The sequence below is a fragment of the Ctenocephalides felis genome, unplaced genomic scaffold (genome assembly GCF_003426905.1).
Source record: "Ctenocephalides felis isolate EL2017-DRISC unplaced genomic scaffold, ASM342690v1 CF-g0.4_SCAFFOLD_01886, whole genome shotgun sequence".
In the NCBI taxonomy this organism is placed as follows: Eukaryota; Metazoa; Arthropoda; class Insecta; order Siphonaptera; family Pulicidae; genus Ctenocephalides; species Ctenocephalides felis.
The window spans coordinates 17,734,432-17,806,520 of NW_020538040.1; the positions used below are offsets into that span (position 1 = coordinate 17,734,432).

Genomic DNA, 72,089 nt, shown 5'->3' on the forward strand with positions numbered 1-72,089 from the left:
TATTATTGTCGTTATTACTATGAAATTGATAAGTTTGTTTAATTATATATCGTTTTTTAATTTTCAAATTTTGCTTTTATGCTATCTTTTGCAGCAATCTTTTAATATTTTTGTATTTTTTCCGTGTGTTGTCCAACTGCCAATTTTCGTCCTTATTTTTGTTCATATTGCACAGAATACAATATTTTTGTTTACAATCTGACATGATCCGGTTATTCTTTATATTGCAATCATATTCAGTTTTTTCCTCATTTGTTGGATTATTGGTATACTTCATAAAGAAGACCTTAAGCTAGTTTTGTTGGCATGTCTTAGAGTTCATGTTTTATATCATATAGCACCATGCTCTCTGTTGCATACATATTTTCAGTTATCTTATTGGTATACTTCATCCGAAAGACCTTAAGTTAGATTTGTTGGCATGTCTTACAATCCATGTCTTTGACCTATACAGAGAAATACTAAATACCTTAAACTTCGAAAAAAAATTAGCAAATAGTAAGTAGCAGTCAGCGTAATAGACCATTTTATTTTTTTTTCTATAATTCTAACAATATCAAGCACACATTTTACAAAATATAATCGTATATAATGATATAAAGTTTAAAATTGAATCTAGGACACTATTGTTTAGAACAGTGGCATATTGCATAGAGAGATGAAATTAACACATCGATGGTGTTCAGAGGAGGAAATGAAGTGCGCGGTTGTTCTACTATACCGGCTTTGTAGTGCGATAGACATATTTGCCAAAATATGTGCGAATTTCTATACAAACACATTGATTTATATAATATATATATATATATATATATATATATATATATATATTCATATTTATATCTTCACGTTTACAAATAATTTATGTTTTATGTTTTACAAATAAAATAATAATGTTTTATGTTTTTTTCATGATTGTAAGTTTATATTTAATTTTTTCCTATATCATTTATATCATAATTAAATTTATATTGATCTACATATTTTCACCTCACCCTACATTAAACAATATCGAAAACCAATATAAAATAAATATTAGCCAGTAGATATTAAATTTTAAACACTATGCCCTGAACTTTTTGTTTAAGTTTTTTGATAATGTGATTATTTAGCATAATTATTATAAATTATTTGTTAATCAACAACAATTTTTATACCTTCACAAATTCAAATTAATTATTACTACTACTGTTTAAAAAGTATGTCTAGAAGTTATTTCAAAATGAACTCTTACAGGGTTTCGAGTTTAAATTCTTCGACGTTCTATCTGCTATCAAGTAATATTGATATCCATTTTTAAGTAGCGTCTAGTAATAATTTTGTTGAAAACAATTACTAACATACTACATATTACATTCTACATATTACATTCAAACGCATTATAAAACCAGTGGTGTATATCATTTTTTTTTATATAGGCACTTTTTGTAGGCGTTTGTTGCAGTGCCACTTCAATAAATAAGGGATACTAGGTACGGTTGTGCTACTTTTTATTTTGATCAGCCATAATTTTATTAATTCAACAGTTATTTGTGAAGAAATCAATTGGTAATTTGTACATTTGGCTACGTGGAAATACTGAAATACTGTCCTTAAATACGATTAGTCATTTAGTTTAGTCATTAGTCAGTATTAGTATATAATTATATTCTACAAAAAAAGAACCAGTGGCTCAACAGTCCACATCCGAGGGACCATTGTGACAGCGATAGGGTCACTAATGACAGGCATAAAAATAAGCTTAAAATAATAGGTATAAACACTAAAATGATTTATAGAGATTTTTAATGTCGTTAATACAATAATATGTAATAATATGTAACACAACTCAACATAAACATTAAAAAAAAACTTATAAATAGAATATAACAACATACAATAATTATTATATAGTACTGCTCTAGAGCAGATCCGTGACCTGAGTTAAACTCCAACTCGATTCAGGAAAGAATAGTGTGAGAAATTTTTCATTGCCATTTCACGACGCAATGCCCGAGATGATCTTATTTTCAAATAGAAACATATTTTTAACTTCCCGTAGGGTAATTAACTTCCCGTAGGGTAAGTTATAGTAATCGCAAAAAAATCGAAAATGAAAATTTTTGCATTTCTCGACGTTTCAAAGGTTTCTGAATATTTTGGCATACCTTAGAAAAAAATGGATGTATGTGTGTGTGTGTGTGTGTGTGTGCGTGTGTGTATGTATGTGCGGATACAAATTTTCGTCGACGATTTCGGGAACACCGATCAACCGATTTGAATAATTCAAAAAACATTCGATTCGTATTGATAAGGAGACGTGCTGATTAGTTTTTGGCGAAGTCAGGTCTAGCCGTTCCGAAGATACGGGGCAAAAAGTGCCGAAAACGGTAACTCAGTTTTTAAGAGAACGGAGCGTCCGATTTTAATAATTCAAAAAACATTTTACTTGTATTGACAAGGTGAAGAACCGATCAAATTTTCATAAAGGCAGGTCTAGCGGTTTCGGAGATCTAATGAAAAAAGTAAAAAAAATGCCATTTGGCGGTCAAAAATGATCATTAGACATATGCACATTAAATTATCAAATATTTTATAGAGATTTTAACAATAAATATAATTTTGGTTTACATTCCTATGGGTTCCGTACCAATGTTTACGCGTTAGACGTCGACGCGGCGCTTACGCGGTTTGATATTTCGTCTTTATGCAGTTAAAGTAGTACGATTGCTTTGAAAAAAAGTTTAGATCTTTCAAAATATGTCAAAATAAAGAAAACATTTTTTTTTCAAAAAAAAAAAAAAATATAAAAAAAAATTAAAAAAAATTTTTTTTTAAAAAAAAAAGTAATTTTTTGTCTAATTGTTTGTCAAAAATCTTATTTTTTCAAAGTAAATTTTTTTCAAAAATGTTAATCGTTTTTAAAAAAATAATAATTTTTGGTACGGGAAGTTCCAGCAATTTGCCTTAAGGCACGATGCCTTAATTGCCTTAAGACAGAATTTCACTTACAGCTAGTTTATCTATATTTCCAACTGAAAATAGATCTCGCTACTGCGCGACTGCATAATTTGATTAACTAAAATACGACTCCATTGATAACTAAAGTACGACTGAGCTCATAATTAACTGAAAACTTAATCACAACTGAGCTGGCAAATGCGTCATTGCATGCCATTTATGTGCTTGCTTCAGGGTGACTTTGAATTCATAGATAACTTAATTTTACGAGTTGTTCAATGTCATTGCAGAGTGCAACACAATAATTGACTTTATTGTTATTTTTTATTTATTTATTAATTTATTCATTCATAAGCAAGCCGTAATCAATAATAATAGAAATTATTTCAGGCTCTTGTCAAGATTATTGCGTATTTGTGGCTTGGAAAAAAATTTTATCAACGCGTGTTGGGCTTGGCTCCGGGATATCTTCAGCTTACAATGTTGTAGCATTGAGTAATTCACTGCAACTGCGTAGTTTGTATTCTGACCGTTATATAGTGGTTTATATATTATTTATAATTATTACGAATGGGTTCATATCTCTTATACTGTATACAATGAACAGTTATGATTAAAAGAATTCGAACACAAAAACTTACTTTTGGCTCATTAAAAGCAATACGGTCAACAGACCATGTTAATGTAAGGCACTGACTGAAAGCAATAATGGAAACTTGGTCGAACAAACATACTTTATCTTTCTCCCTTTAGACACTATCTGAAAGTTAGTATAAGTTAGCTTTCATAGCGACTGTCACTACCGTAAACAACATCAAAACATCAACTTCAGCATATTTTCTCTAACTACTGTAGTGGTATCCACCCCTTTGTAATAATTATAAATAATATTATAAATTACTATATAACAGTCAAATGTGAACATCGCAGTTAGTGTGACTCACAGCCTTGCTTACATTGTATGCAGAGATAAGACGCACGTGCAAGTCAGAGTAACGGTTTCTGTGACGACAAAACCGCAAACTACGTCTCAAATAAATAAACTGATTCATATCTAACGAACATTTCTAGAAAATGATTACGTCATCTTGAGAAGATTATAAAAGCTTGAGTATGATGAAATCATTGTTCATTCTTAGTTTATTTTTCAATCACTCCACATCAGTCTTCACCTCAATATATTAAGTTGTTATCAAGTGTAACCGAATAATGAAGTAAATAAAGTTAATAAACGTCTTCGAATGTTTATTTAAATATTTTCACAGTGGTACAGGCTTAAATGTTACCAGCAGAAGAACCTAATTATAAATGTTGACATCGTTGGTGTGACACAACATAATTGTTGGCAACGGTGAATCCGCAACATTTGGTACCAGTGTTGGGATCTCAACATATTTGTTGTTAGCTCTGGGGTGCACAACAACACTGCATTCAATATACAATTTACCAATTAAATTATCAAATCGAATTAATATCTGTTTCTGTCAATCGCTCTCGATTTGTCATTCGATAATAATTGATATCCTCTCCTCCTGCCCCTGGTCGTGTGCAATAACAGGTAACGGCGTCGTCGGCACGAGTACGTGCGCGCGTTAACTAGTCATGTGTGCGGAGGTGTGCAATATGCAGCATAAATGCAATCTGCCGGCAAATGTGTTGTGATGATTCCGAACCGATAACTAATTGCTATTATACACACTGTGTGGGGCATGTGCTTCATAAATGTTTCAATTTAACGAGAACTATTGGTAGAATACATGATTTTTATTGTTGTAATTGAATAAGGTTGATTGACACTTTTTTGGCAAATTTTGGATACATATTATTATTTTATTAAATGTATGAATTATTATCCAATCACTGGATTGGCATACGATTTAGACATTTTAAGTAGTACCAAAAATTTCTTGACGTTCTATACGGATTAGGAGCAGATTTATTTAAATTAGAAATTACTACAATGAACATACTAAAAATGTCAATATTTGAAAAAACTACAATCAAGAATTAAAAGCTGAGAAATTCTGTATAAGATTTTGTATTCCTGAATTGTGTGATTTCACGAAAGGGATAGTTAGGAATCTATATTTATGGCTATCAAATACTTATTCTCACATAATTACTGCCCAAATAAGAAGAATTGGTATACTACCGTTGCTGTCGAATTGTCAACACAATAATCTCTTCTTTATAAAGTAGTTTTTCTCAATCAAGCATCTAACTTGTCTACTTTTTACACTTACATAACGAATTATTTGAGTTACATACTTTGCCCAACATCTATAAAACTACATTTTTTGATTGTTGTTCAATAATGTGAAAAAAATGTATTAGAAGATAGACTTTAATAATCAATGTCCTCGACTATTTGCCAAAAAGTATTTTTTATGAGTTACTTTGATTATATTTGTAAACTGTTAAAATTCAGTATTTTGCCACTTTTTCTTTATGATAAACTTTAGCACAGTGGTTTCCAACCTTTTGGCTAACACCGCTTCCTCCTCTCGCCGTTTCTTTAAAAAGATTGTTGCACCCCCTATGTTTTTCTAAAAATCTAATTTCATACTCAAAATTCAACTGATTTCAATTTAAAGTGAAAATAGCTTTTCCAGGAATTGCAGCAAAAAAGTATGTTAAAATATATCATAAATGGAAAAGACAACCATCGGATTGACTTTTAATAGACTTTTAATCGGATTGACTTTTAATTGACTTTTAATCTGTTAATAACAAAATAATAACTAAATGTCTTCCTGAAATAGACACATTGTAAAAAAATGTAAATAAATGAAAAATATTTCTGTTTCAGTTCACTGCACTTTAATACCTACTTTTGTGCTACCATGTCCTGAGTCTCAGCTTTCAATTTATTATACTTTTGCATTAAAATTTATAAAAAATACGATGAATTCTAGGGAAAAGATGTTGAATTATATTGCAACAAAACACTGAAATCTCACATGTTCGGAAATATCATCTTAGTGTTTTAGATTAAGGCATTTAATTCAAGCATTTAATGCAAAAACTTATTTAATGTAAAAACTCGAATATTGGGACAATCAAATGAATAGAAATATACTTACTTGGACTTTTGGATCACTCTTTTTGAGAAATCAAATCCTTGAACAACAAAAGGTTCATTGTTATCGACGGATAGATATTTGATAGGAATTTGTATTTGGGACAACATTTCTCTAATTTGTTAATCATTAAATAATTTAATTGATGGGCCTTCTTGTGTTATTCAAACCATACATTATAATAAACTTAACACAAATTTATATAGTTCTAGTTTATATTGAAATATTTAGAGTATTCACTTTATTCATAATATATCTAATCCTATTTAATTTCTTTTCAGATCACTTCACGATTCAAATGGAGGAAAGACCTTACACAATTGGTGAGTTTCATTTATTTAATATTATTTATTTAATTATATATTATCCAGTTAATTTAATTATGTATCCAATAAATTCTGTTAACTAAAGATTGAACTATGACCCTTTCCACTCGGCAACCGTTTGAAATAATTGTCGATCGTTCGGCCTGCTGTCACATGCAAGCATGTCACATTGCGAATCAGTGACCATATGCAATCCGATTTGATATTGATATGTTTCCTCTGTATTCATATCAACGACGGTCACCACCACCACTCTTGGTCGGTTGGTGGTGTTAACACCTTTTACCCCATTTCACCCTTGCGGCTTAACTCTTACCACCCTCTGAAATTAGAGAAACATAGGGATTATTATAAATTTTTGTTAGTACAAAACTACTTTTTTTGTACAATTAGTTGGTTATCTATATTAAACAAATATTGGTTCATGAAGGGTTCAAATTATTAATCTAAAATATATCTATGAAGCAAGAAAAACCATCAATTAGCTTATACACTTGATTTTATATCCTCTAGTTTTATTACTACTTTTTGGCTAATCAGCGTCAGTAAAAAGACTAGGATTTACTCGATACTGTAGAAACAAAGTTTAGCTTCGTAACTTCTGAATTATTGGCTTATTTTCTAATAGATTCTATTCCATATTCGTCATATTATAATAAGAAAGGAAAAAATCTAAATATCCAATTTCTCTGTCATGCATAAGCTTATATTAGCTTAGGCAATATTCGGCGGCATTCGTTTTTATCGCTTTGTTTCCTTTGGGTTATTGCCTATAGCGCAGAAACTTATTATGCTAAAAGCTATTCAATAAAACAAAACTAGAATATCGCGTATGCAAACGAAATATATCAAAGATTTATAACAAGGACAGAATAATGCCTTCTATGTGACATACGAGTGTAGGAGAGGGATTCTGTACAGTGTACAACTAGAAAATGTAGCATTTCAGAATACCAATTTATAAAGAATTTCATAGAAGGGGGAACAAAGATCCAATTTTTCTTACAGTAATTATATTATCTAAACCAAATGAACTACGTCACAACACATCAAACTAGCAACCATGGAACTATGTTCAGTAAAATTTCCAGTCTATTTACAATTAGCTTTATGATAATTGCTACAATTATGCTACAATTAGCTATGGCCAATAAAAAAATTAAATACATTTGTTTAGTTTATAAAACAGATAATTATAAAATAAGAATATAAATGTATGTGAATTATGTGAATGGCTAATTTTGTAAATAGAAGGCCAAATCAATTCGTATAAAAAATAGTGATTGCGATGAAAATGTTTTTTATTATTTTTCTAAAACTAAGAGAGGAAACCCCAATATCTCATTTTGAATTTGAAAGAATTTTTATGAGATCATAGCTATATTATTATTCAACAAGTTCGAAATACACAATTTCTTGCACACATGTTTTACAAAGATTAATGTTGTAACCATGATTCAGAATTTTATTAAATATATTCATCAGCAGAGTTGGAATACCATATTCAAAAGAAACACCAACAGCTGAAAATCACGAGAAGAAAATTATACTGGTAATTAAACCGAAAATCTTAGTTGAGCACATGGAACAAACTTCTTCTGTACAAAGTCATGTTAAAACCAATTTGGACGTACGGAATGCAGCTTTGGGGAACGGCGCGCAAATCCAGCATCGCCATAATTCAAAGATTTCAAAACAAGCTTTTGTAAGAAATTATAAACGCACCCAAGTATGTCCCAAATTGGTTGGTTCATACCGATTTGAACATAAACACAGTTAAGGAAGAAATTGAAAAGTTTAGTCTGACATACAAGAATAGAATACAGAACCCCGCAAACATCATAACCAAAAACTTAATAAAAAACTATGGTCGTTCAATGGCTCAAAAGGAAACGACCAATGGTCAATGGTCGCCAAACTATTTATTCATAATTAGCATCAAAGTGCAACATTTTTTGTCCATGGTTTTACAAAACAAAAATTGAAGTGATTTTGAAAGTTTATAAACTGTTCGAGAGATATTTATTAGAAATACATATATGTAATAAATGACATAGATTTTTTTAACCACCCGTGGAGTAAGTTATTGTTATCGTCCAAAAATCGAAAATGAAATTGTTTTTTTGCATTTCTTCACGTTTTAGAGGTTTCAGAACATTTTGGCATACCTCAGAAAAAATCGAAGTGTGTGTGTATGTTGTTGAATATTGAAAATAATTCTGATTTTAATTTTAGAAACATTTAATATTCCTCGAATATTTAATTACGATACGATAAGTTCCTGCAATTCGCTTTATGGCACGATGTCATTCACCACTAGTTCTTTATTTTGATTTGCCCTTATGATCCAGTACATAAGTCAATGTCCTACTTTATTTGCGTAATGTTATTAAAAGCTTTCGATATGATTACCAGCAGCATATATATATATTTATCTGTAACTGTTTCTAGGCCGGAGAAGTTATTTAATCCTTTTATGCGTTGAATTTGCATGAACCACATCTCTATATTTGGATACCAGAAAATACGTGATCCGATGTAATGCTAGTTTTTTATATGCAATATTTCTGATACTTCCATATATTTTATTTTTTTATATGTTATAATGTATTATATTCTACTTCAAAAAAGTAATATAAAAAATACAAATTTTATATAACTCATTACTTGCAAGAGAAATGAAAATAAAACGAATTTGTCAATAACAATAGTAGCTAATATTTTAAATTATACCATGGTGATGAAAATCTTCTAAGGTCTACATTTTTTTCTTTATATAAAATTATAGGATGGTCAGTATTATATATATATATATATATATATATATATATATATATATCTGTTTATATATATATATATATATATATATATATATATATATCTGTTTATATATATATATATATATATATATATATATATATCTGTTTATATATTCATAAGTATATTTATTATATCCTTCCTGATCAGTTGCTAACCATTATTTCCTCAGATTGAAAGCGACCTTATTACTGCGGTACATATTTTTAAAATTAGCAAACAAATGTATCGTGCATAATCCCACGACTACACCGAATACGGAATTGAGCCGTCGGGTGAAGGTACAAGGATATTTGCTGTAATATAAATAATAAAATTTAATACGCAAAAAAGAACATATTTTAAATTCAAAGATGTATCATTAAATATATCCGAACCATTTACGATCCATTCCGTTAAATATATTTATGATCCGATACAACAAGCGTAGGTGCTCTGCGCCCTCGAGGGAAGGAACTCGAGGGCGGTTTTAAAAATATACAATACAATACGACGATGGTATAAGATATGTTTTGATGATAAAAATATTTTGAATATTGTGGTGGTCGAATTAAATTGTTTGCTTCCTGGTACTTCATTTTAATAAATTTCTTATGCACGGGGAAGAAGATATTGATTGTAAAATGTTTATTGTTAATTTATTTAATTCAAAATTGACATAAAATAAAGAAGTGTCAAATGTCAAATTTGCCATTATACTGGGGAGTCAAATGAATTATATGTGTACTATTTTTATCTTTCGTACATCCAACTATCGAACTTTGTTCGGTAAAATTCCCATCTAATTTATCATTCTTTTATTGTTTTTTGCATATTTTTCTAAAATATGCTCTCTGGTTCTTCTTTCCCTATAGGCGGCACAGACAAGGGGGCAAGAAGTGTCTCATATTTCAATAACTTACCTTAGGGTAAGTTATCGTAATCACAAATATGTATGTATGGACACAATTTTTTGTCCATGGTTTCGGGCGCACAGACTAATCTTCATGAATAGTTCGATTCATATTGATAGGAAGATGTGCTGATTAGTTTTTAGCAAAGACAGGTCCAGCCGTTTCGGGGATACGGAGCAAAGAGTGCAGAAAATAGAAATCGAGTGTTTGAGAGAACGGAGCATCCGATTTGGATGATCCAAAAAAACATTCAATTTGTAAAGTTAGAGAGAATTGGTAGTTAGTCTTAACAAAGGCAGGTCGAAGTCATTTCGGAGATATGGAGCTGAATTGCAGTTTTTGGAAGGATTAAGCATCCCATTTGAATGGTTTTCTGCTTGTTTTTACGAAGCAATTGGGAACAAATATTTTTTTTCAAATTTAATTTCTTTTCCTCAAAAAATGTTTTTTGTATGTTGAGAATACTTTGGATTTTAATTTTAATTCTGGCTAAAGTTCTAAAACTCACTTACATACTTTAAATAAATAATTTTAACCTAGCAATTCCTATAAATATTTGTTAATGTCCTTCATTTTTAATCCGATTGATTCAGTTTTGTTTATATACTTTTCTGTAATGCGTATATAAGCGTCGTCGTCCAATTCATGAGCTTTCTATATTTTGTCTATAAAACAAGAATATCGAAAGTTACAATATTTATAATAATCTATTTGAAAACATTTAATATTTCTCAAATATTTCATTAAGGTACGGAACGTTCCAACAATTTGCCTTAAAGCACAATGCCACACACCACTAATTTTTAAATCTGAAGTTGCTTTACAAAATAATAAACGAGTTTATTGTTAAACATAATGAACAAGAATTTTCATTAATTTATGCTATACTGTTATAAATCTCGCTTTAGTAGCTATTTTTGTACTGCTTATCATAATCATACTTATTTTTTAATGAAATGCAATTATTATAAATGAGATAAATACAACTTCTGTTGAAAATACACATTTTTCATAGATATTTTTTTTACAAATATCATACTGCATTCAACCTCCATATGAAATTTTGTCTGAAGAATTCATCATCAGAGATGAAATGACAACTAATTTAATTAATCTTCTGAAAAATTGCTTTTTTATTTACTATTTTCTTCTAGTTAACAGCTTTGTTTCATCTGGTTTTGATTTTTATCCCAATCACATTTACCAGAAAATCCGATTTGCTGATTTTATGTTGTCCTCCACGTTTTATTTCATTCTGAATCATTTGACACTAAAATTGCAAGTTGTATGTGTCTGGGTGTATCTGAGACAAAATTTAACGTTTTTCGAAGTTTTGTGCAAAACGATTTAATCTATATTAATTTATCGCATAAAAAATTGTAAATAAGGAATGCGTGACGTAAATTTTAAAAACTCTGTTCTGCAATTGCAAAGTTGCGAGTTCAATTCCCGCATTAAATTATAACTGATAATACCTGATCAACAGTAGTAATATCGAGCTTAACTTGAAATAATATGAGAAATACATTTCAATTGAATAGTCCAAACAGTGTGTAAAGGTATATCATTATTATTCATCATCATTAATAATTTTCTTCTAATAAGATATTTCATATCTAGAGCGTGTCAACCATTGAGTTGCCTTCAAATAGCTATCAGTAATATCAGTATCACTAATAATTACAAATAACTAGATATAATTAGCTTGGCCAAAATTATTTTGATTCTAGTTAAAAAAAATCAATTCTGGTTCAAATCCATTAAAATCAATTCTGATTAAAAATGAAATAGATTTCTGGTTAAGTTAGTTAAGTGATTAATATCAATATTTTTTATCAAAGTATCTTCTTTAAAAAAGATAGCCCAATTCTTACAACTTGCAAGAAATATTCATCTATTTTCAATTACCATGTTCGTTCGAACTTAAATCAACATATCTACATATGCACAATGTGTCATTTATAAGAAAGTGGCTGTATATATGTGGACTAGGAAGGGTAGTAGACATAAGCCCTTGTCGTTTCTCATCCCCGAACTCGAAACCCTTCATCTGGATTGCGAATATCGTGGGGGTTGAAATATAGTCACGTATATCTGTAGTATTGCGAAATGACATTCAAAGACCACAAATCATATGTCAAACATCGCGCTTACGCCGATACGGGAGAAGCGGGGCAAATGGGATAGTAGAAATAGAATAAAAACTTGTATGTAATTTTGAGACTTGGTAGATGAAACTGATGGTTTTTTAATAGACTAGCAATTACTATAATGAAACAAATAACAAATCCATGAATATTTTAATTGAAAACATGCAATGTTGTTTGAATTTCAAATAACATTGCGTCCATTTTTTTACATTGGAGACTTTTTGTTGTTTTCTGTCTGAGAACTTATGTTTGCGTTCAATTTTAGTAAATAAATAGCTGATGTTTTTGAGCAGATTCTCAGTTATTAGTTTGTTTTGCCCTGGATTGTCATTACCTTCAATTTTTGCTGAAAAATGTGAGGCAAAATTGGCACCCGGCTCTGGGACCTTTATTTTTTCCTACATATTGAATCTTTATTGTGTCCAATTTTTGGTACAAATATAGCCAACTCTTGTAAGCAGATTGCGCACTTGGTGCTGGTTTTATTTTTTAACTGAACAATCTTCATTGCCACCAATTTTTTATTCAACCAAAATTGGTCTTAGTCTTATTTTCTACATTAGAAATCTTTACAGTATTTAATATACAAATAATAGTAGAGTCTTCTAAGCAGATTTTGCAGCTGGTTTCAAGGTTTCTGTCTTTGTGTTAAATGTGGAACCTTAATTGCGTCCAATTTGCAGTACAAAATTAGCTATTGAGCAGATTGAGCACTAGATTTTGGAGTCTTGGTTTTGTTTATTATATTTGGGATCTTAATTGCTGAAAATATTAAGGAAATAATTAATTATTTTCAGCAAATTTGCCATCAGGTAGTGAAATATTTGTTTTCGTATCTACATTCAATATCATGCGTCAACTTTTAGTGAAGAATGCTTTTTAGCTTTTATGCTTTTATGCTTTTATGCTTTTTAGCAGATTGGGTTCTAGGTTCTGGAGTTTTGATTTTGTTTTCAATGTATGGGATATCCTTTATGTTTATCTTTTGGTAGAGAAATAGCCAATTTCTTTAAGCAGATTGGGAACCGACCTGGGGTAACATTTTTAACTTTATAGATCTGATGTCCAAACTTTTGTATCTTTGCTCTGAGTTGGCAGTCTTAAAAAAGATGTACCAGATGCGAGTTGGATTTTAACTCAGCTGACGGACCTGTCTTAGGACAGAGCACCCTTCATATTTTTTATTTACTACATTAGAATTTTCAATAAAAATAAGGATAGTTTGTTGTAGACTTTTTGAAAATTTTGCCAAATGTTTTACATGATTGCACTTGGTTTTACTTGGTGCTTTTAATTATTTTGCTTACATACATAGTACATATACAAGTTTCCAAAGCTCTTGATCAATCTATGTGTAGGTTCATAGACACATTTGTTACGAAGAAAGAAAGTGTTATATTACGAAGGTAATAAATAGATCAGTACATGGTGACAAATCTATCTGAAGTCTCTAAAAGAATTTATTATTTCTTAAATGAGTTTTCGAATCAATAGAAATTGCCAAGACACCAAAAGTGCCCAATGTGCTTGTTTATTAGCATCATACAAGTGTTCCAAAGCTGGACCAATTTTGATGATTCAATAACAAATCGATTCACATTGAAAATACGCTGAATCTATAGATCAAGAAACTTTAACAAAGTCAGTTCTGAAGTATCAACAATGTTCTTTAAATCACACAATTTCATTCTATTACTAGTTAATTTTTCTTATGACATTTCCCTCCGTTTTCCCTCAAAGAATACGTTGTTGTGCAGTTGCGTCATATCGTAGAAGCGCGAAAGGAGCGCCTCCCGCCGCGGGAAGGGCTGGAAATCTTTTACCCCTGGAAGGACGGGGGTGGTAGCAAAAGACTATGCAAAATACAAGTCGGGATATTCTGAATATAAACCGTCAAAATATATTGTTATTTTCCATGTTCGCGTTCATATATAGACACATTCGCGAAGAAAACGACGTACGCATACGTTCGGCCACTTAAGCGATCTCGAACAAGCGTTTTTGTAGATATTTTTTCTGGAGCTGGAAGATTATTTAACCTACTTATAAATATGCGTAGATTTGTTTCTATATGATAATGGTAAGAATTAATATTATTTATACACACAGATCAGATGCTGATTGATGATCTTTGTTTTTTTACTATTTCTAGTAAAATAATTTGAATCATCATAATTTTCAATGTTAACACTTAGCGGACGGGTCAAATCTGCTTCCACCAAGTTTTCTTAAATTATTCAAAAAAAAAATAGATAAACATGATTTAAAGCTTTGTTAAATATACTTTGTTACTACAATAAAACTTCATTAAATATATAAATTTACATAATATTTTTTAATAGTATTTGATGCTTTTAGTATTTTTTAAGCCTGTAAATATTCATCTTCATGAATGTGAATCGACCTTTAAGTGTTAATGTTTATGTACTTAGTTAGAAAAGAAGTTATACATATTTTTAGTTAGTATAATTTTAAATGACATATTTACAAATATATAGAAAATTTAATTCCATTTCATCTTCATAAGGCATTTCATGTTTCATTCAATGTAAGGGATTGAAAAATTTGCCTTTAGAAGCACTGAGATCTATAATGATTAAATTTAATGAACCTGTAAAAATCTACAAAAATGCAAACATTAGAATAGATTAGTTCAGTGAATTTTTGGAAAATACCTTTATTTGTAATATTTAATTTTTTGCAATTATCTTGAATTATACTTTTTTGTGAAAGTTCAGAAAAAGTTCAGTTGTTTCATAAATTTTGAATAATGAAACAATCTTTGAAAGTTAATGTTTTTGGAAAATTTCACTCAACATTATATTCTAGTGGGAAAATGAATAAGTATAGTAAAATCGGTTATTTCTAATTTCTAAATTGCTATTATAGGACTGCTGTTAGTATTTTTCCTAGAAACATATATGGAGAAAATTATTAGGGTAGCGCAGGGAATAAAGGTCCAATTTGATTCGAGCAATTATATTGTGAAAATCAAGCTAATTGTATCACAACAAATAACATATGGCAAACAAATAACTATCTGACTATGTTCGGTAAAACTTCCATCTAATTTATCTTTGTAAAATGTTTTTTTTTGCTGTTTTTCAATAATTTGTTAGTTGGTCTTTCCTACATCATTGGCGGGGTGGTAAATTAGGACGGCTAGTGGGCAAACAGGTCATATTTTTATTTTTCTATTTTAAAGGGATTTTACGAAATAACAGGTACATTATTTAGAGATAACCTAGATCTGAAATTGCATCAAAAATATTCTGCAGCAAACTTGGAATAACTGTTTAATTCATCTTTTTTCAACTGAATTTACTTTTTATTCACTATTTTTTATTGTTTACACCTTTGCCAGGGTAAAGATTCCCAATAGCAATGACGTTGGAATCAAGGTGATGGATAATTAAACAAGTTTTACCTCTCTACTTTCAAATACTGTTGTTTAAAAAATTCGTAAAAATATTTGTTTTTTTAAGATATTTGTGGTGGATTTTTTCACTCGCAAACCTTTAACCTTTGCTCTACCTTATACGTATAATAATAATATAATACTAATAATAGTAATAATACTAGTAACAGTAATAATAATATAATACTAAAAATGAACAAGCAAATTAGGTTTTTCTTAAATTACATCAATCTTATTAATTTTTAAATTTATTTAATTAATTTTAGCATATTGAATCCATATTTCCACTTTATATTATATTATTTTTAAGTTGATGAAATAATTATTTGAATTTTGTACTTTTACCTAAAAAAAAAAATACTTATATATTGAATTCGACAAAATAGTAACTACGTTCCAAAACTTTTTACGGTTTGCATATTATATAATTTTTATATTATTATATAATTCATTGTATTAGGACAATTTCTTATTCATATCGTATAGTTTTAAATAAATATACTCGTAACCTTATCAGATATTTAATGAGTATTTGTAATTAGATTTTTTAAGAAATTGCGAAGATTCGATTTAAACCTATAGGTACTTTTCTTTATACAAAAAAATAAAAGATTTTTAATTTTGTATTTGTGAAATTCCAAAATATAATCAAAAATATTCTATTACTTTATTGCTATCGATATCTTTTGTTATTTCGTACTAAAACCACCCTCAGATAAATTTCATTGCCAAAAAACCGAACTCCATGCATATGAATACATCAATTTCGCATATGCATATGTCATTGCGGGCGGTCGGGCGTTCACGATACAGGAGAAAAAAATAATATTCCTGAACTTCGGATGTAATAAATCCTAACCCGCTATAGCTTTCAATATTATTATCAAGATGTATTATGTATGCATATTTTTCTGAAGGGAAATATCAATAAGAGAATTGTACGTATACACATTCGAGCGAACAATGAGGAGGAAACGTGTTTATATACACAATTTTGTATGGAAGATTTTATTTGTAATTGATCGAGGTGGGTCACAAAAATTGTTTCAAAAATATATTTTATTTCTTTCTCTTTGTTTTACATCTTAAATTATAATCTGTCGCAAAAGATATTCAATAATTAAAATATAACTAGTTGGTTTGGTATTTTGCCTTGAGGCAAGTTACATGAACTTCCCGATATATTTAAATAATCGAATTAATCAACAAAAAATGAATTAATTTATGAGTCATTAAAAGTATTCCGAGTGGATTTATTACACATTATTGAAAAGGAACGAACACGTTAGCTCGGAGTTTATTATAAAGGCAAATTTTCAAAAATCAATAACTTTCATAATTTAACCAGTTTCCGTAGGACTTCAATGGTTAAGTATGTTTATTAGGACCAAGTACTCTGTTGTTATACCAAGTAAATCATCTAATTTTAATTTTAACAAACGTCAAAAAACTACTCATTTTCTTAAACTTTTATGAATTTTTAAAATTAAACTACTTGTAATATTTTAATAAGTTCTATAAGACCGTGATATATATCGCCAAAAAAAGTTCCATAAAAATCGGCTTAAATTTTTTTTTCAACAGTTAATTACAAGAAACGGCTTGGTAGATTTTCACCTAAAACTAATCAGTATCATTCCCAACTTGTATCTTTCGAACAGTTTTTGATTTTTTATATCGATTCGGTAGTATGAGCTTAAATATAGACAAAAAGTTTTTCCAAATTACAAAGAAACGGCTTGGCAGATCGTCGCACAAACCTGACAAGCGATAGTCCTCATTGACATACATCAAATGGCTTTTAAATTTTTGAAATCGGTTCAGTCATTTTTGAGCAAACGTCGATGTAATTTCTAATTTTGACGAACGCCAAAAAACGATACTAATTCTTGCAAATTTTCACAAACTATTAAAATTAAACGACTTGTCGTAAGACTGTAATATTTTAGTATGATCTATAAGACTATGATACCTAACGCAAAAAAAAAAATTACAAAAATCGTGAAATTTTTTTTAACACTTTATTACAAAAAAACGGCCCTGTCGATCTTCACCAAAAACTAATCAGGTCGGTTCCCAAGGTGGGGTTTGAACTTGGATCTTGTAGTTGCTCGTACAAGTGATTTGTACAAGTCGACGCCACAACTTGAGGATTGGTACAGACAAGACATAATGGGAATAATTACTGTTTCTGCAGCAATAACTTCGACATTTGTTTTACTGTTAACTCTGTTCCAAAACTACTACTTAGTATACATATTTACCAAACTATGTTTCTCCATATTATTACTTTTTTACCATTACTAAATAGATAATTCTGTAGAATCAGGTTCGACTTTTATCACGTGATCATATACCATAGGTGATACTAATTCTTGGAGACACAAATCGCATACTCCAAAAATACTCGCATCGTCATGCAGATAATACAGAATAAAAGGTAATTTCTCTGTCTTTTTCCATCGTATATGAAGAATCAAAAAATGACAGGTATTACAATATTAAGTACACATGAATCGCGCATTTCGAGTCGAACGCATAAGGGATGAGAAATACGAAAAAATAACATTCGGAATTTCTATTACGACAAATGTTACCCTAACGCCGTATGACATATTAAATCTAGAAATACATTTGGAAAGTGGAGGCACATATCCATTTCTCGATGGAGAATTGAAAATATTTCAGGTATTTGTCTCAGTGTTTACGATGATATGCAGATTATATTATTTATATAAATAAATAGATACATGCCAAACGGTGGTACCATAGAATAAAAATAGTAATTTTGCCAATGACAGAATTCAGACGTATTTCTTTTTTAGTCTCGTCTTGGTAGTATTTTGGACAAATTTTCAAGGAAATGAGTTTGGGTGACCTCAAGACAGCTTTTGTTTATATTTGTTGAATGAATTACAAACGTAAGAATTATGGACGCTAAAACTGATAAAAAAAATTGGCCATCTTCAGTGGATTCAAATCATTCTAAATAATTTGACAATAAGCCAAAATATGACATTTTTGATGAAACTTGGACTCATATTGTGACAAAAACAAAAAAAACTGCAGAATTTTTCTGCCGCATGTTTGCATAATATCCTGAACCGACTTTGAAAATTTTAAAACCATTGGAAAGATATCTCTATTATAAAAATCACTAAAGATATTTGAAAGATATTTGTATTATATCACTTGAGAATCATGCTGATTAGTTTTTGACAAATATCATCCGACCATTTTCTTATAATCTATGTTATTTTTTTGTCAATTTTGATGAATTTTTGTATGATGGTAAAGAAAGTTCACAATCGTAACAAACCTTACAAATATTATAGGCCTGTAAAAAGCAATTAAATTATAAAAAAAACTATTTAATGTTGAAATCGTGAACTTTATCTATTGCACACGTTTTTAAAATTTCTCATAAGACAAAATACCGCTTACACCTTGTTTAACTATTATGATAACAAGTATTACTATATTACAATTACCAATATTATTATTAATAATAATACAATTATAATTACTACTATTCCTATTATTAACTTCCCGTAGGGCAAGTTATAATAATCAAAAATGAATTTTTTTATATATCTTTACGTTTCAATGGTTTCTGAATAGTTTGGCATACCTTAGAAAAAATGGATGTATGTGTGTGTGTGTGAAAGTATTTGTGTGTGCGGATACAATTTTTCGTCAACGATTTCGGGAACACCGATCAACCGATTTGAATAATTCAAAAAACATTCGATTCGTATTGATAAGGAGACGTGCTGATTAGTTTTTGGCGAAGGCAGGTTTAGCCGTTCCAAAGATACGGGGCAAAAAGTGCCAAAAATGGTAACTCAGTTTTTAAGAGAGCGGAGCGTCCGATTTTGATAATTCAAAAAACATTTTACTTGTATTGATAAGATGAACCAATCAAATTTTTGAGAAGGCAGGTCTAGCGGTTATGGACTCTCAATAAAAATAAGTTAAAAAAAAGTCATTTGGCGGTCAAAAATGTTTATTGGACATATGTACATCAAGTTATCAGATATTTTATAGAGATTTGTACACAATTTGTGTATTTTTTTTTGGGTTTCGTACCAAGATTTTTAATTATGATGCGGGAAGTTCCAGCAATTTACCTTAAGGCACGATGCCATGCACCACACTAGTTAATACTGTTATTATAAGTATTACTTGCTGTATTTTGCGTATTATTGTTATTATCTTTTTGACATTATTTTGGATATTATAATTTGGATTGTGTTACTAATTTTACTAAAAATTTTATTTTTATTGTCATTCTTATTATTGTTATTCTCAATATTATTTTTAATATTATTCTCAATATTAATCTTATTATTATTATTCTTCTGAATCTTTTTATTAATAATATTATTACGACTAGAATTTTTTTATTAATATTTTTTTATTATTTATGCTACTATTACTATCATTTTGATCATCTATTATTTCTCATTACCACTAATATAATTAATATCAAATACCAAAAAATATATCGTTTCCTTAATAGCCAATACACCGATACAAATAATTCTTCCTTCACCTCACTTAACATAGATTTTCAAAACATCCCACAAAATCACGGGTCGAATAAATTGAATTATATAAACTGAAAAATCCCTCTCACTAGGGGTGGAATATTTTGAAGTCCGATACATCGCCCAGAATAGTCCGCATTCTAGTAATCTGTCCAATTTATTCACGTCTAATAAGAATTGAGAAGTTGGGGTAGTTTCCGTACACGTTTCTGAAAAATACACGACTGGCCGGGGGTTGAAAAATGCAACTGGCTACGTATTGCCGAGATACCGATTTATTTATTTTTTAGAATTTTTCTAGTGATTCGTGTTTTGCGAATTTAAAAACCGAAACAGAAGACAGGGGTGGATGATATATCGATATAAATTATATATATATATATATATTTAATATTAATTTATTTAAAATTGTACTGTTTTAAGAACAATATGTCTCATTATTCATTTACATGAAAATTACGTAAATTTTTGTACTATCTATACCTGCCAACCAGAAAAAACACAAATAATTTGAAAAACAAACAAACAAACCAAACCAAAAATTATAAAATGTTAGGTTAGAAACCTACTTAAGTGTCGAATAAACTAAATATTAGAATATTAGATTATTTATGAGTATTTTATCATGATTGCAGAATATCAGGAATTAAGGAAATAGATCAGCCTTACCAAAATTTATAAAGTTAATATTTTTATAGAAAAGTAAAAAAAAATACACCGTTTACATTCGTTGAAGATGAAATAAGATTCTGCAAATCGTCAAAGGTCAACTTTTTATATAAAGAATGGTTGGATGATTAATAATAAAGGTGTGATTTAGGAAAGAAATGTGCTTAAAAAGGTGGTTTTAGATCGTTTAGGGTTGATTAAATAATAGATAGTGTTTATTAATTCATATTATTGGTAACTTTTTCCAATATAGGTTGTATCACAATCGTTGTAATCTGTACCAACTGTTCATGAGTTTTGGATTTTAAAATATAAAAATGAACCAAAGGTATTACAAAAGAATCATTTATTTTCTGGTATGATGTGTCTACTACTTTAGAAACCAAATTTTTTTTTGTTCATCACTAAACCTCAAATTGTACATTCATAAGAATTGTAAGTTAAGGGGGTATTCTACTGTAGAATTTTGAAAAAATCGAAAAATTTTTTTTTTATATTTTCAAAGTTTAGTTATTCAAAAATATGTCATTAAAAGGATTTTTTAAAATTACTATTATTTCCTGAGTTATATCCGTTTTAGTGACGTGGCCTCGGTTCGGGTCCGACTTGTCTCAAAACTTTGAACGCGTTTTTCTCGGAACTACTTTTTTCGAGCTGGCGGTAAGGATATCTCGAGTTCTAATGAACCGATTTACTTCAAATTTGAAGAGAATCTTCTCTATACATCGCTTTATCGTATGGACCTTGCCCAAAACTATAACTTTTTATTTAGTATTTTTAAAAAATTCGGAATTGTTAAAAAAACATGAAAAAAAATTTTTTTTTTCAAACTGCCGCCATTCAAACAAAAAATTTTTGTTTAACTTATCCAAGGTTCATACGATAGCGGCATCTATTATAATTAAGAATCCATCTATTTTTTATGTTTCAAATCACCAGGAGGGTTGGAATCATGTACGCCAGGACACCCTCTTTCTTTGGGAACCCCCACTTTGATTGCTCATAACTTTGTGAATTTTAATTTTTTTTTAATAATATTTTTTTTATGTAGCAATAAAATATCAATAAACAAATGATAAAAAAATCGATAGTAAAAATATTATTTTTTTCCTTTATACAGCGCTTCAAAAACCGGGCGAAATTTATGACTCTACAGTAGAATACCCCCTTAATGAAAATCTAAATTAGTGAAGTAATAAATAAAATGAAAATACTTTGAACTACATATGTTTACTAATGTAAGTACCGACAAAACCTATAAACTTTTTAGTCTTTGTAGATTTTCACAACATTAAATGTTAAGAAAAAATTAATTAGGGCCAAAACTTTTATAATAAACATGTGCGTAAAATCATATTTCAAACTGCTAATTATAAAGGCTTGTGAGTTTAAACAATAATTAAAATTTTCTGAATATTTTCAGCAATAATCAAAATTTTTTGTTGTTATTAATTATCAGGTAAACCTCATTACTATTGATTTTTAAATGACTTTAATCTACTAAAACTATTTTTTTCACTTTCCTGTACGTGGATTTTTTTCCCTATGCTACTTTGGAATAGAAATGATACTTATTTCTATCCAGCACTGCCATCATGGTGTTTTCAAACCGAAATTGAATCAATTTTTCAAATTTCGCTGAGATGTGTTGACCTTTCGACCGGTCGTTTGTTATTTGGTATTTCCCTATTTGTTCTGCGGCCAACGTTTTTATATATACATGTATCCATAATATATATATATATATATATATATATATTGTAAAAAAGCTCTCATATCAATTTGAGTAGGGGTGCGATAGAAAGTTTAGTTTTTTGTAACATTTAAACAACACCAACACATTTTGTTTTATACGAATAATAGATATTTTAAAATATTTTTTTTATTTTTTACATTTTTTTAATTACAAGATGTTGAGAATGCTTAACATTTGTTTAGGTTTCCATACTAATTTTTTCACATAAAAAATATGACTATTTCAAATATTATTAGATAATTTACATGATAATTTAAATTGATGTTATTCAATCTCAAAGCATTAACTATGAGAAACTTTAGAGACTTTCGAAACATTATTCGTAACATTGTAATTAAACAATTTTTTTTATCTTATTTAATACTTTGTGTAAATAAATATAAGTTAGGTATTTAATTAACCAAGAGTAGATTCAATGCGCAAATATTAATTTATAATACTGTTTTTTACATGTTTGAACATTGTAAAACTCTATAATTTAAAAATTAACATTATTTAAAATATTGGGGTTTTAAGAAGTCTAATACAGAAAAAATATCTGTCAATTTTTTGTTTCAACATGTTGCTGGAATGTTCGAAAAAATTTTAATTCTTATTTATTTGTACTGTTTTATAATTAAATGTATTATATAGATGATCCTATTCATTTTTATACTGAACGTCTAAAAAAGCTGTTTAAATCTTGTAATTAATAAAATATTAATTATTATTAATTAAATATTATTATTAATAATATATTGGGAGAACTTAAAAATAGGTCATTTACGTATGGATTTGATGAGTAAATTTAAATTTTTAATTATTATTAATAAAGATGAAAATTTTTCTATGTAATATAAATAATTTTGTTATCCTTTACGATTTATTATACTATTTATTCGAAAAATAAGTTTAGCTATATCATCATGAACATTTTTTCACTACATGTTACATTTCATTTTTTCAATAAAAAAAACTTCTAACTTTTGAGTATTATTATTCGACTGATGAAGATCAGTTGAGTGAATTAAGAATAAGTGAATTTGATTTTGAAATTTATAAATAAAATCTTGGAAAAATTCATAGTATTATGCTCAAAAAATATTTTAAAAATTAATATCGTGCATCGATTTTTTCATCATCACTGTATGTGAATAAATGGCCAGAACTACGACAATTAAAGCATTTCAATTATGTTTTAGAGATCTCTTTAATTCCATTCTTTTGAATTATAATTAATTCTAGTTAGAATATTGTTGTTTATAATATCAATAAGAATAATAAATAGTAGTGTGTCCAAAGTCAGTTTTATGGTATTAGAGCACCACTTAATGGTTTTTGTTTCTCTTTTCTCGTTATACACTTATATAGATTTTTCTCTCCTTAATTCAGCTTCCATACTTTCTGGTCCTGTGCTCTTGTTTTCAGTTCCATGTATTTTCTCTTCTCGCGACAGTCATCAACCATCTGCATTCTTCTTCTTCCCAATCCTTTCAGTCCTTATTTTTTACCTTCGACGACGTCATGTTGAATGCACTCTTTTTGCAGAATGGGTTTGATCCAGTTCTCATTCCTTTTAATGATCGTGATCAGTAGAGTCCTTTCTTTGCCCACTCTTCTCTGAAATTCTTCATTTGTTACCTTGTCTATTCACTTTATCTTCATATAAAAAATATGTCTCTTGCACCACATTCCAAAACTATCCAGGTAGTAAGATAGCAACAACGTTTAAAAATCTATTTGTAAAAAGATTTTGTGTAATACGATATAAAACATCTTCGTTCCAGATCTTACTAGTTACTTCTTCACTACGAATAACTACTACAAAATTAAATCATAAATCATAAGATAAGTGATCAATACATAAAATACTTAAATCAAAAAATTCCTTCAAATAATTTCATATTTCCTTCTTCTCAATCCATCAATTTTTCACCGAGGCCATTTATATACGGTCAACCAGAACGGTAATGGGCCATCACGAATTTTATAGGTCGTCGAATAATAGATTTTTACGACGCCCATTCGTTCGTTTTTCCCAAAAGATACAGTCAGGAAACCGACCATCAAATTTATTCAATATATAAACGTTCCGCAAAAGGGTCAATTTCCGATGTATCCGTCTCTTCGAGAAGAAAATGACGAATTCTTGGGACTAGGGGTGGTTTTAAAACAGGGTAGGTAAGGGAAGAAAGTATGTAGGTTCAAAATATGTTTCACCATGGCAAGAAATTTTATTGATTATTTGACAATGTTTAATTTTATCTTTAATACAACTGATCTTAGCAACTTATCCTTTTAGAAGGACCAGATACAATAATTGTTCATAATAAAACAGTGCGCGTAAGGTTCACACGCGGTTGAAGTAAAACTTATTTGTTACTGTACAAGATGACATTTAAGTAAAAATAAATACATCATATAACAATTTTGCATATTGTTTATTAGTAATATGGTAACACTCGTGATGCACACATTTATCAGTGTCAAACATTTTACACATTTATATGATAAATTATAAATTATATATTTATAATAGCATTAAAAATATGTATAATATTTAAAAACAATAATGTAATTAAAGTCACACTTCAAATATGACATGATCGGTTTGTCATTGTAATTAGCATTTAGAAATAAACCTTCATTAGATAAATGAAGTAATTGCTAATTAATAAATTTTTATAATATTTGTTCACACAGTGGATTATGTTAAACAACGTCTAAACAAATATTGTTTACGCAACTTCACTCGTCATGTAATTGTGTTTGAAGAACTTCATGTAATTAAAATAACATACATTCATTGGCTGCTTGTATTTTTTTTTTTTTCGCTGGCGATATAATCTCAGTCTTTGAACTGCTGTAACATCGGTCTTGCCATCCATTTTAATAACTTCAAATATTTACAGAAACTACGAATAATATAGAAATAATTTCTAATCGATAAACTTAAGTTTAGTACACGGCAAAAATGTTTAATTTGTTTTATTATTTTCAAAGAACAAGGTAAAATATTCTTCTGATTCAGGCATTTTTCATTAAATCAAGATTTGTACTACGATGTAACTTTAAAATGTTTATTTATCTATGCCGATTCCCTTGTTGATATCGGTACGCATACAATGTTGATGCCGGTACGCATACAACGACAGATCTCTATTCACATACACGACGACTAATCACAATCGACCCGTATAGAAATTATCTCATCCAGAGCGAATGACGAACAGTTCGGGCGTAACAGACTTCCGTTGCATTTGTACGGATTTACACTCTAGTCGCTTCTAAAGAAGTTTTACTTCAGAATATTTTTATTTATTATACTTGCGGTTGACAACTCACTATTTCACTCTTTAAATAAACATACTCAAATTATTATTAATTGAGCTATTCTCAATTTTTGACCATCAAGAGAGGCAAGTGCAGTCTCAATTCTTTATAAATTCAGTGTATGAACTACTAGTATTTTCTTAATATCGTTTATATTTCAAATATTGTAAAATATTTTTTATCTATTTATTTGGATTGTTATACAATTAGGTCATTTTTATTCCTACATATGAAAGAATTTAGAAATTTGTTAGTACATATTAAAATTTTCGGAACTGTGTAATTTAGATTTCATATGGTTTAATTAAAAAATAATATTTTTGCGTAAATTTAAAAATTTTAACATAAGAAGCAGGTTTTTATTTATTGAAAATATAATGCACCTATTGGAAAAAATAAAGCATATCTTTTGAAAACACATTATTTCAAAATCTTCAAATTTTCAAAAACTAACCAAAATTTTGAGTAAACCCCATATTTTACAAAGTTTTGATATTTTACAAAACGTCTTGAATCTACAACAAAAACAATAAAGTAATTTTTTTGTATTTATTTAGTTCTGTTTACATTTGTTTAGCACTTGATTTATTAACTTCTACCCCCGACCTTACTTTTGCCATCATTGCCATTTCGAAATTTCTGTTCCATTTGCGATTTGGTACGTGTCCGAGTGTATCCTTTGTATCTATTAGAGGCGAAGGGGTTGTCTAGTGATCTGATTTGATTTGATTGATTTAAGGGAATTTAACGGATAAATTGTTTGTCTACAGACGCCCCATTTGTAAGATTCGTCTTATTAGAGGACTCCACATATATATATTGGATCTACTGGCAAAGGGGTAGCATGACTACATAAATTGGAGCATTTTGTTAATATTGGATTTTGTCGATTGGAAGTGCTTTATAAAACATGGTAATATCCGTGTTTTATTACAATGTAAAGTTTTTTACATAAACTTCTTCAAAATTATTTTATAGTTTAAAATATATGTAGTTGGGGAGGCTGGGTACGGTTGTGCCAGGGCACGGTAGTGACAGTCGTCATAATAGCTAAACTGCGCTGATTTTGAGATAGGGTCCTAAGAAAGGTAAAGTATGTTTGTTCGAACAAGTTTCCATGAGTCAGTGCACTACAGTAACACACTCTGTGGATCGCATCACAATTTTATTATAACAATTTAGAAAGTTTTTAAATCTCTATAGTTATTAATTAAGTCGATTATTACCACAGCTCTTAAAATTCATGCAATTTTCCTTAAGATTATTTGTACCATACTAAAACAAATTGGCTACGTAGTAATATTTCTATTCGCGTGTGTGTAGTAAATATTCAATACCATAAATTTATTTTTTTATAGACGTGAACAACTTAGTTTCTTTTAAATTGCTTATACTTAATGGTTCTATAAATCAAGTAAAAAAATTCGTATATGTATTGGACAATACTTCAGAATTACCACACAAACTATAAGCTTATCGTATAAGAGTTGGCAAAAGAAAGCCATAAAATAGAAAAGTCGATAAATTACAATTTAAGAAAATACTTGGAAAAGTAATGGTTAGAAGCAAATTATAGTCAAATCAACTGTGGTATGTAGGGTAGGTTGGGGCACAAAGGTCCAATTTGATTTTTAGCAATTATACTGTGAAAATCAAACCAATTGCGTTACAACTAGGATTTGTCGGTTTTCAAAAACCGGTTTTTTGGTGAAAATTATGAAATTCGAAATCCGTTTTTTTAGTAGAAAAAGTCTTTAGTAGGAAAATGACAAATATAGCCAAATGTAAAAGATAAATAATTTGAAAATTCGAATAGAAGAAAACGGAAAATATATTGCCACAATTTGAAATGAGAATCACATAAAAAATTTAATACAACAACTTTATGAATATATTTCAAAAACATTTAATTTGTATCATTAGCAGACGTCCAATTACTGGATTGGCATTCCATTCCATTTTTCCGTTGGAAAAAAATTTGCAGATATGTCATAATGATATTAATAGTACAAATTAAATTTGTATTGGATTTAAAGCCAAAAACTGACCTAACGATTTTAAAGTTGACAATTACATTGATTATCTATTTGAAACAATTAGCAATCTATTGCAAATCTATATTTCAAATAATGAATATCTATTTATAATTCTTACTATCAGTATTATATAAATAAATATTAGTTCTAAATGTGAAATATAGTGTATTCCACGCCATGCATCATCAGTGTCAACATTAACGTATATGTATTTATCATATTTTTAATCAAACTGACTAAAAATATCATTATCTATACTAGAATACAGCTACTTGATGCGATTTTCGGTAATATATAGCCGTAATAAATTATAAGCGAAGATATACCACGAATATTAGCATCTTAGTGCTCGCGCGATTTGATTAATTCGCGCGTTGAGTTCAACCGCGATTTCGGGACTTAACATTTTTATATAATATACGACGAAATATATACATATAAACCGATACGTATTCGGGAGAATAATAATAATTGTGCAGGAAGAGCAGAGCCGGATTTAAAAAAATCTTGGTGTGACTATACAGAAAATAGCATCTAGACTCATGAGAATTTTTTTTACTAGTCATAAAAGATATTTTTGTAAAATGTATTAAAAACTAGCGAGCCGGGCAAACTTCGTTCGTTTGGTGATTAAAAGTTGAAAAAAAAATTGCCTGCTGTTGAAATTGAATAAAAAAAATTGCACAATATACGTGATTGATTTAATGGTTTCCAATTGGAATACGAAACAAATAACTTATTTTTTTACTTTTTGTGCATAATTTCACAGTGAACACAATGCCGGTTTGTCACATAAAATTAACTGAGCAGATAACAATGAATAGCCAAATAAATGAGTAGCAGTCAAACAAAAAATATTAGTTTGTAGTGCATGCTAAGTATCAGAGATGACGCTGCATGTGAAAAACGATTTTTCCGCTTTTCTGGCTTTTTTTTCAATTTTCCGCCCCCCTCTTTATTAGATTTCAATCAGAATTATTCGAATCAATCACTTAGAGATTTATTCATTTTAGTAGCATTTTATTAAAAAAATTACTAGATTTGCACAATATTGTTGTTGCTGTGTGCAATCTAGTTTTTAACTAGTAGTGCTCTCTATCTATTTTATAATTGTTAAAAATTATTTCAATTAAACTTTTTTTCATGGGTCTTTAATATTTCAAGGAACTCGTCTTGCCTATCAACTTTCTCCTCATATGAAGTTTTAACAAAATCGAAGACGAATGGACCTAATGTTTTCCTTGTAAAACAATTTTTTTATTCTAGTCGGAATTATTTTATAATGTAATAACCGACATAAGAAATTTTTAAAAAAGACTATGGGTAGCAAATATTTATCATAACAGTGATTTAATAATATAAATGATATCTTAAGGTTTTATTCCTGATTCACCTCTTAGCATTTCAACGGCAAAAAATCACATCTTATCATTAGAAAATGCGAACAGGAAAATCCTATGAAAGATTGCCTCAGATCAATCTTCGAAAATAATAATATCACAAAACATCAAGTGATGTACCGAACTGAACTGACTCGCTCCATGTATTACACACAAATGAATATATTTTATATATTCATACACAAATATATTTTATATACACATGCATATTTAAAACATTGGTAGGGTGGCTGGTAGTCAAATCGCAATAGAAGATATGGGACAAATAAAATAGTAGTATATGGACAGTACTGTACACCTTTTTTTTGAGTATTTTGCTTCTATAAATTTCAAATCTGCACCTAAAAAAATTTTGGTGTTTGAAATGACTTTACAGATAGGGAAGACTGGGTACGGTTGTGCCAGGGTACAGTAGTGATAGTCGTCATAACAGCTAAACTATACTGATGTAGGTAAAGCTATACGGATGTAGGTAAAGTATGTTTGTTCGAACAAGTTTACATTATTGCTTTCAGTCGCTTTGATTTTGAAGATCAGTCTTCATGTTCGAATTCTTCTAATAATAATTTACTTGTATAGAGGTAGATCACTCTGTAAATCTAAACAAAAAATAGTTTTATATCGTTAATGACCAGTGTTCTTTAAGTATTTTTTTTGCATATCTATTAGTATATGGTATTTATTTTTATTAGTATTACCATTACAATTTTGCACCAGCTCTTTACCCAAAAGAGACCTGAATCTCGCTACATATATTTTCTGAACTCTAATGCCATTACGCGTGCCGCCCCGTATTTATGTATTAAGGATGGAGATATTAAAAAATAGAATAAAAATTGCCTGTAATTTATATCGGCCGTCAAATGAGCAATTCAACCCCCAACTTCTCCGATATATACATGTAAATATTCCGCAAATACATGCAAACGAAGATTTCGCAATTAAGATTGTACTTTTTGAAATATTTGCTATCAAGAGTATTTTGGCTCCTATAGCAGAATGAAAAGTTAAAAATATTAGATCATATTAATTACTAGACTCTAACATAATAATTGTAGAATTTTAATAAATTAAGTGCAAACGTCAATAAAACGTCCTTCGGAAAAACGTTTTTTGTTTTTTTTTTTAAAAAAATTATGGGTAGTTGAAAAATTATATATTGAGTTTCGTTGTATGTATATATTTTGTCAATAGTTTTGAATTGTTTATGATTTTTGGATTTATTTTTACGTTGCTAAAGAAGTTGTATTTTGACTTGTTTCACCAATATATATTGAATCACAGTCCATGCAATTAATTTGATAAACCAGATTGTTAGACTTCGATATTGAATTGTTTTTTGTTGTGATAAAACTTGTATTAGTTGTTTATTATTGTTTAATATTACCTGTTTTTTATATTAGCACTATATTATCAGGTAAAATGAAATAAATTAAAATTTAAAAAAACAAGAGTTTTTTTGTCTATCTGACAACTATCCAATAAATAGAGCTATACTATTGTTCAACATTATTTGGCAAGAAAAATGCCAATATTATGCAAAATAAACTGATATGTATTATATAATGAAACACAAGAATTTATAAATACAATATTGCAAAAAAATCGATATGTGATCATTGGTGTTTCATGGTGTAAAGGTTAAGCTCACGGACTGGTGTATTCAAACTCTGCTCTGGACGACCTGGCATCGGGCAGTACCGATGACCATTTTTATTTGAAAATATAGATCCAAAATATGTTTCCAATTGACAATAGCCCAATTCAGGCACTACGGTGTGGAATGGCAATGGGAAATCTCTCACACTATTTTTCCCAGAATACTACCCATCATTATTATAGAACCATTAAAATGAATTTTTTTTTGTTTTTTAATAGCAACTGTCTAAGCCAAGAAAATGACATTTTGCTGTCAAAAATTATTAATGATATTTCATAGAAAATTGGATCAAATTTTGTTTACATTTTTATAAATTCCGTAATCAGTACCAGTTCAAAATTTTCAAAAGTTCTAAATCTAAATAAAATCTAATTTTTCAACAAAGTCAAATTATTTCAAAAAATTCTAAATTTTCAAAAATCTATTTTTTTTCAATGTTTTCAAATAATTTTGAAGTTTTTTTAAAAATTTTAATTTTTGTTACAGAAAATTTCAGAAATTTGCCTTAAGACACGATGCCATGCACCACTAGATTTAATAATTATGTATTTATTTATCAGAAATTTTATTTATATTATTTATTAATTTTATTTTTATTATTATTTGCTTCTATTTTATATTAAATCATCATATTACGGATATTAGTTTTATGTAAATTCTATCCTTTGCACTCTTATTTATTTAAATTTATGTTATTATTTATCATAATTACTTGATGTTAATTATTTAACAGTTGTAATAATTATTGAAATTAAAAAAAAAATATTTATCAAAAAATAAAACAAGTATATTTAACCATTTGTGCAATTAATAGTATATTACATGAAATTTTACATGGAAATCAATATATTTTAAAATTTTATTAGTAAAAACAATTCACAAACTATGAAATTACATTGTAATAATTTGTCGCCGAGGATTCATAAATATTGAAAAAACATTTTCTGACATTAATGATTTTGTAATAATCTAAACAAAAATTTGAAGCTAACAAACAAACATTAAGTTAGTAATTTTCCATTGACTATTTCTAAATGCATTTTCTTCCGAAAATATTCCATATCATTTTGACTAAAGTCGATTTTTGCACCTCTACATATATATTCTGCAAACATACAAGAAAAGACTCCACAGTCATAACCATTCTCTTGCTGAGGTATATCCTTAACAATTTCCTTTGTCCAGGTACTTGTGTCTAGTGGTATTTTTTTCTTATCCAATGACTCGTCTTTCAAATATGATTCCATCATGTCGAGAACACCTTGATCGGAACCATCCAAACTATCATAATACTTTATGCTTTTATGTGTGAAATCAATAATTAGCATACACCAATGGAAACCATTAACATGAACTGGAATCGGCATTAAATCATAAGTAAATATATCCACGTTTTTGGTCCATGTACAAACAGAACTGTAACCATGAGCTTGTAAGCTTAGCAGAAAAAAGGTGTTCATGGCATGCACCTTAAGTTGACCCGGTTCAGTTCCTCGTTGTGTCAATAAATCCATATATAAATTAATTACAGTGTCCTCTAACCAATTTGTTCCATTCAGTGAATCAAGACCAGTGTCAGAAATATTGATTTCAGATTCTTCTATAATTGGTTTGTGGAATGCACAACTCGCAATGGCCCTAATGATTTTTGCATCAACCTCCTCATTCGGTGCCTCTTTCACCAAATAAATGCCTTCCATTATTTCAATAACAACTTCAGGTTGCAACTTGTCATCATTAATTTTTAGTTTTTTCTGTGGACTTCCATCAAATTGTGCATCAGAATTTGGTGTCATTTCCGTATGATCCGTGACTGGTGACACATTTCTTTTTCTTCCAGTTTTATTATTTATGGCTTCAGTTGTATCTCCTTTACCATTTTTGGATGGTTTTGCATTCGGTTCTTTTCGTCCTCTCATCTTTAATACTGCTCTGATCGTTTTCTTCAGGGTTTTGCTTTTGAACTTGCAATTTGAAAAAGATCATAAACAACTAACTTTTTTTAATTTTTCAAGTATACTTAATAATTTTATATCACATAAAGATGTACTAATAAATTTCAAATATAAATTTAGAAAAATATGCCGACCATACTCAAATGCCAATATTACTTTTTTACATGATGGGTTCCATGACGCTTTTGTTTTTGAAAATGATCTAGAACGTCAACGTCTTTTGTTTTTAGTTTTAATACACATTTTTTGGTTTATCCATAATTAGCTAGGTTCCATTAAATTTGGGATTAGTATGAAAATTTAGCATTAGATTATGGAATTTGGTAATATCAGTCGTGCTTGAAGTACATTTATTATCATTGATATATTTTCTATTTTAATGCATGGAATCAGCAACATAGTAGGTGTCTAAATGACAGAACAAAATATAAACCTGTCAATTGAAGTTCAAGTTTTTAGTCTGATTCCGAAATCATGAGAGCCCAAATTTGTTGATAAGATGTAGAAATCTCATTTTGCAGTCTTTGTTGGTGGTCAGGACTACTACCCTTAAATTTATTTTTAATCCATCATTTGTATGTACCTATGTTCCATTAAATTTGGGAGCAGTAGCAAATAATGGAATTTGTTAACATCAGTCGTGCTTGAAGTACATTCAGTAGCATTTATATATTTTTTTATTAAATTTATTTTAATGCATGGAATCAGCATCATAGTAGCTGTCTAAATGACAGAACAAAATATATGTCTGTCAAGTGAAGTTCAAGTTTTTGGTCTGATTCCGAAATGATGAGAGCCCAAATTTGTAGATAGGGTGTAGGAATATCATTTTGTAGTCATTGTTGGTAGCCACACCTGATTTTAAATTTAATTCATCATTTTTAATTTACCTGCATTGATTTTTTATAATTGACAATCTTGCGCATTTGCATTTAAAAAGGATCTAAAGTCCAATCAGGTATATTCATTTTTAATATATATTCAAATAATTCATTAAAATCCGAATGGAGCAACCAAGTACTCATAGTAAGAAATAATGTCATCTTTATTTTATTGTTTCTGATGAATTAGAAAACTGGCTTTTGGAAATATGCGTCTGAATTTAGGCAACAAGGTGTTGACAATGAATAACACAGCTATAAATAAATAACTATAAATTCATTCTGCACCTTCTTTTTTAAATATGCAAAAGAGTATGTACCCTGAAACTGTACTCAATGGGTATTGATAATAATACTACAGACTCACTAACTGTGGTATTGATAAAATTACTACAGACATAGTCTTTTTTGTAAAAAATATAAATATATTTTTCAAACAAAATCCTACTGGGTCATAACAAAAACCATGTGGTGGTTGTTGTGCAGTTAGATAGAATAAAAAATCTAACCTAGAAAATGCACAAATGTCAAAAAAAAAAGATATTACCATAACTGTTCCCTTTTCTAATAATGTTCAATAACATGCGAGTGGACTGGGGTTTATACAAAAACCGACATTTCAGAAAACCGGTTTTCGAATTTTAAATTTACTAAAAAACCTGTTTTAACCGGTTTTCGAATTTTATATAGAAAATCAATTTTTGCTCGAATATCCTGTAATTTATCTGCAAATTTAGTGTAGTTTAGAGCAGTATTTAACTGAATTTATTTATTGTTCAATTTTATAGATAGTAAATAAAATTATTTTAATTTTAATTAGTCGAACTAAAAAATAATAGTTTATCTTGATTAAATAACTTTGAAAATAATTATTCGTTATTCATGCACCATTTTCACATATTAGAATGAAAATATTTTTATGATAGTGAAAGGAAAGTTTTCGAATAAATAAAAATAATACATTTTCAAATAAAAAAATCATTGAATTAAAATAAAATCAAAAAATATTAGATACATGTTAATACATACTTGTTATTATCAAATATAGTTTTAAAAACAATTAAGCTAAACTCGGGTATTGTCTGTTCAGAGCAATTTTAATTAATTAATTTTAAGCATTCTAATTGTTTTTTTGTTTAATAAAATATGACTTCAAAAAACTGAGAACGTCTATCGAATTGCTACTTAGACGTGTCCTTTGTTTACTCACAAAATTTCCTGAAATAGAAAATACTCTCATACTTGCGACCAAAATATGCTTAATTGTTTTCAAAGCTATATTAGATATAATAATTCTAAGTTTTTTGTTCTTTAATTTGTGAATTCTAGGGTTTAAAACTCTTTTATTTAAGTTAGAGGAAGTTACTTCAAGAAGACGTAACTGACTGATTTAAATTAATATATATACTGGTATAAAAATCAAAATTAAGATATACAAAACCTTTGTGGAAACCATTGCAGACTGATAAGATATGAAATGCTATTGAACCGATATGATTTCAAGAATCAAAACGCTTTCATCTATATTTTATATTTGGTTATATTTGTCATTTTCCATGTACACAGTAAAAACCGACCTTTTTAGGTAAACAACCGGTTTTCGACTTCCATAATTTTCGCCAAAAAAAACGGTTTTTAAATCGGTTTTTGAAAACCGACAAACCCTAGTGTCCATCATCTTCCTCTTTCTTGCAACGACCGCTTTGGAAATCACTGGTTTAAATGATATTAGGTTAATAATTTTTAATTCAATTATTATTAATATTGTATCTGTATTAAACAGATTGTATCATTTTATTACGCTAGTTGTTATTATATTTTTAATACATTTCTTCAAATATATCTTCCTCCTCCTGCACTGGCCTAGCTCATTCTGATATTCAAATAAGATACATCTTTCGGGGGTATAAGCCGTCGCGTTCCAACAAGAAAAATGTGGGGTTAATATAATGCTTTAAAGCATCGTTATTGTTAATACTAATAGATTTTTTTACAGAAAAAAGCTCGAGATAAGCTCCTTCGCTTTAAAATAGGTGGTATGAGTCCTTTCAGCCGTTTCTTTATATTTACGAGATATGTCTGCATTGTTGCAAAAAGGCTAATGTAGCAATAACTTATAAATAGGGACGTGAAAGGGACGTTTGACGGAAATTTTTACTATTTTATACTTGCGATTTGTTTATGCTTATACTGCTCAAGTTGTATCAATTATTCTTTTTTTTTGTTAATAAATAGATGTTGGTTGGAAAAAATACCGATGTGTTCAGGGAGTGTTAAATTAAAGATACACTAGTAAATTGAAGTAAATGAAGATAATTAATATACTAGGTGTAAATGGTATTTCACTTTAACGTAAGTTATTTGTATATTCTGATATAAATATAAAAAAAGAAAAAAGTGCATGAGGTTCGCACGCGATTGAAGTAAAACTTATTTGCTACTGTACAAGATGGCACTTGTAAAAATAAATATATCATATAAAAATTTTAAATAATGTTTATTAGTAATATGGTAACACTCGTGATGCACACATTTATTAGTGTCAATCATTATACATATTTATATAATGATAAATTATAAAACATATATTTTTAAATGAAGTAATTGCTGATTAATAAGTTCTATAATATTCGTTCACACAGTAGATTATGTTAAACAACGCCTAAATAAATATTGTTCTTGCAACTTCACTCAATATGTAATAATTATGTTTGAAGAACTTCATGTAATTAAAATTAACATACATTCATTGACTGCTTGTATTTGATTACTTTTTCGCTGGCGATATAATCTCATTCTTTGAACAGCTGTAATATCTGTCTTGTCTAAAAAATATTTTTCATTTTAATAACTTCAAAGATTTATAGAAACTACAAATATAAAAATAATTTCTTATCAATAAACTTACTAATCATTATTCTTATTAATCAATATTTTCAAGAAACAGGGTAAAATATTCTTCTGATTCAGGCATTTTTCATAAAATCAAGTATTGTACGACAATGTAACTTTAAAATGTTTATTTATCTATGCCGATTTCCTTGCTGATATCGGTACGCATACAACGTTGATGCCGGTAAGCATACAACGACAGTTCTCTATTCACATACACCACGACTAATCACAATCCGGGTCGATTGAAATGATTTCATCGAAAACGAATGACGTACAGTTCTGCCGTAACGGACTTCCGTTGCATTTGTACGGATTTACGTCCTAGTCGCGCCTAAAGAAGTTTTACTTCAATAATAGACTTAATATTATGAATTTATTATTATTTACAAGAATGACGAGTTGCTCTAGGAACTTATGATATTTTAATTTATTTAGTTTATATGTGTTGAAAATCTAATAAAATAATATTGGGTACAAATAGTTTTATAAATTTCAATTTATAACAATGAATGTCAATAAATAAATAGGGTAGAGTGGGGCTAAAAGGTTTGGGTAAATTTACAAAAGATAAATTAAATAAATAGTTCTTCCAACTCTGCCGATGATTTTCGTGTCTTAATACCAGATCAAGGTTATTTATGGAGTTATTTCTGTAAAAAATGCACCCATGAAATTTATATCATGCATCGGTTGAATAATGTCGTCTTTTTGCAAAATTACTTTAAAATGAATATAAGACGTTGAACTTGTTTGTTTCCTAGCCGTTTCAATTAACCTCGTCTATGGGGCAAAAAGAACCAGGTCACAAATTTTTGAAAAAGGAAAAAAAACTCATTTCTACAATATTGAATTAACAGGGAGCTTTTACTAAACATAGTCAGACTGTGCTTTGTTTAATGTGTGTTATTTGTTGTCAAATTGGATCTTTGTGCCCCGCCATACCCTGCACAAAATAATCCGCAAATAAATTTTGGCTAAATAATTAATTGCCGAATGATAAATTTCCTTCAAGTATTTACGATCAAAAAATATCATAAAATCGTTTAACTTTTCTTTTCTTCCGAGTAATAAAACTTAAAGATATCCGTATGTCTCGCATCATCTTTCGATTTATAGATCGCATCGTAATTTTAATATCTTCAATAAAATATCAGCCAGGGGAGTTTTTTACGAGGTGTATAAAAGTTTGTGAAAAGCATTTTTCATGCTATCACAAAAATATGTTTCAACCGATATATTTAAGCAATTTAAAAATCGTCTAACCAAACCGAAATAATGTCCCTCCCCAAGATTATAGAAGACAACTTACTTTTGATGCACATGACTCCAATCGATGGAAAAACGATTCCCAAAATGTAAAGGGATGAAAATAAAATACTTATATTATTTTTCGGAGAATTCACATATTTAAGTACTAATCTATCATCTATCACAAAAATTGTTGTTGTCCCAATGTGTTTTATGAACGTAAGTTAGGATTGAAATGGTTTCAATTAGCACCTGAAATAAAAATTCTAAAATTCTCTCAATATTTAACCATCATTGTATACTGGATTTATTATAATATTTCAAACAAAAATATATACACATTTAAAAAAAACTCTTTATTCTTATAAAGCTTTTCTAGAATTAATGGACCGATTCAGCAGCACAACAGACCAATGTTATGGCAAGGCTATGTTACGGCTAACTTCCATATATTATGCTACTAAATCATACTGAATACTGTCAAAATGTCATGTATTCGGTGAGCATATAGGCGTTTTACACATAAACTGCAACGTCACTTTTATGTTATGAAGCTGGGTCAGAAAGACCCTGTTATCTAACATCGATTTCTTGACACTTATGCGGTTTCTAGGTTAGGTTTTCTATATGACAACCTGAGAAAAACGCCTGGTTGTATAGCAATCACATGTCTTTTGTCAATATTTAGAACGACTTAGTATGGAAAGCTCTTCATAACATAGCCTTGCCATAGACATTGGTCTGTTATGCGGCCGAATCGGTCCATAAATCATTATCTATCTAGAATATAATAAATATCTAATCTAGAGAAACATATTGATATTTAGTAATTTAGTAATATAAAAATTTATTTTCGATTTTTAACCAGTATCATACTGGAATAATATTTTTAAGCCCAAGTTTTGCTAGCATTTAGCCTATACTTGGCCGATATTAAAATAAAATTTAACCAGTATTAAATTTGTATTGACACAATAAAAATTTATTATTATTATGATTATTTAATAATTAAATAATAATAAGTTTTCATTTATTTCCTAATATGGCTTCCTTGCATACTTAAAAATATTAAAAATAGTATAAAAAATTAATACGTAATTTGTCATAAAATGTCCATGTAAAATTTGTCTTTTAATATTCATATTATTAATTAATTATAATCTGTAAATTATTTATTTATACTTCAAGTTTTAAAATACTAGAAATTTTTACTTTTTTATATATTATATTTGTTAAATCATAGACTAACTGTGGCATAAGTTATAACTAACATGTTACTCTAGATAAAAATTAGGTGCAATTATAATAATTTAAATTCATTTACTCGTGACTACATGAATTATTTCACAAAATTACATGTGACATCTTTACATCTTTTAGATTTCAAAATGATATAGGTGAAATTAAAAAAAATGGTCTAGATATAAGAGAATTAATAAATTTTATAATATTTATTTTATAATAGTTGAGGGTATATACTATATAGCACATACTATGCTATTTTCACATAAATATTGGATAATCTAACAGATTCAGAAACTTATCGTTTTTAAAATTGTTTGCGTTTATCTATATTTTGTCGTGTTTTATTAGTTGAGAAAACGACATTGAATATGCGGGAAAACGCTTCAGGAATGAAAAGAAGAAAAAAGTAACCATAAAGTTATAATATTTATTGGCAGTCGTAACTCATCGAAGTATCAGTAATAGCATTAAGAGTTTTCTTAACAGAAGGAGGAAGCGATTTTCAATATAAAAGAACTAGGAGTTCAAATTTTCAGATGATTTTAATAATTGAAAATACAAGCTAAATTATTGAAATTGTAAAGATTTCAACAATATATACAACTAGTGATGTGTGGCATCGTGCATTGAGGCAAATGCTCGAACTTTTCGTACCGAATCAAATTTTGAAAATTCTAATTTATTTTCGATATTTAAAAAAATATTTTTTGGAAATTAAAAAAAAAATCCCAAAAGCAATCGTTATGTCAACACAAACAGAAAGTTTTTTGAAGCATTCAGATCGGATATTTTTCTAAAAAACTGCCATTTTTTGCACATTTAGCTCCGTATCTCCAAATAAGCTGGACCTGCCAAAAACTAATCACCCCTTTTTCCCATTATTACGCATAGAATTTTTCTTGGATTATTTAAATCGGCCCGTTCTCTTAAAAACTCAAGTTTTATCTCCTGCACTATTTGCTTTGTAACTCCAAAACGGCTGGACCGACTTTTGCTAAAATTTAATCAGCACATTGCCCTATCAATAAGAATCGAACTAAAGAATATATATATATATATATAAATAAAGAATTTACATACATATATATTTATATATATATATATATATATATATATATATATATATAGTTTTTTAACATAATAGAATATATTAAATATGTATGAATATATGAATATATGAAATAAAACGTTGTGTTGTGCCAATTTGCAGAATTGGCAGATTATGATAAATTCAGAATAAATAAAAGACTTACGTACACATTACATGAAATATATTTATAAACAATCAGACAGAATGTTCAATAAAATGGAAGTGTTTGTTATAATGGTTGAATTGAGACTGATGATGAACTGTTCTTTGCTCCTCTGTGGCTGAAACAGAGTTGCCAAAGGGGTACCACAGTGTTACCAATCCTTTAGTGTTACCACATGTTGTTCTATATTAAGGGATGAATCCGAGAGATGGCATAACAGTTGGTATAAGTTTAAATAGGAAATCCTTCCAATTGTTTATTAATAGCACATAACATGTTGGGATTTCTTCTTCTCTGTTATTATTACTTCTCTTGAAAACTGGTATTATTACTTAAACATAATTACTAATAATATTAGTGATCATACTGCAAAATAAAGATAATATCGTAGTAACTTAAAATCCACATACACGTAAGTTTGTACATCGCATGCCAGTGAAGTGTTCTTGGAATGCTAGCTCAGCCGACGAAAACGAAAACTACCCACAAACCTCACTAGTTATCTTTCATTTATTTATAATTATTATCAGCTTTTTTCCTTTTTGATGAATTTACCGTAGTATCCAATGTATTCCAAATACTGGGTAATCTTCATATATATGTTTTGAGCAGTTTGTCAAATAACATTATTATCACTGATGTTCGCATCAGTTTCGTTGGATGTTTCTGATGGTTTTCGTTCATCACTACTGTCAGCATCTGTTTCAGGAGTTCTGGTAGAGGGTGTGGATCCTTTTCTTTGTGGTTTTGCTGGAATTGACCCCTGGCGTCGCCTTTTGCTGCCTCTAGATCTTGATCTCCTCTTCGAATTCCCTCTCGAAGGACCGCGTTTGGTGTCTGGACTTTCACTTCGGCTCTTGTTTCTTTTCAACAAACGTTTTTGTTGCCTCCTGACCAACACCGCCAATTCAGGAGCTAACCTGGCGCCTTCCATGTAATCATCTCGTATCTGGCTCTTCTTCTTCGTTATTGGCTCTCCTGAAATATATATTGTAATATGTACTAATATATTAGTATTGTACGTCCAAAACCAATTTATAATTCAAATAAAGTAGGATAGACTGGGTACGATTGTGCCAGGGTACGGTAGTGACAGTCGTAATAACAGATAAACTACTCTGGTTATAAGATTTCCATTATTGGATTGAGTCAGTGTGTTCTACATTAACATGATCTGCATTTTTGTGAACGAATCAAGTGTTTCTATTCGATTTCTTTCAATAATAACTAATACTTGTAACGATATAGAATAATTTAGTTTGCTGCAAGTGCTGAACGTTAATTACCAGCATTTAGATTTCGTCTAGATAATTTAGCTCAGTCCTAAAGAAGATTTGTTTTCAAAATTTTCTAAGTACGGTTGTAAAGAGGTTTTGATGTTTTTTTTTGATTGAAAGTGTGAACAAGTAAAAAAATTTAATTGCACTAACAATAAGAAAACATACTATTGAGAAAAAGAAAAAGCAACACAAGAAAACAAAGATTTCACAGATTTTGTCTGGTTTGAGACTGCTCATATTCTGAAGGCGTAAAATGGATTAAGTGCCAAGTGACCTAAAATGCGCGGATAGTCATCATTATATTTGGCATCATTGCATTTGTTTAGTTACGATGATATTTTGACTAATTAATAATTGAGGGTCAAATGGCAAAAAATCCAAAAAAAAGGACATGATTTCCGACCCTAGTAGTTGTTTTGTGTGATAATAAAAATCTTATTATAATTTCTGTCGTTTCCTTGCTCTTTTTACCTTAAATGATTTATTAAATTTTTCTTTAAAATAATAATGAAAACTTAATAGATCATTTAATTGATTCTTACATCACCTTGATTCTTACGACGTAGCTATCGGAAGAAAAACGTTTCAAGCAATGTTTGAAAATACATTTGAAAATTTTCTTTCGTTATTTCTTTTGGTTGTGAGCACTGTTGCTTTGTTTACTAATCATTATTTAATTATTTCATAAAATTTATTGTTAATTTTAAGTTAGATTTAACAGTTTTAACCTATCTAAGGGCTTACACGTGGGTGGTAAAAAAGATACACTAAATCTTTACCCTCGCAAAGGTGTACAAAACCAAAATAACAAATAAAAAAATTTGAAAGTTAAAAAGTTAAAGAGTTAAAAAACACCTTGACAAGAGATAAATTAAATGAATAATAGGTAATTCAAATTTGCTGATAAATATGTTAAACAAAATTCCAGATCAAGGTTATGTACAGTTTTATTTCTTTAGAAAATTCACCTAGAAATTTATATATTGCATCGGTTGGACAATGTAGCTATTGTTTTTTAAAATCCCTTCAAAATTAAAATAAGACATTGGACCTGTTTTTGCCCCCTGGGGTAAGAAGAACCAGGATTTTTTTTTTTTAAAATTTCTACAATTATGAATTAGCTAAGAGTTTTACTGAACATAGTCAGAAAGTTGTTTGTTTTATATATGCTATTTTTTGTGATGTAACTGGTTTGGTTATCGCATTATAAATGCTTAAAGTCAAATTGGACCTTTGAGCCACGCCTAACCATATAAGAAGAAAATGTATCGCATAGTTCGGTTAACTTTGTTAAAAAAAATAGGTTTTGTCTTTAACTTTGATTGTTTAATTATGTATATTTAAAAGTTGTTATAAACCAATTTGGTGTTACCTACCTGTACCTATTATCATTTAACCTATAATTATACCTGTCAGAACTGTTCTGGGGGTGTGGACGATTGTGCCCTTTTTTGTCTGATTTGACAAATGTTCAAACCACCATTTAATTTATTTTTCTCCTTGCTAGGATCATATTATTGTAAATTAACTAAATTATTGCTGATCTCAAAAAAATTGCACAACAGTACTAAAGCAACCATACTAATCGGATTTTCTCGACAGTTTAAAAGTCGATAAAGCAACTAATAAAGTGTACTTTGGAATAGTTTTAAATCCTAGATTTCGTATTGGGTTCCGAAAAATAATGAAAGTATGAAACGTTCATACATCATTAAATGGTATAAGAAAAACGCATAGATTTTATACTATATGGACTGCTAGACGAGCGCAAAATTAGTGCTCAAACATAGAAGGGACTGTGACGTCACTTGCTGAGCGAACGTTGCCGACATCAATCACGGACTCTCCCGATTGAATAAATGTCATATGTTTTATTTTAATAATATAATGGCAATTGTGATGATTGATAATTTTGTAAGAAATGATATTAATAATATTTATCATAATAGTTAATTTAATTCAAATATTATCTGGGATAGTTTTATTTCAATAATATAATGGTGATTGTGATGGCTGATAATTTTGTATGAAATGACTATCAAAGATATTTTTCAAATAACATTAACTACAATGATAAATATTGTTAAATATTATTATTATCATTTCTTACAAATTTATTAGTCATATCAATTGCCATTAATATTATTAAAAAAACATAACATAACATTTAATCAATCGGGAGAGTTTTACGATTGTCGGCAACGGTCGTTCAGCAAGCGACGTCACAGTCACTTCTATCTTTATACACTTTATAATGGAAAACATATGAGTTTCACATAGTATAAGGTCTAAGAAAAAACGGCATGAAGTTTCAAAATAATTATACTTGAAATGTCAAATTAATAACTTGTTTGTGTAGTAAAAAAATGTCAATAAATATTAAATAAACTTACTGATTGAGTCGAGGCTGTCTTTTCTTATAGCATTTACCGCAATTCTACTGGCCCCATTCTTTTTACTTACTCTGCCTAATGCGGCTTCTACAACAATTAACAATAGTTCATATTCAAAGTCATGCAAATATTTTATTGTTGAATTATTATACCTTTCCACTCCTTTATCAATGCCAGGGCCTTGAACACTTTTTTTATAACGATATTCTTTTTATCCATCTCGAAACTATGAAATTTAAAACATAACGATAAATTTAATGGAACTATGGATTTAACTAGAATTTTGAATTTTTTGGTTCTGAACTTTTTGGGGTGATAATTTGGATTGAATAGTATTTTGTTTGTATTTAGCTACTTGGATCAAATAATTCCCTCAAGGCTTACTATGTACCAAAAATACTAAATTTTTGTTTCTGTCAGATCAAAGTATTTGAATTGTCAAATAGTAGTAGTAGTACATTGATTTAAAAATCAACTGGTTAAAAAATCCAAGGTAAAGTTATGTAATAGGTTTTTTTACTAGTTTTGGATGCAAACAATGATACTAGGAATCACAAACTAACCAAGCTGATATATACATTTTGTATTTAATTAAATTGAAATTTATTTCATTTCGTAACTGCATAGATCTTTATATTTGTATATTACTATCACCTTATACTCAATTTTCATAATATCATCATATATTAAAATATTCTTTAGTTCTAGTTGTTTTGTATCATCACCTTTGCAATTAGATTATAATATAACTACTAGGGTCATGTTTTCAAAATAACGATTTTCTAAATTTACTTTTAAAGACCATTCGATCCCTTTTGTTTGCTTATTAAAATATATGTATGGTTTTGGCTGTGTAATACTATTTATATGTATCCCAGCAACTAACTGATTTGGATGTTTTCAGTGCTGTAAAATACTACTTTGTGATGTTCAGTTAGTTGTTTTGCTAATATGATGGAAAAAAAGTTCAATGCATCATATTTTGTGGTTCAAGATTTTTGTGCATATTATCTATACCTCTTAATTTATGCATACATTTTACTTTTTTGCACTTTGGAGAAACAATTCATTTCTTCGTATTGAAATTAAATTTTTGAAATAAAACTGCTTTAGACGGGACTAGGGTGTAAATTCGTACAAATGCAACGAAGTGCGTTACGGCAGATAAGAGTCGATAAGATAAGAGTCGAGTGTCAATGATTCATCATTCGCTCTCGATGATATCATTTCTATACGGGTCGATTGTGATTAGTCGTCGTGTATGTGAATAGATCTCTGTCGTTGTATGCGTACCGATACCAACAAGGAAATTGACGTAGAGAAATAAACATTTTAAAGTTACATCGAAGTACTAATCTTAATTTAATGAAAAATGCCTGAATCAGAAAAATATTTTACCCTGTTCCTTGAAAATAATAAAACAAATTAAACATTTGTTACGTGAACTAATCGTAAGTTTATTGATAATAAATTATTTCTATATTATTCGTAGTTTCTATAAATCTTTGAAGTTATTAAAATGGAAAATATTTTTAGGCAAGAGAGATACTACAGCAGTTCAAAGAATGAGATTATATCGCCAGCAAAAAAGCAAAAAAATACAAGCTGTCAATGAATGTATGTCAATTTTACTTACATAAAGTTCTACATATGAGTAAAGTTGCAACACCAATATTTGTTTAGGCGTTGTTTAACATAATCCACTGTGTGAACAAATATTAAAGAATTTATTAATCAGCAATTACTTCATTTCTCTAATGAAGGTTCATTTATAAATGCTAACTACAATGACAAACCGATCATGTCATATATTGAAGTATGACTTCAATAACATTATCATTTTTAAATATTATACATATTTTTAATGCTATTATAAATATATAATTCATAATTTATCATTATATAAATGTGTATAATAGTTGACACTAATGAATGTGTGCATCACGAGTGTTACCATATTACTAATAAACATTATTCAAAATTGTTATATGATGTATTTATTTTTACTTCACTTAAATTTGCTATTTTGTACAGTAGCAAATAAGTTTTACTTCAATCGCATATGATACTTACGCGCACTCTTTTTTTAATTTTAGATTTAAAAAATCAGCTATAATATCTTTACAGATTTAGAACAGCATAATGCACCTTACTTTTTTCCTATTAAGTTTTCACTGACTTTCATATATTTTTTTAGTTTTCTTCCATTCTAATATCTTAAATCCAAAAATGTTCTTCAAAATTTGCCAGGGTACCTACCAGTATCTTCTAACCTTCTAACGAGGATATTGATATTTATAATATACAACTAAAAAATTTATCATCGCTTGTATAAATTTCATTCTGCTGGTTTTCATTCATAAGTTCTTTTAATAAAATTCTAAATCTAAAAAGCATTTAATTTGTAATAAATGGGAGAAGTGGTGATTAGTTTTTGGCAAAGGCAAGTCTAGCCATTTAAAAGATACAGAGCTAAATGTGCAAAAAATGGCAGTTTTTGAGAGAAATAAGAATCCGATTTGAATGATTTTAAAGTTTATTGTAAGTAAAAACTTTTTGCTTGTGTTGACGAAATGATAGCATTTTTTTTTTTTTGAATATCGAAAACGATTTAGATTTCAATTTTAATTCTGGTTAAAGTTTTAAAGCTCACTTATATAATTTAAGTGAATCATTTTATCTTTGTAATTCAGTTTCTATAATTCTCATAAATATTAGATAATATTACAGAATTTTTAATAATTTAATATTTCTCGAACATTTCGTTACGGTACGGGAAGCTCCAGCAAATTGCCTTAAGGCACGACTGGTTTTAAATTTGGCCTGAAACGTTTCCAAATTACATGAAACGCCGAGAAGACATGAAAATATAAAACATAAAATTTTTCTCGGGAAATTAAGAAACTTAAGATAAATAGTCTGGATTCTGCTAGTACGATTCAATTTTATGATACTCAAAAACGAAGTTTGACTGCCAAAAACCTCCAAAATCCTATCCAAAGTTTCGGAAACCTTCCCCGGTCCTTCGTTCACAGATAAACTCCCTAGGTATTCTGGATTATCTTCCAAATGTGTTTAAATTAAACATTGTCGTTAAGTCAAGAAAATGTAACGGGCTGCCTGCCTGCCTGCCATCTTCTTCGTCGAAGAACGAACAACGAAGAATTCTCTCCCGATAAGTGCGTCTCACTTTTGCTCGCACTCATAATAAATTAACCCTTTCAGTTGCGGCGAAAGCATCCCGCCAAAATTATAATTTTATTCCCAGGAGGCAGGGCAGGGGTGGTTCTATCGATTCCGCCCGCATCGCGAGATACGGGGTGTCAGGTGTAGTGGGGTGCGGATTCTGTCCTCCGATATGGGAAAAGTTATGACGGACAAGAAAACAATGGCGTGCATTGGACAAATGGTAAACAAATATAGTATTTATAAACAAATTTTATGTTACAATTAGTTACTTGAAAAACTAGTTTTTGAATTTCAAGGTTTATCTGACTAACGCATGATCGCGCAGCAACTATACATAGGTTTTTCATAGCTTTTTATCACCAACTCTTACGAAGACTCGTTATCATAACATTTCAGTTCTACCCGAAAATTGACTAAGTCTAAAAGTAAAAAGAAAATGTCACAAATTTTAATCTCTTTGAAGCTAAGACGTCAATATCTTAAAGCACTTTCGTAATTATTTAATTTCCAAAATCATTTTTTGCAGTCAGCGATGGTTTATGGCAAGTCGAAAGCATTATTAACTTCCCGAAGGAGAAGTTTGTTTCCACAAAAAAATACGATTCACCAATTTTATGTTTTCTCGACGTTTCAAGCCATTCTGAATCGAATGAGACCAAATTTGGAAAAAGTATGTGTATGTGTGTGTGTGAACAGATTTTTTTGCCGTACATCGACGTTTTTCCAAAAACGGCTGGACCAATTTCAAAAATTCAAAAGCCATTCAATGTATCGCGATAAGGACTAACGTTTATCAATTTTGCGCGGCGAACATCCAAGCCGTTTCTTTGTAAATAGCAGAAAAGTAAAAAAAAAATTGTCTACGTTTTGGCCCGCAGTTCTGAATCGATTTTGAAAATTCAAAAACTGTTCGAAAGATCGGCCGGGCCGTTTTCTTATAATAAAGTGTTAAAAAAATGTTTTCGACTATTTTTTGACGGTAGATACCATAATCTTCAAAATCATACTAAAATATTACGGCCCTACGACAACTCGTTTAGCTTTAAAAATTCATCAAAGTTTGCAAAAATTTGTATCGTTCTTTTGGCATTTGTCAAAATTAGATCTTTGATCGACGTTTTCTCCTAAAAGCCATTTGATGTATCTCAATGAGGATCATCTTTTGTCAGTTTTGTGCGACAATCGGCCGAGCCGTTCCTTTGAGATTTGAAAAGAAGTGTTAATCTTTTGGTCCACATTTAAACTCATACTACCGAATAGATTTTTAAAATTCAAAAACTATTGGAAAGATATTAGTTGGAATTGATACTGATTAGTTTTAGGTGAAAATCTACCGAACCGTTTTCTTGTAATTCGTTGTTGAAAAAAAATTTGGCGATATATATCATGGTCTTATAGAACTCACTGAAATACTAAGGCCTTACGGCAAGTAGTTTAATTTTAAAAATTTATCAAAGTTTGAGAAAATAGGTAGTTTTGTTAAATATAACATATCCAATCAGTCTAATTTTATTGATTAATTTTTCATTTAATTATTAAATATATTAAAGTTAAAATAATAAAAATCATTAAAATTTAAACTCGTTCACTTTTTAAAAGTGCGATCGTGTACTATAACTAATAATAAGTTTGTTTGAATGATATCAATTGAAAATCACTTGACTTGTTTTCAGTGAAAATCGAAAACTTTGTTGATGAAACTAATAATTGAAAAGGATAAATATCATTTTTATTGATTAAATCTAGTATTTATACATATGGGAGAAATCATACAAGCTTTTCTTAAGGTAAAACGCGACTTACTCTTATATTCTGCAAAAAGTTAATAATTTCTGCTAAAATCCATTGAAATTTTTATCGTCACAAATTCAAAACATACTATATCAATTTTTATTGATTTAGTCGATTTATCATCGATTGATCATTTTTACATGATTATGTACACATATCAGAAAAATTATGCAACATTTGTTAAGGCAAAACGCGACTTACTCATGACTTACTTTTAGTTTATTTAATGATATCAATAACTTATTCTGCAAAAAAAACTTAATAAATCCCGTGGCAATAAAATCAGTGGAAATTTTAATTATCATGAATTTAAAAGTTACAACATATAAATTCTCATTAATTAAGTCGATCAATTACACATATCGGAAAGTTCATGCAACTTGTCCAGGGCAAAATGTGACTGCAACGTAGTTTATTTAGAGATAGCAGCAACTTATTTTGTGGAAAGTTAATAAATTCCATTCCACTGTCCTTTTCCGTTAATCGAATCAATTTTATCAGCGTACATCTCAACTTTATCTTAATTATAAATTTTTATTACTTTTCATCAACAGAAACAAGAATGGGAGTATTCGCCCTGTTTTACTTCGCTCTCAGTCCTTTCTCACCCTTTGGTTAACTCTTGTCTCCGAGTCTCGTTTTATTGCATTTGTCCAATATTTGCGGAAAGGAACGATTATAAAATTTTATATTTCGTTGTTATTTATTGAAGCAATTACATTTTGTGTATCTTTAACATTTTACAGTGCCCGCGAATGTGGTGTAGGTATCAGATGGTCGCAGTATACAACGGCGGTTCATTATGAAAGATAATGGGATTTTCTGTTATGTATTTCTGGTTTTATTAATCAGAATTCAAATGGAGAAATTGATGTATTTGCAGACTTATGTATAGGTTGTTAGATGATTTTTTATTGTTGCGATTTTATTTTATCGTTCTGAATTGCGGATGGTGCTTCCCGTATATAAGAAAGTATGTGAAAACAAGTTTTTATTGCAAGAGGAGAAGTTTATGTTTTCAGATTAGCTAATTTTATGTTTTCTTGATGTTCAAGTCATTCTCAGTCGTTGAACACCAAAATTGGATAAACTATTAGATCAATTTTCAGAAAACTAGGGTTATTACAACTTACCCCGTGTATGGAACTAACTAGAAAATCTGCAGGTAGTAAAGACAAAAAATGACAATAATATCAAAAAATTAGTGTGAGCTAAAATTTAGCTTTCAAATAAAACTTAAATTGATTTGTATTGCAAGATGATCAGCTAAACCGCTTCTTTATAATTAAAAAAGAGGTGCTAACTATCTCAACGACTTTGTCATCTAAAATCCTAAAAGGATTTTGAAAACTCTGTTCGAGAAAGATATCAGCTGGGAATCGTTCTCATTTACTTTTGGTGAAGATTATGTTATTTCGTGATCAATTACTGAAAAAAAAGTTGATGAATCGTTGTATGATGTGATAGAATTCTAACAAACGTTCTTATATATTACAAATCTAGGAATAGTGGTTTAATTTAAAAAGAAATTCCAAAATTTGGATTATTGGACCAGGCCAAAATTTGAAACATATTATACTATTATAAGGGCAACTAAAATTTTCTGGTTTGCTAAGGTAGTTCTAATGTAATATACTTTTTGTTATTGAATAGTAGACAAATTAGCTGTCAATCTGTAAAAAGAGCTTTTTGATCGATTGTGTAGTTTTCTTTTGGCGTTTGGCAAAAGATTGAAAATTAGATCAAAAATTTTTGTTATATTTTGCTTTTTAATTTTTGCAAAGGTAAAATGGTGTCTTAAGCTCACAAAAAATTAAGCGCTGTTTATGGTGACGAAGCCATCAAAAAGGGCAGTCTTAAAATTGATTTGCCAAATTTCGTTCTGGCCATTTTTTTCTCAAAGATGGAAAACGCTTTGGTCGTCCAGTAGAAGTTGATTGACCAATGAACAATGAATTCTGATGTCTATATTCAACTACTTACAACATGAAGCAATTGTCTACTTCGAACTGTCATCAACAAACCGAGCAATCAATTTTGATGTATAAAATAATCAACTAACAAAATTAAACAATGCAGTTGGAAAGCAGCAGCCTGAATTGATAAATAGAATAAATCGAAAACGTGATTTATTTCATTATTGATATCACATATATTTGGCCACTCGACAAAAATTATTGGAGTTTGATTGGTATGTTTTGCCACATTCACCATATAGTCTTATTTTTGCACCATCTGAATACTTTTTGTTTCAATCCTTACAAAACCGTTGAAAGGTGAACAATTCCATGATTGTATCAAATTGTACCTGATTCGCTTTTTTCTAATAAAAACCTAAAAAGTTTTATGAAAGAGGGATAATGATGCTGTTTAAAATATGACATAAATCAGTATAAAAAATGTCTTTGATTTTGTAACAAACATCCGCACTTACTTAGTTGCCAACCTTATATATATGAATCGTCACAAATTTAAAAGTTGCTTATATCTCAATTCTCACTAATTATATCGATTGCATATACATGTTGAAAGTTTTACATAATTTTCTTTAAGGAAAAATGACATCTTCAACAACTTTTATTGCAATGCATGTACATCCTATTTTATCTTGTGAATTAAAATCGATACATGGTAGGTATTTTAATATGTATAGGTTCTCCGAAATGATTAGGTGTGAGTTCCGGAGGTTCGAAGACATTTCACTTCGCGTGGAAGTTTGGTTGAGATGTCAAGTCGTTATATAAGAAACGACAGACGGCCTGTCACAAATCAAATGTGATGGGACATGCACCCTTGGTACGCGATTCCACCCCGCACCCCCAGCGATCTGGGCGCTTTAAAGCTCAACGAAATATATTTCATCTATTGTACCATGGAAATTCTCCAATTCGAATTGATGATAATAATAACATTGAGGAGACATGATACATACATTCACATACACACACACACACACACATATATATATATATATATATATATATGTATATATATATACAGGGTCTCCAAGACCTTGACGTCATGCAGAAACGGGGTGGTAGTATTAATCTTTACTATCATGAAACCGTAACCGCGAATAAATTTACCACAATCAAAAACATTAACACAATTGCTCCAAGTTCATAAGAATTAGAATTAAAGTGTGTTGACAAGTTTTTTCAAAGTTGACATATTTAATTAGGCTTGTAAAATGGTAAAATACTTGATAATTTTGTTATTGACAAATTACGAGTCAAATAATAAAATCCTAAATTTGATATGATTTTTGAAAGTACAGTTTACTCACAATTAGTTCAAATGTAAGCGTAATCCTCATCGTGCGAGCGAGAAATATATATAATATTTATTAAGTTGTAAAGCTTTTATTTATTCACTCAAAATTTTTTAATAATAAAATTTTCAAATATTTTACCATTTTACAATGTGTTGATTAACACGTTGAGCGCTCAATTCCCTGAACTTGTTCGGCAACGTTTATCACGTACCATATCTTTGGTTATAATATTTCAATAAATTTTATTAAGATTATATTTAACTGTCTTTTATTAAGACTAATTTATTTTTTTAACTTTAATAACGTGTTAAACAAAATACTTCTTAACAGATATCTATTCAGATTATAAAATAGAAAAAATATTAAAATTATTTCTTTAATTAAATTTAATCAATTCATACATTTCGAGTTTCCATTTGACTCTTCCTCGGTGAAAACAAAACTCACAAGTTATTAAACAAAATTATGATGCAAAAAACATTTCTTTGCGAAAAATATGTAAATGATAATGAAAAATGAAATGTGAAAATAATAACTTCGAACATCATGTCACCACAGAAAGTCTTAACCGATGGCATCAAGACTACCCAAAACATTGTCGATAATAATAATAATTTGTCTCATATATGAGTAGGTTCTTTCAAGGCCATACAACAAACAATAAAAAACTAAGATTTACAAAATAATCTTTAATTTCAAACGTTTCGGCAAACAATTTGATGTCAACATTAGTGGATATTGAACTTGGTATCTTACATCTAAAGATGTGTACACAGCTCATTTTCAACTTTCTGTACATTTTTGTGAAACAAAATTTTCATTATTTTTCTTATTTACATAAACAGAAAAAAATCGTGGTTATTAACTGGTTGGTTGTATGAATGTTTGTTTAAAATTTGTACTGTGTACACTTCTTTAGATGTAATATACCAATTTCAATATCCATTGACAATGACATCAAATTGTATGTCAAAACGGATGAAATCAAAAAAATTATAAATCTTTGTTTTTTCGTTGTTTGATGTACCGTCCTTATATATATGAGACAAATGGAGAAGATGAAATGGAAAAACAAGGTAACGAATGAAAAAAATCCTGAGAAGAGTCGGCAAAGAAAAAACTCTACTGAGTACAATTATTGAGAGAAAAAAAAACTGGATCGGACCCATTTTGCAAAAAGAGTGCCTTTTACACTTCTTGGAAGGTAAAATATAGGGATTAAAAGGCCTGGGAAGAGGAAGAATTCAGATGGTTGATGACTCATGTAAGGGAGCCGAAATCCGGAGCATAAGACTAGGAAATATGAAAACAGAAGTTTTTAAAGAAAAATTAATAATAGTGAATAAGAGGTGCTTAATTATAATAAAATGGGGTCGCCCGTAGGTAAGCGGTTAAGAGCGACGGGACCTGAATCAGAGGTCCCGGATTCGATATCCACTTAGAGTTGCCTGTTATCAGGCAGCAGTGATAACGATTTTTACTTGGAAATATAGATAGCAATATGTTTCCAAGTGAAAATAGCCCTTGCCCGGCATTGCTGCATCAATAAAAAAAAGTCAGCCCTATTAGATTAATTCTAATAACAAAAATCATCAAATATGGATGGATTAACCATTGGGTTACTATCTAAAAATACGAAGTGAGGAGAAGTTGCAGCGCAACAGCTCATAGGACGTAAGGTTCTGATTGCTGTTAAAAAAAATAAAAAAATAAAAAAAATATAAAAAAATTATAATAAAATGGTAATGGTAATAATAAGCAAGAGAGAGAAAGAGAACTTTATTTGTGTTGCTCTGTCCTACCATGGACCTGCCTTCGAGCCGACTACTATTTATTACTATTATAATAATGTTTACTATGGACTATTCAAAATGAATTTATCTTAATAAAAAGCGAATCCTTGTTGAATATTTAAAAGCTTGCATACATGCCGCTCGTTATTAGTGTAATCAACGTTAATTTATAAAACATGCATAGTCTCCTCTTGCGCGGAGTATAAGAGCACGGGACGTAGGAACAGGAACATACACGGAATGTCAAATCGGGTCGACGACAGCAAAGAGATTTCTATACACAAGTCGTTAGCTGTATGAAGGGACAGGGCTAACGTAAAACTTCTGAAAACCGGAAAATTAACAAAAAAATTAAAAAAATTAGGAAAAAGTTGATTGATCTGATTTTGGTTACTTCTAACGGCTTTGTTTCTTGAAGTTGCATGCGTTTTCCAGTAGCTACTTTATTTAAATTTAGAGATTTACTATGCGTTTAATTGCAAGTGTACTCATGGCCAAGAAGTTAAATACCTTCTTCTAAGCAATGAAAGTAATTTGAATAATTTGTTCTGATTGCATAGGGTACGGTTGTGCCAGGGTACGGTAGTGACAGTCATAACAGCTAAACTATACTGATTTTAAGATAGGATCCAAAGAAATGAAGTATGTTTGTTCGAACAAGTTTCCATCATTGCGTTATGTCATCGCCCTACATTGACATGATCTGTGTAGACCGCATTGCTCTTAAAGAGTCGAAAAAGTTCTTTTGTTCGATTTGTTTTTAATAACTGTTACTTTTATACAGATAGATGATTTTGTTTGTTCTTTTTCTGTAAGTTGAACGTTAGTAGTAACTTACCGTAGCAAATAGTCTTGGCTTAAATAATTTAGCTTAGTCAGAATAATGATTTGTTTTCAAAATTGTGCATTGAGTACAGTTGTGACAAAGTTTGTGGGTACGGTTGTAATATGTATTTCTTGGCCTTTTCGAGTGAATATTAAAGAGAAAAAAAAACTTAAGACAAAATACGGAAAAGAAAAAAAAAGTGAAATTTAATACAAAAAAAAATAAGATTTTACAAAGATTTTTTGTTAAGTTTGTTTAAATAAATAAGTTTTGTCATATATTGTTATATTTTATTCATAAGATTTGTTGTATTACATATTTCTGACAATAAAAGTTGTTAAGAACCATTTTGTTGTCTATACTTATTGTTTTTTGACTTTGATTGATTTTTATGTCTAACACAACCGTCCTTGGGGATGTCCCTTTGTTTATTTTTAAAACCATTCTATAATGTCGGCAACTATGTAATTGAGGGTTTTGTTAGAAAATAAAAACATTTTTTTCATGAAACTATATATAACTTTATTCTGAAGTAGAATGTCAATTTTGATCAATGACTTTTTGTCATCTTTCAAGCACCATCATTATCTCACTTTTATTGTATATTTGGTTTTTATTTGCAAAAAACTCAATCAGGCACAATTTCTCATTGTCATAAATATTGTTTTTTTTACCATAACGAATTTTGTGAAGATCTATATGTTGCAAAATCAAGACTTTATTCTGGATGTGGCAAAACTTCCCAAACTTCCCAAACTCGATATTTTTGCCGAGTCGCCAAATATATTTGATGTCAACAATGGAATGAATCACCGTCTCAATTTGCCAATTCAGACCGCTTTGCATTGTTTAAATTTGTTAGTTGTTTAATGTGGACATCAGAATTAATCATTCGGCTGGTAATGTTCAAAGTAGACAATTTCTTTTTAACCAACTTCAACTGAACGACCTAAGTTTTATTCTTCACTTTTGAGTAAAAAAAGTCGCCAGATCTAAATTTGGTAAATCAATTTTGACACTGCTGTTTTTTAAGACTTTGTGACCATAAACAGCTCAAAACTTTTCGTGGCTTCAAAATACCTCCTTAACTTTGCAGAAATAAAAAAAACTAAACTTGATCATCTTTCAATGTGTTTCATCATTGAATGAATGCCAAACAAAAATGTTGTAATCGATCAGAAACAGTGTTCACTGATGGACATCTAAACTGCTTATTTTACATTTGGACTTTGTCATCAAACCTATAAATTTAATTCAAACCATTTCAGCCGGAAACTGCACATACTAAGTTCTAAACCTAATATTTTGAATTACAAATGATCTGTTTAAACTTTTGTTTGTTAACATCGACAGTTACAGCAATTTTCCTTAACCTTTTTAGTGCTAACCATCGATATATCGACTTCACATGAATGTGCTTAATCTGTGGAGCGTCGTTATTGCGACCTTTAAAAAAATAACGTTCAAAATCTTTGGAAGAATGGTTCTACATTTGTACATATCATGTTTGCATAATACAAAAAATAAAAGATATCTTTACTACAATTTACTGGTCAAAAAATCAAAAGTGTTGAGAAGGAATGGAGACAAAAAGTATTTCAGAAACACGAACCAGATTCAAAAATCTTTACGCATTTTATGCAATATGTGCAAGAATTACCTCAGCACTCAAATAGTTAAAGCAAAAAACTACACACCACTAATTATATTCTGAATTTTATATATTTTACCTAATACTTCGATCACCTAATCTCATATCAGCCCTGTCCCATGTATCCACAAAGATGCGTAGTTGTTTCGCCGTAGAAGCGCCCTTTGGCCGCTCCTCGTGATCCTCTCGTCGGTTGCAACTCGAACATTTCGTGTGTCAAAGTCGTCCTTCGTCTACAGTGGCTTGCCGGTACTTAAATGGAATATATGATGAATAAAAATTATGCAAACGACGCTATGGCAAGTGTCGGCAGAGGAGAGCAATGTGCCGCCGAATTATGATTTCAGGGCACGCCGTAGAAAATTTCGCATCATAGCGCGGAATAGAAAGACGGGATCGAGTTGACTCTCTACTTGTACTGTACTGTAATTAGAAGCGTGAAACAAGTTTTCACAAAGATATGGAAATTATTATTTGCCGTGGCGGATGCTCCACGGAAAAGGATAGTAGTAAGGTTGACTTCTGAAGAGATAAATTTTCTGATGGCACTGTTGCTTTTTGTAGAAGGATTTCATCAATTGTAAGAGCAAAATCTGTAGTAACACTTTTTTTTGAGAAACAAATTTTGCTAGAAGTTTTGGGTTTATCCTTTATTAAAGTCTCTTGAATTACTTTTTATGTAATGTAATATAGATAATCCAGAAAAAATCGAAGAATTTGATAAATTGTGGACAAATTTGTTGTCATTTCAACTTTATTTTTTTTATAAGACACTCTTATATTCAGCATAAAAAATAAGATTATAATCTTACACGAGTTTACATATCCTTCCTGAATGCCAAAAATGCCTGAATCAGAAGAATATTTTACCCTGTCTCCCGTAAATAATTATAATGAAAATAATAAAACAAATGCAGCATTTGCGCCTTGTATAAAACATAAGTTTATTGAAATAATTTCTATATTATTTGTAGTTTCTATAAATCTTTGAACTTATTGAAATGAAAAATATTTTTTAGACAAAACAGATATTACAGCTGTTCAAAGAATGAGATTATATCGCCAGCGAGAAAGTAAAAAAATACCATCAGTCAATGAATGTATGTTAATTTTAATTACATAAAGTTCTTCAAACACAATTATTACATGATGAGTGAAGTTGCAAATATAATATTTTTTTAGGTGTTGTTTAACATAATCCAATGTGTGAACGAATATTATAGATTTTATTAATCAACAATTACTTTATTTCTCTAATAAACGTTCATTTCTAAATGCTAATTACAATGACAAACCGATCACGTCATATTTGAAGTATGACTCTAATTACATTATTATTTTTAAATATTATACATATTTCAATGCTATTATAAATATATAATTTATATTTTATCATTGTATAAATGTGTATAATCGTTGATACTAATAAATTTGTGCATCACGAGCGTTACCATATTACTAAAAAACACTATTCAAAATTGTTATATGATCTATTTATTTTTACTTAAATGTCATTTTGTACAGTAGCAAATAAGTTTTACTTCGATCGCTGTGAATCTTACGCGAACTATTTTTTTAATCTATATGGATTACAACAAAATCAAAAATTTAATCAACAGAATAATAGTCCAACAAATAAATAACAACTACTAGTGTATTATTTATGAACTGTGGTGTATTGTGCTACATACCTATATGATTTTTCATTCTGGATATTTTTATTCAAAACGTTTTGGTAGTTGGCGAAACTATTTCTGTTTTAATATCAACTTAGTCATTTTCTTGCAATTAACTGTTTAAAATAACTGAAAAATATTAATTTTAGTTCATCGAAAAATTCCTTTAATTAAAAAAAGTTCTGTATGTGTATTCTTTGTATGCTTTCAACTTCTTGTATTTTTAATTCTTAAATAAATTATTATGTAAATATAATTCATGATATACATGTTTGGATATTTTTTTATTACAATAACGCAAAATATCTAGCATTTATAACGAATTTATAATCGTTTGATTATAAAATCGTTATAAATGCTAAATGGTTACATTATTTACTGTAAAGTAATTATATTATTTACTTTGACTTATTGTTCTGCAGATTTTTTTCGTTTTGGGTGAAAATTAGAAAAAATATGGATTAATTGCATATATTGTTTCAATATTTTTGAATGCGGTATAATAATGTTTATCGATATTGGGCCCATATTGGTTTATAATATGTATACGATATTGGTAAATGTTAAGAAACCAATATCAGGGCAATATCGATCAATTATATTGGCCTCACATAAATACCAACATTGCGACACAATTCATTTCTATTAAAGATTAATTTCTGTCATGTTTCTGTCCTACCAAATTACTTAATAAAAGATGATACTAAAAAAATATTAAATGCTACATATCTATCTCCAAACATCAGAATAAATTTTCCGGCAGAAATTAATAATTTTTCCCAAACACCATCAAGATATACACCCATCTACCTATATGTTAAAATTCCCACCGAAGTCTGTTTAATCCGATCTGGATATCACCCTCCCGCATCATCCCTTAGTGAGTGTGAGTTAGTATATAAATAAATATATATGCATATTACCTCGTAGCATAAAATATTATTAGATATTTATTCAGAAGCGAGTTTCAGGAGTTAACTGAAGGTTATCTCTTATAATTCCGCGCGCGGGGGTGGTATAAGCAGAATTCGGTGTTAGGACGCTTCGGTTCGGTTATTTGGGTATAGGGGTGGGTTTTGCTATATATATAAATATATATATATATATATATATATATATATCCATCCAAGTATAGAGAGAAAAGGTGATACTGTGAAATATAATCATCGGTGTATGCATATTCATGATGATTCTTCTCTTTCCAAGGCAGGATCGAGTAGACATAGGGCTGGAGGGACAAACATTATTTTAGTCTTAAATGTATAAATTGTAATAAGGTGGACACTTTTCGAAGTAAAAAATTAATTTTTAATATTACTGATAAAAATCATATGATATTGTAACTTTTTTCAATTGAACTGTCATAAAATGACATTTAATTATTAGTTTGTTATTCTACTAAATGCCAGTTACAAGGCAACTTAGTGATGGTTCATATTTGTTTATCTATAGAATTGTTTTTTATATAGAGTTTTACTAAATTTTATTACATTAGGATTTAATGATAAATAAATGATTTGGTTTTCCTTCAAGAGTTGATATCATACTAGGGCAAAATGCGCATTTCGGAATTTTTTTATTATTTGAACTAATAATAGATGGAAGAATTAGGATAAAAGGACAAATGGCAGTAGACAGTAATAACAAAAAATCTCTCGTAAAAACTTTGTGTCTGATTCTAGTACTCATACATATATACTTACCTTTTACACATCTGTACATCTATTTATCTAAAATGATATTGTCTAAGAATATAAATATAAATTAATAAAAAAATATTTCTAGTTATGAAAATATGTATAATATTTAAAACAATAATGTAACTAGTCATACTCCTCATATGACATGATCGGTTTGTCATTGTAATTAGCATTTAGAAATGAACCTTCATTAGAGAATTGCTGATTAATAAATTCTATAATATTTGTTCACACAGTGGATTATGTTAAACAACGCCTAAACAAATGTTGTTTTTGCAACTTCACTCATCATGTAATAATTGTGTTTGAAAAACTTCATGTAATTAAAATTAACATACATTCATTGACTGATGGTATTTTTTTTTACTTTTTCGCTGGCGATATAATCTCATTCTTTGAACAGCTGTAATATCTGTCTTGCCTAAAAATATTTTCCATTTTAATAACTTCTTCAAAGATTTATAGAAACTACAAATAATATAGGTATAATTTCTAATCAATAAACTTACGTTTAGTACACGGCCCAAATGTTTAATTTGTTTTATTATTTTCAAGTAACAGGGTAAAATATTCTTTTGATACAGGAATTTTTTATTAAATCAAGATTTGTACTACGATGTAACTTCAAAGTATTTATTTATGCCGATTTGCTTGTTGATATCGATACGCATATAACGTAGATGTCGGTACGCATACAACGACAGATCTCTATTCACATACACTACGAATAATCACAATCGACCCGTATAGAAATGATCTCATTAATGACGAACAGTTCGGGCGTAACGGACTTCCGTTGCATTTGTACGGATTTACACCCTAGTGGCGCCTAAAGGAGTTTTACTTCGAAAATCAGTTTAGAACCTTCAGAGCTTTTAAAACTTTAGAACCTTATAGACTGTTTAGAATCACAGTTTATTATTTATCATACTAAAAAAAATATGAATTGTAAACAATATTGCTAAAAAAAAGTATTTTTTTTAATTTTTTGAAATCTTTTTTTGCAAATATTTTTAAATAAGGTATGGATCATGGTAGTTTATGGTGAAAGCAGATGCATATTGATAAGTACAGAACACATTACTTCTACAAAATCTAATCGATTTTTTTTTTTAATAATTGGATTTATCCGCTCTCTGTCTAATGGAGAAACACCAAAGTATGTACTTACTTTCTCTTAGTGCCGGCTTATCTTTCTGCGTTTTCGAGAGGACTCATCCTTACCGTATAATTTTTGGTTTTAGATGAAGTGGCATTCTTAGTGAAAAGTGATATTTATTTTGAACGAGCGATAAGCCAACCAACCCACTCGTACATCTCCTCCACTGATAACGATTTCATTATATTTGCGTCTCGTGCATTATTATTTTGGGAAATAATTGGAATGGAAATGGAAATTACCGAGATTTGATTATAGGCTTCATTATGGCTTGTTTATGTAATAATTGTAATAATGTATTGTTAATCATTGAGTACATCAGCTTAAAGACACAGAATTTTGTGAAGAGATACTAAATGCTTATCTTTATTTTTTAATTATCCATTAATTTTTATTTATATACCGGATTGTTATTTATACATTAGCCTTGAATACACAATTATTGTCTCGGGCATCCTGACACCATGCAGTAATTATATTCTTTTTTACTTGATTATTTAATTCCAAATTTGATTTCAAGTCAAAGTAACCCCTAGGAGCATTGCTGTGATTATTTTAAAAATTATCACAATTTAAAATAAACCATGATTAGAAAAGACAACTATTAGGTTCTAACTTAACCACTACAGCTTATAGAACACTTAATTTGTTCTAATTATTTCTCAATAAATAAAACAAAAAAATATGGAAATTAATAATGATCTAAGTTGTTTTTAATATAACTTCGAGAAAGTTTTTAGTATAATATCAAAATGTGATTTTATTATTTTATTTGCAAATTTTTTAAAACAGTAAAACTAATGACTGGATAATTTGAAGTAAATCGATCAATAGACAAATTTACAAAGGAAAAATTCAATAGCGATATTTTTGGTTCAAAAAATGTTTATAAATCTATCTAATATTCTTACCTATATGATATTTATATTATATCTTGCTAATCAACTTAGTGGCATAGAAATATTATTTGCAAAATTTACTCTAAAGCAATATCAAATAATTTTTAAAGATTTATAAAATTTATAAAATAGTGTATAGTTCAACAATGATTAGATTGGTAAATATATTAACAAAAAAAATCTAAAATCGGTATATTTGGATCAATTTTTTCTGTAACAATATTTGATCTTTCTTTACATTTGAATACTATGTACTCATTTATTATGATAATCAATTACTGGTATTGATAAATTTTCTATGAAATTTATCACTTTAAGCAAGTATCAAAAAATATATTAATTTTAGATTTGTAATATTTATAACGATTCTTCGTCGAATATAGTATTCCGTACTACTAACTAATCAATTATATATTTTTATAATAATTATACAAGTGTTATAATAATATTTTTTTCTGAAAAAATCTAAACTAAATTAAAGATTCATCATTAAAACAAATTTTGATTTTCTGATCTCATGAGTTAAAAATCGATACTACAATCAATATAAAATCAAGGAATTTATATAATATTGATCAATATTATATAAACTCCTTGATCATTCGAATGATGTTTTCTCAAATTAGTTTATAAAATTATTAAAATATTAATTAGTTTGATTAGTAACCTTATATATATATATATATATATAGGTCCTGGATTTTTTCAATATATTGATTGTTTCTTTTCCGAACAGTAAATCCAATAATAAAAAACAATTTGTTTTTTGAAGATGTTTAATACGACGTTTCGGAACTAGGTACGTTCCATCATCAGGTTTATTCTGTCAAATACAATGTTTTTTTAAAATACTGATTAACATTAATTAACAATGGTCAATACAGATTAATTAGAAAAAAATTTTGTTATAAAGGAATGGATTATGTACCGGATAGATAGTAATAAGACTTAACTAAAAAAGGTTTTATATAAAATTGAGAAGCAAAAATTATTTACCTGTAATAATTTATATATCCATATCACTAATATTTTTTTTGTTAAAAACACTCGATTTTTTTGGAAGATATTTGTAGATGTTACGACTACACAAGACTTAAACACACTGATATGGATTTCTGTCTGCCAGATGTAAAGGACAAAGCACGGAACTCTTGGCAAAAATGATTTTTTATGGCTCTTGTTTGGTAATTTACGAAAAAAGGAAAAATATTGCTTTAGTAAATGTTGAGAAATATTATGTATATATATATATATATATATATATATATACATACATACATGAACATGTATATGCACACCTACATACTCATACATACATATGCACATATCTATATATTAATGTATCCACAATTATACACATGAACACATATGCAAGTGTATGTGTATAGTGTATACCCAAAAACATACATATAAGCATATATATGGATGTACATATATTATAACATATATACATGTATATATATACACATATTCAAAAACTATTAGGATTAATTATTTTTAATCAGGTTTAAAAAATTTAAATATGAGTCATGAATGATATTGTGATCTGATCTTTTATTAACACTTTTTGACGAATTCAAAAAGATTAAACTGCTTTCAGAAAAAAGTCTTTTAAAAGTACAATCCTCTCTATATAAAATATTGGGTTCAAAGGTGAAATTATGTGAGTTTTCGATGGAATGCTGAACAAGAGTACTTTGGAAATTTCGGCTTTTATGATGAGTGACGCTTAATTCATGTTGTCTCATTCTCTTTTGAATGTACTGTGATGTTTGGCCAATGTATTGTTTTTGACAATTTTTGCAAGGGATGGAATAAACTATGTTAGTATTGAATTTAGGAGGGGTGGTGGATTTAATTTTTGAAAACATTTCTTTAAATTGAAGGCTTATTTGATTATTTTGCCAAATTACTCAAAGAAGAAAATATTTTCATTTCAGGAACAGCTCTATATTCTTTTAAAGAAATGTTTTCAAAAATTAAATCCACCACCCCTCCTAAATTCAATACTAACATAGTTTATTCCATCCCTTGCAAAAATTGTCAAAAACAATACATTGGCCAAACATCACAGTACATTCATAAGAGAATGAGACAACATGAATTAAGCGTCACTCATCATAAAAGCCGAAATTTCCAAAGTACTCTTGTTCAGCATTCCATCGAAAACTCACATAATTTCACCTTTGAACCCAATATTTTATATAGAGAGGATTGTACTTTTAAAAGACTTTTTTCTGAAAGCAGTTTAATCTTTTTGAATTCGTCAAAAAGTGTTAATAAAAGATCAGATCACAATATCATTCATGACTCATATTTAAATTTTTTAAACCTGATTAAAAATAATTAATCCTAATAGTTTTTGAATATGTGTATATATATACATGTATATATGTTATAATATATGTACATCCATATATATGCTTATATGTATGTTTTTGGGTATACACTATACACATACACTTGCATATGTGTTCATGTGTATAATTGTGGATACATTAATATATAGATATGTGCATATGTATGTATGAGTATGTAGGTGTGCATATACATGTTCATGTATGTATGTATATATATATATATATATATATATATATATACATAATATTTCTCAACATTTACTAAAGCAATATTTTTCCTTTTTTCGTAAATTACCAAACAAGAGCCATAAAAAATCATTTTTGCCAAGAGTTCCGTGCTTTGTCCTTTACATCTGGCAGACAGAAATCCATATCAGTGTGTTTAAGTCTTGTGTAGTCGTAACATCTACAAATATCTTCCAAAAAAATCGAGTGTTTTTAACAAAAAAATATTAGTGATATGGATATATAAATTATTACAGGTAAATAATTTTTGCTTCTCAATTTTATATAAAACCTTTTTTAGTTAAGTCTTATTACTATCTATCCGGTACATAATCCATTCCTTTATAACAAATTTTTTTTCTAATTAATCTGTATTGACCATTGTTAATTAATGTTAATCAGTATTTTAAAAAAACATTGTATTTGACAGAATAAACCTGATGATGGAACGTACCTAGTTCCGAAACGTCGTATTAAACATCTTCAAAAAACAAATTGTTTTTTATTATTGGATTTACTGTTCGGAAAAGAAACAATCAATATATATATATAGATATATATATATATATATAATCCTTAAATTAGGATTTTTCTAAAAATTCAAATTTTTGCAAAATAATCGTTTTTATTTTCTGCAAAACCTTTATAAGTTTGATCACTATATTAAGAAAGAAAATTTCATTGCCGTAAGAAAAAAATAATGAAATTATCTATTTTTAAAAACTCAATGAATAATTGGGTATCATGATATTCTTTAATAAATAGTATTATGAATTGATATTGATCTATATATCTTCATTAATATTAATATAAAGAGTGATCCTTCCTTAATATTTTTTTTTTAATTTTTATGCTGTAATTTTATTTACTTTACATTTATGAAAACAAGATTACCATTAATAACAATTTACGGATAAAAATTAAATATGAGTGATTGATTAACTACATAATGCAGTTTATTTATTGAACAACATACTGAATAAATTATACATCAACTATTGTATTCAAAATTGCTAAAATAGGTCATTGAAAAAATAAGTGTATTATACTAAAGATTTTTATATTTTTCACTCATTATGAAACATCTGTCTAGTACTATTGTTACATTGGCAATTAATGAATCATTGTTCCATATGATTTCCACAAATCGCTCCATCGTCAAAACACAAATCTCTGTGTTTAAAATTTCTTTTAATTCGACATGTGTGCTATTATTTATTCATATTAATGTACAATATTCATTAGTGTCAAAAGTGAAGTTATTGCTATTATTAAGTTATGTCCCAGGAGTCCTAGCATATCGCATCGTCCTGTACGGATATGCGAAATTTCGTTTTATTACATCTCCATGAATAAATGACGCGTCCTTTAATAAATGATGGAGAAATATTTGCATGTTCCCCTTTTGCTTTTGCTTTTGCTATGGAGATAGAAAGGTTCCTAGTTTTAGATTTATATTATTAAGCATACGTAGTTACGTACGCGCACATACGATTATGAGGATATGTCATTGCATTTGTTGAACGATGATGGCGAAGATAGGGCGAGGTTTTGTTTGATTATTTTTGGTAATAATTTATATTAGACTACTATTTTTTAATTCAAAATCTTCAAAATGAAACAAACAAAAAATCATGAAAAAATCACAAAAAAATCTTATATTATTATGACCAAAGTACAAATTTTAAGACACTTTGTCTTTTGAAAACATATTACAAAAACCAATTGTATTTGTTTTATAAGACCTAAATAGTTAATCGTTAAATCCTTTCATAGCTAGTCCCAGTAAAAATATATCGTGGCCTAATATTGGTTTTTACATGGGCGCAATATTGGCAATATTGGCTATAACAGGTAGGGAAGACTGGGTACGGATGTGCCACGTTATGGTAGTGACAGTTGTCATAACAGGTAAACTATACTTATTTTGAGATAGGGTAGAAAGGTAGAAAGTTGAAGTAGATTTGTTAAATAAAAATTTTCATGTGCCCCAATTCTCAAAAAAATTATATATCAATAATATATCAATATTATTCTCTCGAATGTTTCTAAATAAATATTTTGCCATAAGTGTTAAATTTTAGGATTATAAACTGCTTGTACGTATGTTTGTTCCGGTGGCACTATACTCATCAATGTGGTTTTCCCAAGACGACTGTTTTTGGCCCAAGTGTGCTATAGGCCACACAAAATAAATTCATTGGAGTAGGTGGGATATTTTGAGGCAGCTGGCAATATATGATATTAATTGAAAATGGTTGAAGGTTTTCACTACTACTATTGATTTAAGAATTGGACGCGGAAAACCTTGATCATTTCCAAAACAAAATAGAATGAGGATATTTTTTGTTGATTTATAAAAATTTCTACTCTGCTAATGTGTTGTTAAATCATAAGGATTTGTTATTTTGAGTCTTTTGGAGATGTTTGATGAAGCAAGTCTTTTGCCAATTGGTTCGGATGATTTCAAGTCTAGTTTTGTAATTAAATTCATGTCTTCTGATTTTTTGTTCTATCGTGAACATATAGGAGTCCTGGTGGATCATCCAATTTGGGACATGCTTGAGCGACTCTAGTATTTTTTATGAATTATATTGTGTGGTCTTTGCAAAATTTTTATATTAGTTTGACGAGCGCTACCCCAAAGAAAAATGCTGTACGTCCAAATTGGTTTCAAGACAACTTTATATGCCAGTATTTTATTGTAAGTAGTTAGAAGAGACTTCGTGCTCAAAAGCCAATGTAGATATTGAATATAGTGAATAAAATAGAATAATATTATATCTATCTACGTCCATGTCAGTGAAAGTTTTCGACTCTCACCCTCGGTCAATATAATAACAAATGTTGAAAATCACCCCTTTAGTTTCTCTCCTAGTAATGAGTATCCACAGCGTTAATACTCCACGCATTTGCTTACCCAATGAATACTTAAGAGAATATCTCTTACATATATATATATATATATATATATATATATATATATATATATATCGGTGTGTATATATGTCAGATACCACCTAGGCATTTTCCCCGCCGATGACTCTCCCTCATAATTGTCTTTAATAATAATAAATGTTAAAACGCGATGCTCTATTTATTTAAATTTCTCTTGACGCCAAAAGATACCAAAAAGCCGAATTTCACAGTTTGTAGTGAATACACTTAGGGTTGACACAGTTAAGAAATAATTTACGATGTTTTTTTATCTATATAATTTGTATCTTATCGTATCTTATTAGATTATATAATTGGGAAAAAAAAATCTATTATTTTTTCAGTTGATGACTGTACTGATAGATGTATCGTAAGGCTTCGATCAAACCCTTTTAGATTTATGCTCGTTGGAAATGTGACATTTTAAAGCATATGTTCCCAAACTTGTTTGTGCCGTGGACCCCTTACAATGTTTATTGTTTTGTTGTGGACCCCCTATATTAAAGTGACCACACGTACCAGTTTCGCTGGAATAGTCGCGAATTTCCATCTAGTCTTCCGGGCATATATATATATTGGTAATTGGTATTGAAACAGATTGTACGTTTTCAAAAATGCATAATTCGATTTTGATTAAACTTGAAATACATTTTTACTACACTCTACTAAATATTTGGCAGAAATTTAAAGTTAAAACATTCAATAGTTTTTCAGATATGTAAAGTTGATGGGTGGCTGGCTCCGCCCTCAATACATTTAAACACATGGTATGTTCTCAAAAATGCGATTTGCGATTTTGATGAAACTTGACACACATTGTTACTATACTTCACCAAGATTGTGACTAAAATTTAAAGTTGTAACATTCAATAGTTTCTGAGTTATGCGAGGTTGATGGGTAGCTGCCAAGCAATATGCCTTAAGGCACGATGCCATACACCCACTAGTTAATCTCATATATATTTTAGAATAATTATGCAATTTATATGAATTTTATTTTTTTTATCTAATGACGAAGATACTATACCAACAACAAGACTTATCTCAGACCAGTACTCTTAATGTCTACGGACATAAGAATTTGTCCATTACATTTAGATTCAGTTAAAAATGTAAGGGTTATTTTAAAATATCAAATAATTTATTCCATCCCTAGTATCAGAGCAATGCAACATGTAGGGTAGTAAGGCGCAGAAGAGAAGTAGTCGACTTTTCGTCGACTTCTGGGCTCCTCTATCTGCTCACGTAATCTAAATTCGCGTTGAGTTATGGAACATGAGAGAGTGTACATTACATTAGGCGAAAACACATTAAAGGGCTTTAATTTTCGTCTAATAATTATGATCGTAATTATTATTTATTATTTTAATGCCGCGACCATGTTTGTGTGCGCCAACCTTCCTACCTGGGCGTAACGTAAGTCCCGCAGCCGAATCTGCTGAAATGTTTTATTGCCGTTTGTGTTTACTTTAATTTGTTAATGCGGAATTTGTGTAATTTTCATATCTATCGCGACGCTATCTAAATCTAAATGTCACTGCAAATAAATTTATTAATTAACTGGTAATTAGCTTTTCCTTTTCATTTCAACCCTTTATTCTGGATTTCTATTACACAAAAATGCGAGACAATATTTGCTATGAAAATTTTTGGGATTTAGATATATTAGATTTAGTCCAGGATACGTTAGCAAACTTTCAAGAAGCTATTAATTTTCTTGTCTAACAAGAAGGTGATAAGTTGTGTCTAAAATACATTGGATTAAGAAGTAGCAAAGTTGTTGATGTATGCGTAAGCAACTTACTTCTTTTGCTCACGTCAACACCGATTCAGAACTTTTTTAATTTTTTACTAGCCTCATGAGATTAACAAATTGTAATTCATATGGATATAAATAAATATTACTTAACATTTTTGTTATCATAATATTTATAAAGATAAGGAAGACTGAGTACGATTGTGCCTCTTTTTTTACCGGCAATAATTATTGCTGAAAAAAAAATTAATTTGGTTCATTTATCAGTTACGTGAATTTACTGAAATACTATGAATTAGTCATAAAATCCAATCACACAAGAAAAGGGCGTCTGACATAAGCATATAAATAGGTTAAAAACAACAGGTATAAATACCAAAATAGTTTATAACGGCTTTTAACGTCGTTAATAACAATAATATGTAACACAACACAACTCGAAAACTTAAACAAAGCCTACGAATAAAATATAACAATATATAACGTAACAAATATTTTTAAACTATTTTTTATTCAATTTTATTCTGCAATTTGTATATATTATTACTTTAAGCAGAGAATGCTGACAAGTATATGGTATAATAACGTTGATTACAAATTGGTAGATACTCCCAGTGGCGTATCTTCTAGAGCTAATTAAAATATAATAATAAAAAATCTACAAATATAAAAAGAAATTATTGAAAAATAGTAAAATGAAAGTATTATAGTTAATTATACTATATTAGGTCTCCAGGTATTTTTTTAAGCCTGGTCGGCTGGCCTTCCAGGTATACATGACTTGCTATTTGGTCAGGATGGACGTCAATTCTACCTTTGTAATTGTTCAATGGCATGCATGTATCTTTGTGGATGATGTAAATGAAGTTATTAGTTTTATTATATTATTAACTTGAACGGAGCGTCCGATTTTAATAATTCAAAAAACATTTTATTTGTATTGACAAGATGAAGAATCGATACAACTTTCATGAAGGTAGGTCCAGCGGTTTCGGAGATAGAGAGGAAAAAGTAAAAAAATGAGCCATTTGGCGGTCAAAAATGATCATTAGACATATGCACATCAAATTATCAGACATTTTATAGAGATTTTAACAATAAGTATACATTTTGTTAACATTCCTATTGGTTCCGTACCAATGCTTATGCGTTAGACAGCGACGCGGCGCTTACGCGCTTTATATTTTGTCCCTATGTAGTTAAAGCAGTACGATTGCTTTGAAAAAAAAGTTCAGATCTTCCACAATATGTCAAAATAAAGAAAAAAAATTTTTTTAAAAAAAAAAAAAAAATTTTTAAAAAAAAATTTTTAAAAAAAAAAATTTTTAAAAAAAAATTTTTTTTTCAAAAAAAACTAATTTTTTGTCCAATTTATAGTTTCTCAAAAATCTTATTTTTTCAAAGTAATTTTTTTTCAAAAATGTTAATCGTTTTAAAAAAAAATAATAATTTTTGGTACGGGAAGTTCCAGCAATTTGCCTTAAGGCACGATGCCCTAATTGCCTTAAGACAGAATTCCACTTACAGCTAGTTTCTTCTCATTTCTCTTTTGCTGTGAGCTAGCACCAACTAGTCCCGGGTTCGCTGGTTCGATTCCCGCTACCGCCGAGCCTGACATCAGGCAACTTTGATGTCTTTAAACTTAAGGTTATATATATATATATATATATATATATAATAATAAAAATGTCAGCAAATACTTCGAGTATAGATAATTAGTCATAACCTGATTGACAACTACTGGGTTGCTATTCATTCAAGATTCATATAATAAGAAAAGTCGAAACAATTGCTGAGTTAAAATAAAAACAACAAAAAAAATCTCTTTTGTATTTTGTCTTACAATTAGTTAAGTTAGATTTTTTTATATGTTTAGTTTATCTGCTTAGTCTTGTCCCGAAAAGTACAAGAAATAAATGTCAGAACCGTACCCACAAAATTTGTCACAATCGTACTCAACGCACACTTTTGAAAACAAATCATCATTATGACTGAACTAAGACACCCAAGCAAAACCTAATTGCTGGTAAATAACTACTAATGTTCTACTTACAGTAAAATAACAAACAAAATTAACAATTAACAGTTATTATTAAAAGAATTCAAACATAAAAACTTTCTGTTGATTCTTTCAGAGCAATGAAATAATGTAAACTTGTTCGAACAAACTTACTTTCACTCTTTTATAATGGCTGTCACTACCGTACTCTGGCACAATCGTACGCGATTTTCCCTATACATTTTATACTTTATGCAAAACACGTCGAGATTTTCGCACTGAGCCGTTCTCATTTTTTAATTCTGAAGATCTAAATTCCATTACGCGCATATATTTTTATCGTTTCCTATATCCGTCTGGCGGAATTGCTAAATCGGGGCTCTTGCTCACATTGTCTGAGGAGGATCCTCTCTTCGCTTCGTTTATTTTATTGCTTCTATTGCAGTTTGGCAAATGTATTTCACATGCTTATATATTTATGAGCATATTTCAAACATAATTATATCCGGTAACGGTTACCGGAGGTAACGGCCGAGATCTGTTCCTTTGAATATTTCGGTAATAAAAAGTTATTATCGTTTCGGAAAGGCGCGAGAGATGTATTGAACGCAGGAGTAACCTTTTTGCTTAACTGAGAGGAACGATGTGTGCAAGGTAAAAAAAAGTATTCTGAAAATTTCAGAATTGACTTTGAATG

The 72,089-nt window shown here is 29.0% G+C and overlaps 1 protein-coding gene across 1 annotated transcript; it reads right to left on the reverse strand.

Annotated features, from left to right (window-relative positions):
* Nucleotides 1-32,008: 32,008 nt before the first annotated feature.
* LOC113374699 (sentrin-specific protease-like) lies at nucleotides 32,009-32,926 on the reverse strand. The gene has a single exon (XM_026614673.1). The coding sequence runs from the start codon at nucleotides 32,924-32,926 to the stop codon at nucleotides 32,009-32,011; it is 918 nt and encodes a 305-aa protein (XP_026470458.1).
* Nucleotides 32,927-72,089: the final 39,163 nt, after the last annotated feature.

Bases quoted from the DNA above. Each gene is read 5' to 3' on its own strand.
- LOC113374699 (XM_026614673.1), bottom strand. From the start codon at position 32,926: ATGAGAGGACGAAAAGAACCGAATGCAAAACCATCCAAAAATGGTAAA.